The sequence below is a fragment of the Heterocephalus glaber genome, unplaced genomic scaffold (genome assembly GCF_053883595.1).
Source record: "Heterocephalus glaber isolate CG9 unplaced genomic scaffold, H.glaber_assembly_v1.0 deba00001442, whole genome shotgun sequence".
Lineage (NCBI taxonomy): Eukaryota > Metazoa > Chordata > Mammalia > Rodentia > Bathyergidae > Heterocephalus > Heterocephalus glaber.
In genome coordinates this window covers 45898109-45959056 of record NW_028258296.1, presented here as the reverse complement: position 1 = coordinate 45959056, position 60948 = coordinate 45898109, and the positions used below count along the sequence as shown (strand labels likewise).

Genomic DNA, 60948 nt, shown 5'->3' with positions numbered 1-60948 from the left:
GACTCCAGAGGACTCCACAGAGAACCACATTGATGGAATGGTGCAATGGATGCTGTAAACTAAAAGAGCTGGTGAGTGACTCCAGTCCAACCATTCCCTGGAGAGAATGCTTGGTCAGATGACATTTTGAGAGGTGGAGCAACTGAACCAGGACTCAGAGCAGCCATGGGTTGGCTTCCTCTCAGGGCTCCCAGTGACTGGGTAAGGCACAACTGCCAGAGACATCCAGGATCAGGGAGCTGAGGTCAGGTCAGCAAGAGACAGACAGAGTGTTGTAGGCTGAACAACTTAGGCTCCAACCCCACAACCAGAGGCCAGGATCAGCCTGAACTTCTATGGAGTTGAAAGCACCAGAATTGGCATCCTGCCTATTCCTACTGCAGGCTTGTTGGGATGATCCAGCAGGGTTCTGGACTCTGTCTGCCTCCTTTGTCTGTCAGTGACAGCAGAGACACACCTTGAATTTCACACTACCCCAAAACTGTAGACCCCAGAAGGTAAACGCAGGCTTGAAATCACAGATAAATCTCTTTTTCTCTTTGTTTTTGTTTTTTCATGAGTATGAACACTGTTTTTAGGGCTTTTTTGTTTTGTGTTTGTTTTTTCCTTCTTTCTTTCCTTCTATATTCTTCATCAGTTTCCCAAAGCTTGCATAATCTACCTTTGTCCTTCAGCCTTGCTTCCAATCTCTTTCTCTTCTTTTAGGTCTCTATTTTTCCTCTTATCTTTTTAAAATTTTCTTCCCCAAAGGGAAAATCACTCTATTGAGGGGATATTTACTGTACATAATTTTCTGATTTGTTGTAGATTTTGTTATATAACTATAAATCTTGTACCTATGGTTAACGATTGCAAATTAAGTTATCACAATTTGTCATTTTCTACATTGTGTTTGATGCTATTGTTATTACTGATTGTGCTACTTTAGCCAAGGTGTCGTAGTTGTTGTGATTAGTTGTTCTTCCTTGTATTCCAATACCAAGATTGGGTGGAAGTCATAAGTGATTTCAGTCCCAAAGAACAAGATGCTAGGCCAAATAGGCAGCAACTTCTTATCCCTAATAAATTGAAGAGATGGGATCTTGGGACAGACTCAAAGGTCAAAAGCCAGCTACACCTAAAAGACATCTCTGAAAAGTAGTCATTTCCTAAGGAGGTCTCAATACTAGTAATAAGGCTATCTACCATAAGTGATTTACAAGCAACAATGCAGAAAGCAAATTAAAAAAACAGGAAGTGAGAAGACACGGAAGCAAGATGCAATCCCAGACCTCCAGCTTGGCCAAGGCAAATCCAGGGGCCACTGAAGTAGAAGAAATAAAAAACCACCCAGCTGAACTTTCTGAAATAGTAGCAGCAAAAGTAACAAAGCAAATGAATAAGGCTCTAGAGAAAAACAAATCAGAAATAATTTCACATAACGAAAAAGATGATCACTACAATAAAGAATATGGTTAGTGAATCTAGATTAGATGCAGATTAGAAAATAAAGAGCTCAGTAAAGTGATGGAAAGCATGAATGCCCAACACAAGAAAGAACTAGATTCCATGAAACAGATTAAAACATATCCAGGAGAACAAAAATTCTATTGAAGTATACGCAGCAGAATCAACCAGTGTGAGGACAGAATATCAGACCTAGAAGACAAGTTTGTGGTTAGCGATCATCAAATGAAAGACTTCTTAAAAATATCAAGGGGCCACAAAAAATCAGTCCAACAGCTGCTAGATGACACAAAGAAAAAATAACATAAAATTGATTAGAAACAAGGACAAATCAGAAGGTAGCACAAAAGAAATAAAAAAACCCATTCACAGAAGTAATGGCAGAAAACTTCCCAAGCATGGAAAAAGAATTTGATATAAAAATAAGTGAGGCATACAGAACTCCAATTAGCCATAATAAAAAAAAACTGCACCAAGGCTTATAATAATCAAGATTCCAGAAATTCAAAACAAGAACAGAATATTAAAAGTGGTTAGAGCCAAGTGTGGTGACTCATATTCATAATCCCAGCACTCAGGAGGCTGAGATAAAAGATTGCCATTACTTTTAGGCCAGCCAGGGTTATATAGTAAGTTCAAGGCCAGCCTGAACTACATAGCAAGATCTTATTTCAAAACACAGACAAACAAACAACCAAAAAACCCCTCCAAAACAAAAAACAGTTAGAGAAAAGAAACAAATCACCTATACAGGAAAAGGAATGCCCATAAGAATCACAGCAGACTACTCAACACAAAACCTTAAGTCAACAGAGTGAAGTATTTCAAGTCCCAGAAGAAAACAACCTCCAACCCAGATTGATGTACCCTAAAAATTATCTTTCAAAATTGATGGAGAAATAAGATACTTCTATGATAAAGAACACCTGAAGAAATTCATGACCATCAAACCAGTACTCCAAAAAGTTCTGAATGAATTCTAGAAAAAGACAACAGTTTTCTGAATCCTAATATAATGAATCCACCAGGCAAGACAAGCAAGTAAGCAGAGGAGAAAGAAAGGGAATTGACAACAGGAAAATAATATAACAAAGATAAGTCAATACATATAAGTTCTAACCATCCATGTAAATAGTCTCAATTCACCAACCAAAAGAAACAGATTGGCAGAATGGATCGAGAAACAAAATCCAACAATATGCTGCATACAAGAAACACATGAATTCAATAATAAATTCACAGACTGAAGGTCAAAGGATGGAAAACAATACTCCACATGACAGGAACCTGGAGAAAAAGAAGGGGTAACTATTCTATTTGAAGACAAAATGAACTTCAAGCCAAGACTGATCAAAAGAGACAAAGTTCATTGAATACTTGTTAAGGAAACAATCCAAGAGCAAAAGACAATAATCATAAACATATATACACCAAATAGTAGCACACTGAACTATATAAAACAAACACTGATGGACATATAAAATCAAATAAGCACTAATACAATTGTAATGATGGATCTCAATACCTCATTGTCACAAATAGGTCAATTAGACAAAAAATTGACAAAGATGCATCAGAACTGAACAAATGGACTTTGTAGATATCTATAGAATGTTCCACACCACAACAACAGAATACACATTCTTCTCAGCAGCACACAGGACTTTATCCAAAATAGACCACATATTAGAGTAAAATTTATAGTGGTGAATTCTCATATCAGAAAAAATAGAGCGAGCCCAGATAAATAACTTAATGTTGAATCTCAAGCTTCTAGAAAAAGAAGAGCAAGTTATACACAAAGGATGTATGAGGGAGGGAATTGTAAAGATCTGAGAAGAAATTAATGCAATTGAGACTAGGAAAACAATACAAAGAATCAATTGAAGAGTTGGTTCTTTGAAAGACTAAATAAAATAGATAAATCCTTTGCCAACATTAATGAAAAGTAAAGAAGACTCAAATCCATTCAATTAGGAATGAAAAGGGTGAAATCATAAAGGATCATGTAGAAGTCCAGGAGATCATCAATACCTATTGAGAACCTTTAGTCTAATAAGATGGAATATGTAGACAAAATGTACAGATTCCTAGATACATATGAATTACCAAAGCTGAATTAAGACAATATAAAAATTCTAAATAATCCAGTATCAGTCAATGAAATTAAAGAAGTAATTTAAAATTTACCACCAAAGAAAATCCCAGGTCTTGATGGATTCACTGTTGAATTCTATAAGAAATTTAGAGAAGATTTAATGCCACTACTCTCCAAACTCTTTAATGAGATTGAAGGGAAAGCAATACTTCCAAACTCATTCCTGGAAGCAAGCATTACCATGATACCAAAACCAGAGAAGGATCCAACCAAAAAAGAGAACTATAGGACAATCTCCTTAATGAACATAGATGCAAAGATCCTCAATAAGATACTGGCCAACAGAATGCAGCAAATCATCAAAAAGATTATACACTATGAACAACAGGATTCATCTCAGGGATGCAGGAATAGTTCAACACACGCAAATCAAAAAATGTAATATATCATATTAACAGAAACAAGGACAAAAAAAGCCACATGATCCTCTCAATAGATGCAAAAAAGCTTTTGACAAAATCCAGCACCCCTTCATGATAAAATCACTACAGAAAATTGAAATAGATGGTTTAATTTGATAAAAGCCAGGTATGACAAACCAACAGCCAACATCATACTAAAATGCTAAAAAACTGAAAGCTTTTGCTCTAAAATCAGGAACAATTCAGAAATTTAGCTCAGTGGTTCGGGTGCCTGCCTCGCAAGTGCAAGGTCCCAAGTTCAATCCCCAGTACCAAAATAAATAAATAAATAAATAAATAAATAAATTAAAAAAATAAAATCAGGAACAAGACAAGGATGTCCACTATCTTCATTCCTATTTAATATGGTTCTGGAAATATTAGCCAGAGCAATTAGACAAGAGAAAGAAATAAAAGGAATAAGGGTAGAAAAGGAAGAATTATCATTATTTGTGAATGACATGATACTTCACATAGAAGACCCCAAAAACTCCAGCAAAAGACTCCTAGATTTAATAATCAAATTCAATAATAACAGGATTGAAAGTCAACAAACAAAAATCAATAGCATACCTTACACAAAGAATAAATTCACTGTGAGAGAAATTAGGGAAACAACACCTTTCACAACAGCATAAAGAAAAATAGAATACTTAGGAATCAATCTAATGAAGGAATTAAGAGACCTTTACATTGAAAACTACAATACTCTGAAAAAGAAGACCAAGATCAAAGAAGATCAAAAAGGATAACAGAAAATGGAAAGATATCCCTTGTTCTTGGATAGGCAGAATGAATATAATGAAAATGACTATATTTCCTAAACTGCTATATAGATTTAATGCAATCCCCATCAAAACACCAGTGGCATATCTCACAGAACTAGAGAAAGCAGTCCTAAAATTCATCTGGAACCAGAAGAGTCTTAGATTAGAAAAATCAATTCTGGGCAAAAGGACAAGGCAGAGGGCATCAGATTCCCTGACTTGAAATTATATTACAAAGCTACTATGCTAAAAACAGCATGGTACTGTCAAAACAGACAAAAAACCAAAAACAAAGAAAAAAAACAGACCCGAGGATCAATGGAACAGAACAGAAGATGCAGAAACAACTCCAAATGCACTCAGCCACCTTATCTTTGACAAGGTGCCAAATACTTTCACTGGAAGAAAGATAGCCTCTTTAATAAATGTTGCTGGGAAAATGGCTTTCCACATGCTGAAGACTTTCCACATGCTGAAGATTTAAGCTAGACCCATATTTGTCAGCATGCACTAAACTAAAATTCAAATGGATCAAAGATCTAAATATTAAAATGGAAACAACCTGCTGGAAGATAAAATATTTAAAACTCCTGAAGTCATAGGTGTAGGCTGTGGAGGCTTTGGCCAGAGGTATGTATGAGATGAATATGCAGAGGTAAGGGACTTTTGGAGCCAGACAACCAAAACCTCCCAGAATGCATGGTTAGAGATTACAAGATAGCCTAAGGGTCACAAGTCCAAATAGGATCAAAACACATTGCCTTAATGCATGCTCTGGCCCTCATCCTTCCTATATTCCAGTGTATTACTTAGATTGCCCCCAAGGTCAGTCATGTAACAGACAACCCTGATCTTGCCTTGTCCTTGTCCTGTCCTTCCCCTTTCTCCTACATGAATTCCTGCACTGAAGTCCTTCCTTTGTCCTTTATCCTGGCTTCCTGTTTCTATCAATCAAAAGGCACAGAAGCTTCAGTTCAGGCTGTCTTTATGAGATTCACTCAGGCTGAGGGGTTTCCATTAAGGGTAACCCCTCTGAGCCTTCTCAGAGTTTGAATTGGACACTGATTCTGAATAATCTTTCATCCTTTGCACCATGCCACAAGTCATGAGCTGTAGCAGTATGCAGACTTCATGAACAAAACCCAAACCCCACATGAACTATTATGAAGAATCAACAACTAGAATCTCATCATATTAAAAAGCTTTTCCATAGCAAAAGAAACCACCAATAGAAGGAAAAGACAACCCCTAGAATAGGAAAAAGTTTTTACCAGCTATTCCTCAGACAAAGAACTAATATCTAGTATACACAAAGAACTCAAAAAAATCAGACCCCCACCCCCAAATTCACCCAATCAAAAAATGGGCATCTGAAATGAACAGACATTTCCAAGATGAAGAAGTACAAATGGCAAATAAATATATGAAAAAAATGTTTAACATCTTGGGCCATTCAGGAAATGCAAATTAAAACAACACTGAGATTCTATCTCACTCCAGAAAGAGTGCCTATTATCAAGAAATAAACCAATAACAAATGCTGGCAAGCCAGTGGGGAAAAAAGGAAACTTTTTCCACTGTTGGTGGGAGTGTAAATTAGTAAAATCAGTATGGAAATCAGTATGGAAAGTCCTCAAAAAACTAAAACTAGAGGGTCCATTTTACCCAGCTATTCTCCTTTTTGGTATCTTCCCAAAAGAGTTAAAAAGCAGCATACCACTGTGATATATGCACACCCATGTTTATATCAGCACAATTTGTAATAGCTAAATCTTGAAAACAGCCCTGATGTCTATCAATGGTTGAATGCGTAAAGAAAATGTGGTTTTTATATACAATGGAGTATTACACTGCCATAAAGAAGGATAAACTTGAGACATTTCTAGGTAAATGGATGCACCTTGAGACCATACTTTTAAGTAAAATAAATCGACACATATGTTTAAATATTGCATTATTTCTCTTGTGTGAGAATATGAAAGTGTAAATAAGGACCAAGCTGGATGATAGATATTGGGAAGTAGGAAGAAAATGTTCAAATGGAAGGGAAATAAGGGAGGAAGGAGAGGGAAAGGAGAGTACCTAACTCCACCAGTTAGGTACAGAGGTGAGTACAGAGTAAATATTTAGCAAATATTGTTTAATATGAGCTCAAAGAAAATGAAAGAACAGAGAAAAGGGAAATGAAGAGAAAAGGAAAAAAAAGAAGAGAAGAAAAAAATGAAAACAAAGCTTTTGTAAATAAGGAGTGGAAGAAGGTTTGAAGGGAGGGGAGGGGAATGGGGAAAAGAGAAGAATCAAGATATATTATGTAGAGGTACAAATTCTGTATGATGAATGCGACCATTATGTATATCAAAATAGTGCCAATAAAATTAATAAAAAATCAAACATGAAATTTAAAACCTTTTTGTATTTGTAAATAGCTTCAAAGTAGATTTATGACAAATTTCCATGCTAACTACACCTTTATTTAGGGAATCATTTTTAGAACTTGACTCTTTGTCTCAGCTTCTGAAAGGCTACAGTCTAAAAAAAATTATATATAAATAGTATATAGGAAGATACTGTATATCATTTGCTAATAAAAAAATCTGATGGCTCCTTGCTGCTTACAGAATTACTTCAGTTTTTGATAGCATTGCATAAAAGGGCCCTGATACAAGACTAATCATGTAAATCATGCCCATATTGATACCTAGTACCATCGATAGTACTATCCATGATCTATTACCGTCATAGTCCCATGGTGATAATACGTCTAGTAGTATAGTAGTCCAGTTGTTTTTGATAGTACTCCTAGTAGTATAGTAGCCCAATTGTTTTATCCATGGTGTTTTGGTGAGTTATAGTCAGCCATGAGGCTGTCATAAATAATTTGATACAATAATAGTTAAAATTCTGAAGGCATTGAATATGTACTGTTTTAACATAATGTTGTATATTCAAGTTTCTTGAACAGAAAACAATTTTTAGAGTTATGGTTAGCATAATGGGAATTGAACACCCCCAAGCAGGATTGGTGCACCTTGGGATGGTGAGGTGCTATGCTGTGAATTGCTCTTCTGGATACATTGGTCACATTGCTCTTCAAATACACTATACAGCTTCACTCCATTGTACCACTGCTCGAGCTTTTCTCCCTCTTTCAATGGCTTTCCACCTCCCTTACTTCACCTAACATCTTTCAAGATGATTATTCAAATGTTACCTCCTTTATGAAGCCTGTTCCATCTCATAAGAAGTATAATTTCCTTTCTCTGCTTGCTTTATGCATACTATTGTATATTACTATATTCCACTGTCATTCATTGAATACCACTGTCATTCATTCCACAAACATTTGTATGCCTAGGGTGATCACATCACCTCATAATTTGACTCTGTCAGTCACTTTAGCAGGAATGTAGGCATTTGCATGAGAGGGCTATTGCTTAATTCTCTTTGCACTCCACCAGTTAGGTACAGAGGTGAGTACAGAGTGGATTTTTAGCAAATGTTTAATATGTGGTCAAAGAAAATGAAAGAACAGAGAAAAGAGTGTCATGGACTATGAGAATTATTTATGGAAAGCTATGATGAGACTAATCAGAATAAGCAAGTAAATCTCAAGAAAAGACTTGTCTTTAGGAGCCAATGAGTAAACTATTCCATTGCTCAGGCAGTAGCTGCCAGGACCCATTTCTCAGTAGGCTCAAACACCAGGATCCTTTGGCTATCCCCTTTGCATTTTTTTGCAGCAAAGCCACTAATCACATTGTAAATTTACCACAGAGTAGCTGTGAAAGTCCTTGATGCTTCCATGGTTTTTTAGGGGCATAAACTGGAACACAGGTAGGAAAGACTACACGCTTGGAGACCAAAAATGCAAGCACATGAGAGTATAAGAAGGAGATCCAACTTCACTCTGTGTGCCCTAACTCTTGGCTCTGTCACCATGTCCTGCCTGTTAGTAGTGAATGGTTGATAATCAGCACCATGAAGATCCTGGTCTTGGTCCTGGTTTAACTTCACCTCTAAGAAAGTATGGAATGATGTGTACTGAAATTCAGCTTCATGTGAGTTCCTGACCTCAGAGAGCACAACAAACTAGGAAAACGCGTTGCGGACCTTTCGGAGAGTCAGTTTGCTTAAGCTTCAGCACCTTGAACTAAAAATTTACTGGGGACCAAGACTTGAAATGGGTGTGTGTGTGTGTTTGTGTGTGTGCACGCGTGCACATGTGTGCACACATGTTTGTTGTAATGGTGAGTGGGTATTTTGTTAGCTAAGAAGAAAGGATGCACAGGCCTTGCCCCATGCTTATGAGAGGGATTGGATTGGGCTGAAATGACTATTGGAAATAGCAAAAATCTGAGAGGATTTTCTATAAAAGGCCCTGTTTGAATAGAATGCTAAAGACAATTGAAAACTCTAGTTTAGACAGTTGAAGGGATAGTTTCAATGGGAGCAAGATGAAGTTCTTTCCTTTTATTTACCTTATTCTCTGTAATCATTCTGTGTAAATTATGGTTTTTATTGACATGGATCATTAACATTGTGTACAAGAGCAGACTTCCCTGAAGGGTGCAGCTGTGCTCACTGTTTGCAGAAACCATGTGCTGGGGGTGTGACTGTGCTTTCCAGGCTCATAGTTTGCTTTTGCAAACTGTCCAGGATAAAACTGAGGAAGTTGTAGTCTAGGATATCTTCAGTCTAATAGAAGCTACTAAGAAGTTTAACAGCAGGGCACTGTGTTTCAAGGACCCCAAGATAAAGAACAACAATCGACTATTTATGTGCAGCATGTAGTTTAATTTTTTTTTTTTTTTTTGGTACCGGGGATTAAACTCAGGACGTTGCACTTGCAAGGCAGGCACAGTGCCACTGAGCTAAATTCCCAGCCCGAATATGTATTTTTTTTTTGGTGCCGGGGATTGAACTCGGGTCCTTGTGCTTGCGAGGCAGGTGGCGGAATCACTGAGCTAAATCCCCGGCCCCCTAATGTGTATTTTTAAAAATATTCTCACCTAGTTCTCCCAGCCATGCTGTGAGGCAGGTGGAGGAATCGTTTTTACGTATGTATGTATGTATAGAATTTGGTTGGTTGTTTTTTTGAGACAGGGTCTTACTATGTAGTTCAGGCTGGCCTTGAACTCACTGTGTAGCCTAGGTTGCCATCACACTTGAGGTGTTCCTCCTGCCTCAGCCTTCTGAGTGCCGGGATTATAGGCATGCATTACCATACCTCTTTCATCTCTCCCTGTTTAATGTGGGAAGGCAGACTGTTATGATAGTCTCACTAAGTTGTCTGGGCTGGCCTCAACCTAAAGTTTTACTTTCTGCTTATTTGTTTTGTGTTTTTGAGACAGGGTCTCATTATGTAGTTCAGGCTGGCCTTATACTCGAAGGGAACCTCCCAGTCTCCCAAATGCTAGGATTACAGGCATGTGCCACCATGCCTGGCTGAACTTGTGATCCTCCTGCCTCAGCCTCCTAAGTAGCTGGGATTACAAGCATGCACCACTATGCCTGGCTGTGCCATGTTTCTTTAAATGCAGTAAGGCTTTTCTTGGTGCTAGCCTAAAAGGGATACTGTCCCATGAAAGACTTATTTTCTTCCCTTTTGTATGCGTCATTCCACTTTTCCCTGTGTGTCCTTTTCCTCCTGTTTCAGCTTTTGTGAATGCCACTTGCAGGACCTGTATCTCTATGTCTACTCTCCTGTGACTGAGGGTGGCTCTTGGCCCTTTCGTTATTTGTAACTAAATCTGTATTGCTCTTTTTCTGATGGATGTTCTTCTTGTGCTGTATCTTTCCGTTTCTCTTTCTATCACTTCATTTCTTTTTTGTCCTCTTTCCTGTTCTGCCTGTTTCAATGGTCCCTTGTGCAGAAATGAAACGTGGTCCTGAGCAAAATAACTTTCATTTCAGAAGGGGTCATCATTTTCTCTGTTAGGATGTGTGAAGCAGATGAATGGATGGAGACCTCCAACTTCTCTTTCAGTTCTGGAACTCAATATGAAGACATCTGTATGTGAATCTCAATAGTGTTTCTTCTAGGAGCATTTCCTGGTGCCTATTGCTAATTCCTAAGGGAAGGCAGCAAGGACTTGTAATCACTTGTCACTCTGGAAAAACGAGCTAGTGACCAGGACATCTGGCTCTCTCTGGCTTCGCTTCACCCGCCCCATTGGCCCGGGGGGGCTGGGGAGGGGGAGGCGTCCGCGGTGACGGAACAGAAGCCCCAGCTCCTGGGCCACCGCCAGGCCCCGCTGCCATTCTTGAGCTCCTCCTGCGGGGCACGGCGTCTGTGCACTTGGAAACTGCTCCTGGAGCCCAAGCTCCGCCAGGGCAGCTGCTCGCGCCGCCCACCGCGGACGACCCCGGGAGCCCGGGAAGCTGCGAGGCCCAGGGGCGGTGGCAGCGAGACTGGAGCGGCTGCAGAGCCTGGTCACGCGGGAAGCGGCGCAGGGCTGGGGGCAGAGGCTCTGTAATCCTTCTGAAGAAAAGTAAGTCTAACTGCCAGGCAATAGAGCAACAGGGTGTACTGAATCGATTCCTAATGAACAACCCAAAAGTTGATCCAGCTGTCAAGTACTCTTTGAACAATGATGTCATTACTTATAAGCCCATCACCAGCTACATGGATGTAGTTTTAACTTTGCCCTCTGAAACCACACTGAATGAATCTGCTTGCTTTTCCACAAAATTGCACTTTTGATATTTGAAAATGCGCCCTTTCACTATTTCCTTATTGTTTTGTGAGACCAAAGTGACTCCATTTTGCTTATGTGAGACGAGAATGACTCCATTTTGCCCAAAATGGAGTAGTCTCCTTTGTCCTCTCACATTAATGATTAAAATGTGCTTGGTCTAGGACAAAAGACACAATCTGTAACACAAGATTCCTAAGTTTATTACTCAGCCATCTGTTTACCCAGGAAATGAACATCCTGGGCCCATTATCTGTAGGAACAATCTGTCAATAAGCTGACTGTCAGTACTGGGTGGTCGTGACCATTAGTCACCGTGTCTGCTGACCATCAATACGTGACAGTTGCCCACTAACCTTTGTCCTTCTTTTCTTTTGTAAAACCTATACGTAATCACCCCTTACCCCTGATGAGTTCAGCCAATCAGAAATGTACACTTCATGCATGTTAAGCGCCGACCAATCATTGTAATTGCTAAGTGGAAAATCTCCAAACCTTGCTGTAACCTCTATAAAAACCCCGCTATTTTGGAACTTGGGGCTCTCAATCTCGATCCGCTGTGTCGGTGACAATTGAGAGTCCCTGCTTAAGCTTGAATAAATGACCCTCATGTGCTTTTACATCAGAAATGGCTTCCTGGTGGTCTTTGGGACTTCGTAATCTGGGCACAAGAGTTTTAGGTCAAACAACCACAGTTTCTGTTACCTTGGTACCTCCAGAGAACAACCACCTCTCTACTTCCCTAAAACACATCTCCTTGTGCTCACTTTGGCAGCACATATACTAAAACACATCTCCTTTTCCCCCAAGATATACATGTGACACTGTTATCCTTTCACATTCTGCTCTTACCTCATGGTTGAGCTCTGGATGAAAGAAGCTAATTTCTTTCTCCAGGAGAGTTTCTAGGCTCTAGACTCTAAGTACCTAAGACTGGAAAAGATTTGTTCACCTGAATTTTCAAGCCATATTGTCTGCTTGCTGTAGGCACACAACATCATCACCAATGGCCAGGAGATTGGCCTAAATGAGAATGAACCCTGCATTCTCTTCTATTCAGAAGTTGCTGGGATCCTGAGAATGGCCTATCAAACAAGGTGGTAGGGAATGCTCCATTGGTTATGTAGTGAATGCCACCACAGGGATAGCCCACTCAACATATCTTCCACTATTACTACTGTCATTAGGAAAACATTTCTTGAACAATCTCCAAACCTCTAAGCCGAGATGATCCTGGGGCTCTGGCTTCTAGCTCTTGTCTGAATTTTTCTTAAGATTTTTTTTTTTTGGTACTGCAGATTGAACTCAGGACCTTGGGCTTTTGAGGCAGGTGGCGGAACCACTGAGCTAAATCCCTGGCCCTTCTCTGACCTTTTTAAAGAGATTGCTGGGCCTGAGCATGTGAGCAGGCAGGTCATGCCTATACGGTGTGAATTATTATATGATGTATACATGTATCAAATCCATGTCTTCAGGACCTTCATTATCCTCATCAGCACCATTTTTACCAGCTCCACCTTTAGTAAAATAATAGCTGTCTTGATTTTTAATATATAACAAATATTAGCTAAGCAATTTAAATACATTATTGAACATAATTTCCACACCAACACTATAAGAAGATCAGCAATATATTTCCTTCTGTGGAAAAAGAAATCAAGGTTTGTAGCTAAATAACTTATCTAAAGTTATGTTCATAAGGCCAAAATTTAAGCACAAGCTTATCTGGTCCCAAACCTCATGGGCATGAATTAGTTATGTCTACATTCAAAAGCCCTCAAGATTTCTCTGTCACATAGAAATTAAAGACAAGAATCTGACCCATCCTCAAGACACAATACAAAAATAAGTTCTCCCCCATCCATACATCTTGTCCACTTCCTTTATAACTTCTACTCCACATGCCTTGCTATAACCTTACTTCTCTTGTTTTGATCATACCTCCTGCAGTGCTTACTTGAATTTTAGGTATTCTTCAAAGTCCAGATTAATTTCATCCCACCCCCATACTCCCACCCTCCATTGCCAAAGCCCTCTCAAGCAGCCCAGTGCACAGTGGTTTCTCACTTTCAACAGCATAGGTTCTAACCTGTGCTCCTGACACAGTTAATGATCTTGTCATTGCATTGGGAAAGGGGAACAGTCCATTGTGCGAGAGTAAAGGAAGGAAAGAGCTTGGTACATCCAGGGGGGCGAAGTCTAGTCTGCTGTGCTTGGGATGAAATTGTGTTTTTCATGTGGTCCAATTCTACTCATTCTAGTGTCACTTGTTCAGAAAACTCCTTGTCTGACCCCCAGTGTCACCCCAGAATAGACACATTCCCCATTCTCTGGCACATCCAGGCTGCAATTAAACATTATTTTTGTTTCTGTTGTGTTTGGCCTCTCCACTGGACTGTGGTTTCTGTCTTAGTCACTGCTGACTGCATCTACAAGAACCTTGAATGATGCTTGGCTTTCATATAGTACCCAAAAATTTATGTGAAAGAAGATGAAAAGTAGAGCAGCAGAAAAATCTGGACAAGAAATTAAGGACTGAATCATGTAAGATTTTATGTGCTGTATTACAGAATTTAAACACTATTGTCATATGGTGTTGGTCATATGGCTTAATGTACTGTGTTGTGTCATCTCTATTAGAATAAGCTCCTCAGAAACAGTAAGAACAAAAAGCAAGAGTATGTAAAAAAAGCTACATGAGCTTCGATCAGGCATGAGATCATAGTTTTGTTGGCTACTATTTCAATGTTAATGATTCAACAAAATATAATAAATAAGGTATCTTTTAGCTGAGTACACTGGTATGCACCATAGTTTCAACACTCTAAGTAATTGAGATGGGAGAATTACTTGAACTCAGGAATTTGAGAATAACCTGCTAAACAGCAAGATACTACTAAATAAGTAAGGAAGCAAGTAAATAAATGATAAATGAATATGTCTTTGCAAGTTAAAAAAAAGTAAGAATGAACCACCCTATCCTTGAATCACTGTAATCCCTGAAAGATTATCTTGCACATAGTAGGTGTTAAAACACATTTATTAATTAATTATATGCCCTGACTGTATTTGGTGCTCTCTTCTGGACTCCATAGAGCAAACTGAAAAAGACAAGACATTGTCTCCCAAGAGATTGCAGTTACAGATAGAGGGAACAGCAGGCCAGGGCTGAGGATAGTATTTCAATAATCACAAATGCAGAGAAGTGTTACATGGGCACATGTGTAATACGGTTGACCTGCCTTCCTGGAAAAGGCAAAATGAGGAGCTGCTGTGCTCTTATTTGTAGACCCATATTTGTAGACGAGGCACTTGATTCTCTTTATCTCCATGCTCTTCTAACATTTTTCATCTGTAATGAGGCCACTAATGTGTGCTTCCACAGACCACAGTGGGTAGGAGGATCTCTGTTAGCTGTTCCTAGCAGTACATGGGCTTCTTTCTGCAGATAACACCAGGCCAGAAAGTTCAGAACAGTAATGTGAGTAATCAAAAGCCAAAGACTTCTCTGCACATTCAAGTAGCCTCAACACAGAAGCCTGAATGCAATGAATTTACAAAAGAGACCAGGAAGAGAGTGGATGACCTGAGCCCCTAGCAGAAAAGACTAGGTGGGGACATAGCATGGCATTTCATACATGAACCTTAATGCAAGGAAAGATGAGGAGGGAACAGTGCCAGCTCCATTGCAGACTTATGGTGTGATGATGAGTCAAAAGGTGCTGCTAACCCATTTCAGGTCATAGTTGCAAACTGGAGATTTATGTGACCAGTGTCACTTGACTGCTTTGAAATATTATAGCCAGGGAGCAATACCTTTTAAAAATTCTCTTTGATTTCTTTCTTCCCTGAAAATACACCTTTGGGCGTTACTCTGAGTAGTCTTCTCTACTCATATTGGCTTCCCTTTGTACTCCTGTCTGTAGTTTACTTTTCCCTGCATGTAAGAGTCTATGCCCAAATTAAATCTTAATTCCTCAGGTGTTGGATGTGTTGGATGTGCATGCACTGTAGTATGTGGATACCTGCACAAAAGGTGGACCTGATGCTTCTAAAAGTGAATTACTTGTGCCTCCTCTCTAATTTTTACTATCTGAGGTTAGATACAGTGTTCTAGAGTGAGCTTCATTCTTTATAGCTATACCAATACAACCAACATTCAAGAGCTGAGATGTATTTAAGGAGAGGACTCAAGAAATCAAGAGGAGCTGGTAAGGGTTGTGCCTGGGAATCAGGTCAGGTCTCCCATCTTCTGCTGAAAAGTAAAGGACAAAATCTCCCAGGAGACTCACAGGAAGGAAGTGGGGCTTAGGCCCCTTGCCAGGGCTCCCAGTCCCCTGGAGCTCCTCAGCTTCACCTTTCCCTCTGTTTGTGGTCAACTGTAGCTATGGACATTGCAAGGTCTTTATGACTTTCATTGTTGGTGGGTCTCAGTTCCCTCTGCCATCATCTGCCTATGTTTCCAATGCACATATTCACTCTGAGGCTTCCTGGATACTGTGATCAGATGGACTCAAGCACCTGAACATTCTATATCCTAGCCCACAGTAACTATGGGGGATCACCAGGGGCCAAGGCAACAATGAACAAGAATTTAGAGTCTTCATAGATGTCATGGAATATAAAGCAGTGAAGTTTCTATGGGAAAAGGTTTCTACAGTGCAGCTGGTTATATCTTTATGTCTTTTGTCTCTGCATAACAATGGTTTTTGCAGGCTTGGGGTTGAGGCCACTTACCTGAGCTTCCCCAGTGGACAACCCCTATGGATTATGGGAGACATCTTCCTCAAAGAATGTTACTCTCTGACATGCCAACAATGAGGAGATTTCACTTCTCAGCTTAGATTATCCCAAAACAGATATTTCCACCACTTTCTTCAGGAGTCTGGGACTGCTGTGGTAGTCGTGGGCCCATATGAACACCCAAGAAGACTCCCCCAGATCACAAACCAGCAGATGGTGTTAGAACATTCTGAATCAGTCTTTATCATGCTCAGATATAGTAGTTATGAGCCCCTTGCTCCTCCCTAGGCTCCAAGCTGGCAGATAAGAGGGGCACAGTAATGCAGGAGAAGAACAGCTCTATCTTCAATCCTGGAGATTCTATGGTCAGGAGGAGCACATGAAGGTAGTGACCACATCTCAGTTGTAAAACAGTCTTAAGTAGGCAACATGGTTCCGATGCTTTCTAAACTCTCTGTCTGTGGACAACTGCAATGAAAGAATATTGTCCAGTTCAATATTCTAATCTTCTGTTTCTAGTCTTCCTGGCTGTGCAAATTATAGCTGTGAGGCCCAGCTAAACCCTGACCCTATAGTAATCTAGTCTTAGTAATTCTCACAATATTTGTGCACCACTATCCTTTATCATTTCGCTGTGGTATATATTATGTTAGGAATTATTTGTTGCTTGGTAAATGTTCTAGTAGTTGGTAGGCCTTTTGAAGATAAGGATAATATGTTTAACATGTTCCCACTGGCTTCAGGTGGCTTGAACCACCAGTGGGGTTAGCTATTTAACATCAAATGATGAAATTCAAATCAGAGCTGTCTGGCAGTGAGATATATGAATTACAGCCCCATTGTGAATGTGTTAATTCTTGAATGTTCCCATAGGCCCTAGCACAGTGACAATACATTATGCATTTAATAAATGTTTGTGGAATTAATCCTGAATTCCACTAGAAAAAAAAGTACCTCGTAACTTATGATCGCTAACATGGATCAAGCCTATGTTATGTTATCAGGTACTACATTAAATATTTTTAATATCATCTCAATTATTAATCTCTACAGTCTTGTCAATTTTACTATTATATTGATTTTACAATATAAAATTAAGGCTTAGAAAAGTTACAGGACTTGTCTAAGATCATACAGCAAGTCCATACTGGAGCTAATCTTTGAACACAGGCCATATTGCTCCTAGAATCCATGTTCTTAACTGGAGTGTTCTCCAGCTCTCTGGGGATCTAACATTCAAGAGATGTACTAGGAATCTTAAATCTGGATTCCAGCCCCACAGCCTGCACGAATCACTTGATCCCTCTGGCCTCAGTATCCTCTTCTGTCATATAGGGATATTTCTCCTGTACTTATCCCAAAAGATTATTTGAGAGTCAAATAAGAAAATGTGACTTTGATCAGTCATATATACCTTTAAGTATCGAATAAAATTACATAACTCTCCAAAAAGATCCTCATATTCATCTATACACAAAATTGTATATATAATTTCAGGGGACCATGGATTTCCTGAAGTTTATTTGTGGACTCTTGGTTAAGAACCCCTGATACATATGAAAATAGTAGATTAAATGGTCCACAGAAGTCCAATTTTATTACCTCAGCTTTTAGAGTTCTTTTCTGCAGACATGGAACCTGAGCCCAGTCTGGAGATCCAAATTTCATTGGCCAAGCAACTTTTGGAGGAGGCTTCTTCTCTGGGTTGTAAGTGCCAGGGCTAGAAATGAAAATAGGAACATTCATTTTAATGAATTAGTGACCATACAGGAAATCCATCTGTAGCACAGCCATGTATGAACTAGGTCTAACCCTTGGGTAAAGGCAACAGGCTTACAAACTTTTTAATGTCAGGCAAGCATGGAGTTCATTCATCTGTTAATGTATGTCTAGATGTTAGTGTTAAATGTAGCCAATCTTGACATTCAGATAAAGACCAACTCTAGTTTAAAATATGTTTCTGCAACTCAATGTCCTTATCTGAGAGACAAGTAGATGCCAGAAGAGGCAGGTGATGAAAGAGATCTACAACAGTGATAAGTGTACTTCACAATTTGAAGTTGGTGATTGAAGTGAAGAGACATTCTATCTGTAATACAGAGATAGTAAAACAGATCAAGTTAAATTTTCTTCACAACAGATTATTTTAGAATTGCCTTTGATCATAACACTTTGTCTTTTGTTGTAGAGTCACTGTACAGTCTATTGTGGGAGAAATAACAGAGTGGACATGGGGGTCAGGACATAATACTTAATCTTCCTTAATGCAAGCTTTGAAAGTTACATTTACTCTCTAATCTTTGGATTTCTTATAGCAAAAGAAAGATCATGGCCAGTTGTCCTACAATTTCATTGATTTTAGATGGTTTCCTGAAGAATTTAGAATAAGTCTTTTAGCCTACAAGTTCTATATACTCTAACCTACTTCTCTTCTCACTTCTTGTTTCCTCCTTTATCACTATATTCTAGCCACATTAGCCTTCTTCCTTTTTTTTCACATCAAATTCCTTCCAAACTCATAGCTTTTGTATTTGCTGTTCCTTCTACTTGGGATGTTCTGCCTCCAGTTCTTTGCAGGGCTGGCTCAGTCTTGCCATTTAGATCTCAGATCAAATATCAGTTGTTCAGTGCCCTTTCTTGAAAACCCAGGTGAAAAAGCCTTCAGCACATCAATCTGTTATATCATTACTCTGTTTTATTTTCTTCATAATGCATATTCAGGTTACCATACTTCCTTGTTTGCCCATGACAGTCCTAACTTACAGCTACTGTCCTGATCTAATTATTACTAGGCCTCTTTCACTCTCAGAAGTGTCACAGATTGACTGATAAATTATAAGGTTTCTTTATTTACTACTATTGGTTGGTATTTTCTTGAGTATTTGCTTCTCATCTGTATGGACTCTAGAATGTAAGCTCCAGGAATCCACCAGCCTTGTGTGATGAGTTTACTGCATGATTTCTGGCACTTTACAAATATTTATTGAATGAATAACTACAAATCTGCAATATAAATGCCAGAGACCTGGGAAGCAAGAAGTTAGATCTTTAAAGATGAATGGTTTCTTATTTAGCTGGGATGGTTTGGATGTAATCGGTGCTGTATGTGCTTCCTTTCACTGAAGTGCACCAGAAAACAGGAGACATACCCAGGATAAGAAGTGTCCTTTGAAAATTGTCCAGATCGAGGCATCAAGACATTGAATGCAGCAAAATTTTGTTTGTGCTTTTCCTCTGAAGTATTTGCCTTCTGGTACTTGCCTGGGCAAGGTGTCACATCCTGTTGCCAAGAAAAAAATCAGTGTATTAGAGGACATTGTATATATACACATAAAGCCTTCCAGGTTAAAAAAAAATACCAATAACTTCTGCCTGTTTATAAATTAGCTATGGCTTGGCCACTTGAAGATATAGAAATAGGCCTACGTATGTAGAAATCCAATATATGGATGTTGTTTGGCACTCTAAGGATACATAATGCTTCAGTTGTAGAAATAAACGAGGATGCGTAGAAAATGAAGGCAACCACTACATCTACCACCTCACTGAGAGATTTTTAGAGGCAGTATCCCTAGTCCTTGAGTTTACATGTCAGGAAGCATCCAACAAGAGATTAGGGATCTTTAGTTGGCTATGTACCTCAGTACACAAGGTCTAGCACCTGCCCAGTACACAAGGCCCTGGGTTCAATCTCCAGGACAGTGGTGGGGCAAGAGGAGATTAGGATTCTATCCTAAATGTAAGACTTGAAGTCCAATCACACAAAAGGATGGAAGAGTTGGAATTTATTTTTTAATGAAGAAGATAATATAATGTGTATAAACTTAGCTACCAGTATTTTAACCTCAGGTATCTCAGCACCAGAAACCCTGGCTTAGAACCATTTCTTCAGCGAACTCTTTTCTGCTTTCCCCAGGATACTCACACACGTGCAATACTAAAGTCCAAACTTCGTGCAGCAACCCAGATCATCCTAACATCCCAGTACATTACCTTATTGACTGGCTTAAACCTCACAGCTGTTCTGGCTCCAATTGCATATCCTTTTATACTGGTCGGAATCTTAGACAGCTTGTATGCCAGGCCATACTACTTTGAGTGGTATCCAAAAAACAAAACAAACCAAAACAAAAAAGTAAAAAGAAAAACACCAATGACACAGTCAGGGAACAGCCTTCAAAATGGAGTGAACTTAGAATGCTTCTATCTGAACCTTCTGTGCTTTTTCATGCCTTCACTATTTCAAGGTCAAGACCATATAAACAATACATAAATAACACATGTAACTTTGCAAAGGATGTGGCTGGATAGAAAAATAAGTGGCATTTCTATAAATCCAATTTGAGTTCCTCAGAAATGAACTTGGTCTTACACAATAGCCAGAGGATAGGACGGAAGGGAGGGAAACTAGCATTGGCTGACAGGCCTTTGGAGGTGGGGATGGAGTGAAATCTATATGGAGACAAGGCCCCGATTTAGTGAGGGCCGCAAGGTTGGAGCCTTAGTCTTTTAGTCTCTGTATTGGCTCTAACGGCTAGCTGCCTACCAGGGAATTTACTCGTGTCGGGACCCAGAAATTTAAAAATCCTGGAGTTTTTCTTTCAGGAAACGTGGGCATCTTTCCATATCCAGGGAAATGAGACCCACCCAAGGGAAGGGAGGTCAGTACTCACGTCTTCTGATATGTAATGCCCAGGGCCTGTGTGAGGCGATCCTCTAAGAGGGGGAAAATAATTCCCCAATCGGTTTGGAGGATGGTAGAGAGGAAAGAGCTTCCTCTGTTGACGTGTTCCAAAGGAGTAGTCATTGACAGTCCCTAAAGATCAGGAAAGGGGAGAAACTACAGGTGAGGGAAGGCATCTTGGTCTCTGCGAAAGCGTTCTGCGTTCTGAGAGGGCAGGGAAGGGCAGGTGGAGCAGAGGGCTTGGCCCACTGAGCTCTTAAAAAACCAGACAGAACTCCGCGGAGGGGACGAAGTGTACTTCCTCCTCCTTCATCTTTCCCAGGCTCCCCACCCTTGTCTGCCCTCTCTTCTGGACTTTCTGTAGCCCTCCTCACCCGCTTTGCTGAGGCACATCGTGCGCGCGGTTAAGGCTCACACTTGTGTACTTCGTTGCCAAGGGAACGGAGGCAGGCCCTGCGAGCCCCAAACACTGAGCTCTGGGCGGGAATTTCCCCAAGTGCGCCTGCGCAGCAAATGGGGTCGCCCATAGAGCCCCTGCTGAGGCGGGAATTTGGAGCCTGGAGCCCAGGGCCTGGTTGTGAACTGGTAGCTAGGCTAGGGGTAAAGGGTCTGTCAGACCCACGGCTGGAGGGGCTGTGTGGGGGAGGAAGTAGCGAAGGGCTTTGGAACTGGCACTGTTGTAGTGGTAGGGACAGTGAGGTTCAGAGTGCCCTGAAGTCTGGATTACAAGGATCAGGGAAATATAAAAAAGCTACTGTGTTGCAGACCTAGGAGGGTGGGTGTCCTGGGCAAGCCCAGAGCCCACTTTTCTTTTCCTCAAATGCTTCCAATCAGGTTGTTCCCTTCTACTTCAGAAGGGCAGGGACTGAAGTGGAAGAGAGGGCAGTGCATACGATTTTTAAAAATACTGGAGGCTTTATGTGGACCAGTGGAAATGCAATGGAATCATAGAAGTTCGTAATATTTTTAAAAAACTCTTGGACAACCCTTTACTTTCTAAACTCTCATTTCTTTATCTTCAAATTGGCAATAATAATTTCTTTATAGGGTTGCTGAGATAACTAAGATAAATAATCAAAATTATGCAGTTCCTGGTGCTCTGTAATTGACTATGCAAGAGGTTATGATTACTAAAGGGGACTTCCAGCCAGCTTATGAGCACTCTCATCCTAACCGAAGAAAAAGCGTCAGCATGTTGACTTTTTTATTGTATCCTGAATGTTAACACTAACTTATTTAACCTAGATTTTAGGATGTCGTTAGGAGTTGTCCAGATGTGAGAAGTGACTGAAACCATAATGTAACTGGCCCATACTGTCCTTTGGCTCCTTTAGTGATGATCCACACATACTCTGGCCTAAGGATCTTATGTCTTATAGATCTAATGAAGAGTTTCCAAAAAAAAGATGATAATAACACCTAGAAGATATTTGGGAAATTTATGAAAGCATTCTTTTGCTTTAAAAATAATTTTTAATTGGCTCATAATAATTGAACATAGGGGTTACTATATGATGTTTCAAGTGTGTAAAATTCAAACTGGAGTAAGCATATCTATTTCCTCAATCTTATTATCTCTTTGTGGTAAAAACATTCAAAACCTTTTCTTTAGCTGGAAAAATCATTTTTTTCTTAACAATCTATTAAGGTGATGCTCCTGGTCAACTGGCCAGGGAAGCTAAATATCCTTTAGTTCCGTGTATAATCATAATGAATTGCCCCACAACATTCAAATGTCTTGCTGGATTCTACAAAAATAACTGGTAGAACATATGTATGTTAGCACTGAAAAAAACTTTATAAGAGATAATGCAAAAAGCCCAGTAGTCTAGGATATTATGAAGAGCCAAGCTTACATGGACTAAAGATGGGGTCACAAAGTTGCTGTATAATTTACTGGAAGCATTCTGTCTACTCACAATGTGATTATAATAGTACTGGTGGTAAAATGTAAAGAGATACTGATATTGATTTGATAATTTTCACTTTCATTACTATTTTAGGTAATATTAGTATTTGTAGATTCTGTGTTTTTGAAAGTAGTGCTCACACAGTTATTGGACAAAAACTTTATCTAGTAAAGTATGTTGAAAAAATGACAACTCCTTTGTATACTACTTGACTGATTTACTTCAGGTAAAGTTCTACCTGATTAGAAAAGTTGAACAAATGAATGCTTGAAATGGAAAGTAGACCAGAAGAAAGGATACAGACTGAAGCTTGCAGAAGCAAAAAGTATAAAATAGGAAAACAGACAGATGAAAAATATAGTGAAAAGGTCTGATACACTTGTATTTAGAGTTCCACAAGAAATGGAGATTGAATGTGGCACACAGGCAATAGTTAAGAGCATGGCAGAGAAATCTTCAGAATTGATGAAATACACTGACTGAAGAGAGGTTAAACAAATGCTAAAACTTCAAGACAAATAGAAAGGAAACCCCTTAGTTATACTGTACTAAAGCTGATGAAAATGGCAAAGAGAAAAATCTTGAAAGCAACCAGATGCAAAAGCCATGTTACTTTCCACAGTAAGATAGATAGCTGACTTTTCTTTTTTTCTTTTTTCTTTTTCGCCAGAACTGGAGATTAAACTCAGGACCTTGTGCTTGCAAGGCAGGCTCTGAGCTAGCTCCCCAGCCCCTAGATAGCTGACTTTTCAACAGAAATAAGAGAAGTCAGGAGACAGTGGAATGATATCTTTAAGTGCTGAAATAAGTAAAAACAATGGAATAAAAATTCCATGAGATTAACAAAAAGTATGTGTACTTTTGAATGTATGTGTACTATTATCAGACAAAATAAGGCAAGGGACATTGCTAAAGATAAAAAGATATTTTAAATTAGTAAAAGTCAAAATCCCTATAATCTGGAACATCCCTTCCTCTCTCCCTCCTTTCTAGCCTTTTTTTGTGTGTGTGCGTGTATGTGATACTGGGGATTGAACCCAGGGCCTTTGCACTGAGCTACCAGCAGCACCCCCCCTTTAAATTTTGAGATGGTCTTGATAAGTTACTGAGGCTAGGCTCAAACTTGTGATCCTTCTGCCTTAGATTTCCAGAGTACTTGGATTATAGGCCTACACCATGAACGCTTTAACATTTCTGAATGTGTACGCATCTGTCTAACAACATAGTCTCAGAATATATACAGCAAATATTGGTGGGATAAAATGAACAGAAGATTTCTACATTCATAATGGAAAATTTTAGTATACCACGCTCCCAGTACCTATAAGCAAGCAGACAGAAAAATGAGCAGTATGTGGAAGACTTGACCAACAACTATTAAACTTGACTGAATTGACATAAACAATACCACTTCACTAAAGAAAGCACATGATTTTAAAGTTCCTGGAAACATTTACCAAAACTTGCTGTGTGCTAGGTTATAAAGATTTAACAAATTTTAAATGATTGAAATCTCATTCACATAGAGTATGTTCTTTAATCGTATTGAAAATAAAACCTATCAAAAAAAGTAAATAACCAAAATATGAGAAAACTAGAAAGTATTTTAGCTGAATGATAAAGAAAATATGAGTATAAAGTTGTGTGTTGCAGCCAAAATAATGACTAGACGGAAAATTATAGCATTAAATATCCATGATACAAAGTTAAAAAGCTATAAAAAAATCATTAATCTAAACATTCATCTCAAGAAATTGGAAAAAATGTTAAATTTAAAGGAAGCCAAAAGGTAATATAAGCAAGTATAGACATTTATGAGAAATAAAATAATTACATAATTTAAAAACTTACAAAAATCAAAAGTTGGGCTGGGTGCAAAATATCTATAGTCCCAGGTACTCAGGAGGCTTAGGCAGGAGGATCACTTGAATCCAGGAGTTTGACACCAGCCTGGGCAACACAGTGAAAACCCATATCAACAAATTTTTTAAAAATAGAAAGTTGGTTCTTTAAGAATACAAATAGAGATCTCCGCTCACCCCTCAGACCAGGAAGCCCCCACAGTCTCCGGCCCCCAAGTCTGAGGCCGCGTCTGCCTTGACGGGCCTGCCCAAGGGAGAAAAAGAACAAGAAGCAATTGAACATATTGATGAAGTACAAAATGAAATAGACTTAAGGAACAGGGCTGTGAGGAGATATTGAAAGTAGAACAGAAATATAACAAACTCTGCCAACCATTTTTTTCATAAGAGGTCAGAATTGATTGCCAAAATCCCAAATTTTTGAGTAACAACATTTTTTAACCATCCACAAGTGTCTGCACTGCTTGGAGAGGAAGACAAATCGGCATTACATTATTTGACCAGCGTCGAAGTGACAGAATTTGAAGATGTAAAATCAGGTTACCGAATAGATTTTTATTTTGATGAAAATCCTTACTTCAAAAATAAAAGTTCTCTCCATAGAATTTCATCTGAATGGGAGTGGTGATCCTTCTTCAAAGTCCACTGAAATCAGATGGAAATCTGGAAAGGATCTGACAAAACGTTCAAGCCAAACACAGAATAAAGCCAGTAGGAAGCGGCAGCATGAAGAACCCGAGAGCTTCTTTACCTGCTTCCAACCATGCTGATGCAGGCACAGATGAGTTAGGAGAGGCCATCAAAGATGCTATTTGGCCAAATCCGTTGCAGTACCACTTGGTTGCTGATATGGATGATGAGGAAGGGGAAGGTGAAGGAGATGAAGATGATGATGAAGAGGAAGAAGGATTGGAAGACACTGATGAAGAAGGGGATGAGGATGAAGGTGAAGGAGATGAAGATGATGATGAAGGGGAGGAAGGAGAGGAGGATGAAGGAGAAGATGACTAACTGAACACTGATGGATTCCAACCTTCTTTTTTTCCTTTTTAAATTGTCTCCAGTGCCTGGGAGTAAGTTGCAGTCTTTTTTCCCCCTCTTGTGCTCAGTCTCCCTGTTCTTGAAGTCTCTTCTCAAACACCATAGTTCTCGACTTATTTTGTGGGGAGATAGCTTGAGCAGAATACAATGGGAAAAGGGTCTCTACAACCTTCTTCTAAATTCATTTTGATCCCCTCCTGTCTCACACAAACTGTGTGGAATCAACACCACCGTGCTCTGTGGGAAAAAAGGAAACCCTTCAGCTCCCTTCGCTCTGCGGGAAGCTGGAGGGCACTTGGCCCCTGTGTAGTAGGGCATAGGAGTCTAGCTCTTTTCCTCCTTTCTCTGCATATTGGGCTCAGAGACTGTGCTGTGCCTCTCTGTGAATACGGACAGTTAGCGTTTACCAACATGTACCTGTCTACTTTCTCTTGTTTAAAAAAAGAAAAAAAAAACTTTTAAAAATGGGGTATAGAAGGTCAGCAAAGGGTGGGTTTGAGATATTTGGGTGGGTTAAGCGGGCATTTGACAACATGGCTTCTCCTTTGGCACGTTTAATTGTTATGGTGTGTTTTGTTTGTTTGTTTTGTTTTTGGTACCGGGGATCGAACTCAGGACCTTATGCTTGCGAGGCAGGCGGTGGCACCACTGAGCTAAATCCCTGGCCCTGGCACGTTTAATTGTGATGTTAACAGACATCTTTGCAGTTTAAGATGACACTTTTAAAATAAAATTCCCTCCTAATGATGACTTGAGCCCTGCCACTGGATGGGAGAATCAGTAGAACCTGTAGGGTCTTATTTGGAATCGACATTCTCTACTGTAAATTTGTTGGTTTATTTTTAAATTCTTTTTTGTTTTCACTGGAAAGGAAAAGGTGATGCACAGTTTTAAACGTTCAAAGTGTACAAGTTGCTTTGTTACAATAAAACTACATGTGTACGTGGAAAAAAAAAGAATACAAATAGAATTGATGACTTACTGATGATAATGTTTAGGGTAAAAAATGAGAGAAGGCATAAAGTGCCAATATAAGAAGATAAAAGGGGGACATTATTATGGATTATACAAACATTAAAAATTGATTTTAGATGAGAATTATAAACTAGATTCAATAAGTTTGAATACTTAGATGAAATAGATGTCTTTTTAAAAAAGAATGTCAAAATCCAGGAGTGGAGGCGCATGCAGGAGGATCATCGTGAGTTTGAGGCCATCCTGGGCTACATATTGAGTTCAAGGCCAGTCTGAACTATGTAGTGAGACCCTACCCCTCACAAAAGTAAAAACTTTTAAAAACACAATTAGTAGTTTAAGACTTCTTTTTTGAGACAAGTTTTCACTATGTAGTTCAGGCTGACCTTGAACTCACTATGTAGCCCAGAATGGCCTTGAACTCACGATGATCCTCCTGCCTCAGCCTTCTGAGTGTGGGATTACTGGCATGTGACACTATGACCAGCCTTAAGACTTTTAAACAAAGAAAATTATCAACCGAAATGGTTTAACTGGAGAATTCTAACAGTTATTTGTAGAAGAAATAACACCAATCATATACAAACTATTTTTTTTAAAAAACAAAAGGACATTACCCAATTTATTCTATAATACCAATGAAGCCATAATGACAGTACTGGATATCACAAGAAAAAAAAATCTTCTTAACAAACATAAATAAAAAAAACCTAAACAAAGTCAAGCAAACCAAATATAGTTTTCAACCTCTTAGGAATATCTTCCCTTAATCTGATAAATATTATCTATAGAAAACCTACACAAAATACACTTAATGATAAAAGCTACAAAATTTTCTCCTGAGATTGAAATCAAGATAAGAATGCCATCACTGTATTTAAAATCCATTGAATAAAGTTGAACACGAGTCCATTCTGATATACATTGTTAAAAAATAAGAAGGAAAAGAATGTATTGAGTAACACACTAATCATTTGGCAGCTATCATATTGGTAGCTGATATAGAAAGAAATTATGAGTAGATGCCAAGACTGAAGAGTGGGGATTTCACAAGGAGTAATATAGGAACATTTTCTGAGATAGCTTTTCTGGTCTGCCAACCTAGCTATGCTATAGTCTCCAATTATTTAATCAGACATTGATCGAGGTTTTATATTGTGAAGACATTTTAGAAATGTAATTAAAGTCCCTAATCAGTTGGCCTTAAGTAAAGATTATTTTGTGTAATCTTAATGCACATGACTTACTTTTTTTTTTCTTTTTTTCTGGTATTGGGGATCGAACTCAGGATCTCGCACTTGAGAGGCAGGCACAGCACCACTGAGCTATCCCTGGTCCCACATGTCTTATTTTAAAGGCAGGGCTGAAGAGCTAGAAGGGAGACTAGTGGGAGAAGCAATTTCACCTCTAGGCAACAGCTTCAGCCCATGGGGTAACTCAGCCTACCCTTGATCTTCCTTTTCTGACTGCCTGCCTGGATTTTGGACTTGCTTACCCAGCCCCCACAATCTGAAATGAACCAGGTCAAGGATTCTTCTACAGAATGCTCTTTAAGAATGTCAAGGCTATGCAGGATAAAAAAGGCTGAGGAAGTATACTGGATTGAAGAGTATTAATGGAGATGATCATAAAAAGCAGCAGGTTTGCCACCTGCTGTGCAAGCGCAAGGACCCGAGTTTGATCCCAGGTATCAAAAAAAAAAAAAAAAAAAAAAAGCAGTAGGAATTCCTAGGTAGGATGCTGGATGGTATAGGAAAGATATGCTGTTGGGACAGTCAGTACAATTGAAGAAGGTATGTGAACTTAATGGTAGGGCTGTACTGATGTTGATTTTCAGATTGGCAGAATTGTATGGGTGCTGGGCAGGAGAATATCTTTGGAGAGTTATGCTGGAGTTTTTAGTGAGGATGGAGCACTGGGTCAGAAAAAGCATATACAAAAGAAGAGAGATAGAAACAGAGCACAAAGTAATGCAGTGTATAAGTTGATGTATATAAAATTTTAAAAGTAAGTAAAACTAATCTATAGGCTAGAAGTCAGGTTAAGGAGGCTTTGGCAGAGCAGATTGAGAGAGGCCAGGGTGAGGATGGCTTTTGGAATAGTGTTAAAGTTCCATTTCTTGTCCTGGGCAATGCTTATACCAGTGAGTTCACCTGACATACTTCACCAATCCGCTATGTTATGATTTGGACCCTTTTGGGTATGTATTACAGACCAATATAATTTATTTTTAAAAAATCTGAGAAGCCTAGCAAATGAATATAGTTTACTCACTTTTCAAGAGTAAGATATTCACATCCCCCCTTTTTACTCCAATGGATCATAATTTGTCTAGGTATAGTTTTATCTTTATGTTTTTCTGTTATTAGATGCTATTAGGTCTGAAGTGTTACTAATTTCCCTAACACTAGCTTTTGTTTTGGTGTCCACCTGTAAATCTGCTCTTTTATTTTCTCACCCTGCTTGTATGAAGTGACTTCTGACCTTCTCCTTATTCATGTCATATCCTGACATTCTCCTCATTCACTGACCTTATTATACAATATATAATGTAAAAGCCTGGCTATTTCGTTGTCTTCTACAGTAGTTATATCTGAGAATTTGTATACTGAATATATAGTATTTTATTAGACATTATTTTTGTCCTTTATATTACAGTTATGGCATTGTATTGAGTCATTTATGAAATTATGCATGGTAGGTTACCTGTGAATTTAACTATAGGATAATAAAGGGAGGTATTTTAAAACAATTTGTTACTTAAAGCAAGCCTTGGGTCTCAATAAGGTTGAGAACTTCTGATCGAGGGAATGAAAATCCTGCTAGAGGATAGGTGTATTTAGCGAAAGGAGACAGAGAGAAGGGAAATAGATTTATTAACTCTCACTCTTTAGACTTTCTTACAGATTAGACTCCCATCTGAGGTAGAAGGGTGAACATAGGCTTTGGTTCACAATAAGTATTTGAAGTTGCTTAAACTACCTATGCCTTGGTTTGTGTGTAAAACAGAGTTAAAGATTTTTTTTTTTTTCCTCCTAGGGCTGCTATGAGACTTTAAGCATTTACACAGGGGCAAAGTTTTCACAGAAAGTGATGAACCCAGAATTGGCAGTTAACAAGTCAAGTGTTAATGCATGACTAATCTACCACCTCCGTGCCCAGGGCTATAGCAATCTCTAAGGTTGTGCAAATTTTTTTAAAAAGTGCTCCTTTATGTCAGTGGGTGTTACTCCTTGCTAAGGCTTGTGATGGTGAGCAGAGCTCTCCCCCATCCAATCCCGTATCAGGCTCCTCATGTAATCCTGTGTATACCCCACCACTGTCCTGTTAGACTCCAAAACTGGATGTGTTTTCATACATGTACTAGAGTAAGAACATGATTACCAAGAGCAAAGTTCCAAAGGAATGGCTGGCGGATCCACTGAGTGGTGTTGTTAACTTGCGGTAGATCATAAGGCTCAGACTTCGTTAATTTCCTAGGAGCTCTGGACTTGAACCGTTCTTCATAGGGATTTTCAATAGATCGCTCATAAATTATCTCCATGAGTCAACACTCTCCTACATGGACTTTAACCAAGAAAAAACAATATAAGACTGGTAGCTAAGTAAGCCCCACCCTAAAAGTCCCCCTTCAAGTCATTATGACATTGCTTTCAGCAAGGCAGCATTATGATATAAAGGGAGCTGGGAAGGCCTAGAATTAGCTCTACTAATAACCAACTGCATGACCCTGGGAAAACCATTTATTTATTTTTCATTCTGCTTTTATTCCACATTTACTACATCCAAAGCAGAGTGCGATACACATATGTGGTTAACTTGTTGTCCTTAAAGAGCTCACAATCTACCATGAAAGACAGGTATCTTTAATATAGGGTAAGATATCAAGGTGTGTAAGGAAATTTCAATATGATATGAGGTTTTTAGAGTAAATAACTGTGCATAGAGCACAGGGGAAGCTTTACAGAGAAGCGCTGTGTTAACAGAAAAGGCTTAATTTTGAAAAACTTCTGACCACATGGGCACACATCAGCTTGCCCAGAAAAAGCAAAATAAACAAATCAATCCTTTAAAATTCCATTATAACATTGGTACTGGAAAGATGTTTGTACACCAGAAATTTTAAATGGTTTGCTTTATGAGATTAATATAAAGTGAATTTTTTTGTACTTTCATAAGCACGCCTCAGATGTGATAGATATGTGTTATTTCTTAAAGTTCCAGCTTTCTAGAAGAGATGAATAATCAGAAAAACTTAATGCAATATTGTTTTAACTGTTTTTCTACTCAAGATACAGCTATTGAACATTTTTAGTAATTATGACTTTTAACGCAAAATATTTTAACTCTTTAAGCTGAAAATAGAATGTAATGTCAAAATAGAACGTAATGTTTAAAATTGTCTCCTTGGAGTTCAGATCTCTCTCTCTCTCTCTCTCTCTCTCTCTCTCTCTGAAGTGGGGGGTCTCATTGTTGCCCAAGTTGGTCTCAAACTCAGGGTTTCAAGTGATTTTCTGACCCTGAGTAGCTGGGACTATAGGCAGGTACCACCATACCCTGCTAGGATTTCAAGTTCAGGTTGTGTTTATAAATAACAAACTAGGGTCTGGTGGTATAAGTCAGGGGTAAGTTGGTGAGTGAGGCAAAACAAATAAACCCCGACACACAATACACAGTGAAACTATGCAATGAAGGCAGCTTCTTAAGGATTGTATTAAAACAGTAGTCCTATTTCAATGTTAACAGAAAATTATTCATTCCTGTGTTATCAAACAAGAATTGCTTTAAAATTGTTAGAAAAAATTTTGACCTCATAATTTGAATTAAAGTACTTAAAAATGAACGGGACATTTCTGAAAACTTGTATTAGCAGGGAGTTTTGTGTGCTTATAAAACCAATTAGAACCTGTTCAAGTCAAGAACTCTTGGTTTTCAGTTAGTGTAAAAATTGCCATCCACAAAATACATCTGGATGTTTATTACCAGAAAATCTCTAATTTATCTTCTAGAATGTATCTCTTTTAAGGATATGCGAATTTTTAAAAACTTGCATCTTATTCATTTAGATGTTTAAATACTAAAATAATTAAATCCAAATATATCCCAAATAATATTAACTAAAGTTTACCAGGTGTTTATCAGAATAGGCCCTGTTCTAGGGACTTTGCTTATTGACTTGTTTAATTCTTCTAATGTAACTCAAATTTTCCTGCTTCTTTGCAGCTTGAGGAGATTTCGCTTGTCCTGCCCAGCTTGAATAGTGAGAGACGACTTGTAAGCAGTCTTAGTTTTAAAGAAAATAGAGTTTATTGCAGAATAGGAAAGATGGGCCAGAGTAGTGGTGGCGAACCTATGGCATGCATGCTGCCATGGGCATGCAGAGCCCTCTCTGTTGACAGGCGAGCCAAGCTGCCCCAGCGCTACCCCAGACAGGGGCCACACACATGCTGGGAAAGGAGTAACAGCCCAGGTGATGATGTCATGAGCAGCAAATCATTATCTGCAACTTGTGGGAGCTTTTGTATGGCCAGTCAATAGTGTATTCAGGTTTAATTGTAGTGTTGGCCCTTTGCAATAAATAAGTGGGTTTTGGGTTGCAGCTTGGGCACTGGATCTCAAAGGTTCAGGATCACTGGTTCAGAAAGAGAAAGAGAGGGGGAGAGAGAGAGAGAGAGAGAGAGAGAGAGAGAGAGAGAGAGAGAGAGAGAGAGAGAGAGAACACTGGGTCACTTACAAGAGCTCAAAACGACCAAGTTTCTTTGTGTCCAGTCTCTTTATTTTCCCTCTCACTTCCTACCTTTAGGACTTTCCCACCCTCTTGCCTTTAGGGTACTCCATGCATTCCTTTTACATATATATGAATGGAGAGGAAAGTTTCTTTGTTTCCAGGGTGGAAAATTTCACTCTGGGAGACTATTCTGAAGGTGCACCCCACCTTTCATATCAGTCTGCCTACATTTCCCCCTCAAGGAGTAGTAGCTCCTGATTCTTCAGGGAATGGGGCATGGAAGTCAGGCTGAGATGGGGTGCTTCAGGGCAGGAGCTAAACATACTCTGTCAGTGGATTGTCAGTTGAGGGATCTCCTGAAGTATTCTTTTGTTGGTACTAGCCAGTAGCCCTCAGTTTTCAAAGTTATCGGCAGGTTTTCAGCTGTAGGTAGGAGAACATAAAATACACAAAGAAGTTAAAGATGCAGGGTCCAAAAAGGAGAACAAGAAGTGGAAACAAAAGTGATCCCAAGAATGGCAGCTGCCAGGAGGACAGGGAAGGCTATATCCCCATGATGCCCCTCTACAAGTTTTATAGTTTCAGCTGGGAAAGGCCCCTAAGCCAGGTAGCCTAATAAAGGATATTGTGGATCCTTATCCTACCTGACCTTTTTAATTAATTCAGAGTGATTAGCTATTCCACAGACCCTCCTCCCACCTCTAGCCAGCATTAAATTGAACACTGCCCAGTGCTCTGCAACCATACAGGCCAGAGAACCTAGAGAAGGAGTGAGGTCTTGCAAGTTTGCCCCTGTATTTCCCATCATAGTGGACATGCTGGCCATGGTGAGCGTTATAAATTGTCTCTTCTGCCAGGGGAACCAGAGAACCCACCAAGGCTGTTGCCTCTGCCACCATTAGAGCCACCACCCTATTTTGACATCCACCTTTTTTTGGATGGTGGTGTGATTCTGTTGGGGATCATAGACAGCCAGATCACTTTTAAGCAGTAGGACATAGCCTACCTTTCAGATCCCCCACATGTGAGTGTAGTTATAACAATAGGTGGCATGTTCCAGGGTGAAGCCATAAGGTTTGGAGAAACATGAACATTAGACCACCTTCCAGGCAAAGGAGTCTGGAGCTCTGGGTCTCATTGCTGGTGGGGTTTAGGTTTGGAATGTCAGTATAGATCGACTGCTGCCAAGCAAGGGGGTGAAGGGATTTGTCTCTGGGTATTAGCCCAGTGAGGCATGGGCTCTGACATTGGGATCCCAATGTATCCATTGTTGGTAGGCTTGATCATTGAGATCAAGACTGCACTCCAGTGGTAGGTCACAAGAATAGTTACACCATCCTGTAGCATCACACCGGTCAGGATTGACTTTGACCAGGTCAATTGTCAGGCACCTCAATCTATTACAACAGTGAACTTAGCTGTAGGACACATGGATATGGGGGTGGTGGTATCTCTTGAAGAAGGTGAAATAATCATCTCTATTATAATAGTACCTCGGTTTGAGAATGTCTTTCCAAGGTTCTGGTTGCAAGTTGAATTGCATGAGAACTGGGCCAGGAATATAGCTCTGCAGTGCAGCATCTACCTGGCAAACACAAGTCTCTGAGTTTGATTCCCCATACCAAAAAAAAAAAATGGCTGGGGATGCAGCTTAGTGGCACTGCACTTGGCAAGTGCAAGGTCCTGAGTTTGATTCCCAGTAATGGAAAAAAAATATTTATGCATTAGATGAGAACCAAATCAAATTTCCCCATAAGGTCAGCTTTGAACCTAACCATTGAAGTTGATTCAGTTCACCTCCAACTCAGTTTGTGACCAGAGTCATGGAAAGAATAAGTTCATGAACCAAGGTACTACTGTATTGGGTATTGTGAATTTTGAGGAAAAGGGAACCGATTTCTTGCCAGATTGGTTTCCCAGACCATTGGGTCTATTTGGATAATACACAGAGAGGGGTCTGAAAGCTCCACCAGTTGTATTGGATTAGGGTAATTTAGAGGCTTTTAGGTGGCATGTGTATGAGCCAGGGAGGTGGTGTCTATCCATCTACTCTTAAGACTTTGGAGCAGAAGTCTGGTTGTAGTACATGCCTACTTATTGGTGGAGTTGTGACCCTGTTGTATAGTGGAAGCTATTTGTATCACATATTAGGTGAATCAACCTCTAATCCTGTAACCCTCCCTGTTAGAGAGAGAAGGAGGAAAATAGGAAGAACAGCCCAGAAATCATTGTTGGATATTGGGGTTTAATCTATTGACAGTAAAAATAACTCCAACCCCCAGGGAACTTGCAGGTCAGAAAGCGCAGTGAAGAACCAGAATTAGGAGCCCCAGAAAACAAATAATCCAGAAGAGGGGATGAGTCAAAGCTAACAATCATTTCTCTAACAATCAAACAATTATTTCCTCTAACAATCATTATTTCTTTTGGAGTCTTCTGAAAGAGCACGGTGAAGCCCTCAAGGGGTTCACAGGAATAACCTTTCCTGCTGGTGAGGGGTCTTGACTCTTGGTGGCTCTCCATTCTTTGTCCAGGCCTTCAAGCAGATATGATGTATCCATGAGTTGTGCCCTGTTACCTTAGTGGCAGAGGTGATAGAAAGTATGACAGAGAATGGACCCTCCCAGACTGGTTCAAGGGAGGGTAGGGACAATTCAGGGACTTTTTTTCCTTCTCCCTTTCTGCCCCCACTGGTCTCTCCCTGCCATTCTTCTATGGGTGGAGGCTGACTCTCTTGAGGAGCACTGGGCTCCAGGGTTTCTTTTTGTCATTTCTCCTCCCCACCTAGTGCTATAGCAGTTAGCAAGTCTGAATTAATTTTGCAGGTCTTACAAAGTGTTTCATTATCCCTTAGGGCAAAGAAAGCCTGGACATAAGGAACCGCTGACCATTTTCTTTCCTTTTTACAAAACAAATCTAGCTGTTGCATGGTATCATAGTTCATACCTCCCCCTGCTGGCCAACTCTGACCATCTCTCAGTGGATGCCCTATCCCTGCCTGAGTATAATAAAAGATCAGAAGCTTTTTCTTCAGGGATTGAGGACCAAATTTCTCCCAGTTCTTGAGGATACACCGAGATGTGTGTTCTCATAGGGAGACTGACTGAATTTCCCATCTGAAACATACACACAAAGAAGGTGGAAGGAATGAGTGTCCTATCATATCTGCTGGACAACCTCCTTTCCTAGCCTCTGTGCTCAAGGTAGCCATAGAAGTCTAACTACCCCTCATCCTAATGGCAGAAGCTACAATGTGACCCAGCCTCCTTGCTACCCTCCACCCATAACAGCAGTGGGAGAAGCCCATTTCCTTCAACCTACTGTCCGCAGTTGCAAGGTGACCCAGTGAGTGCCTGAGAGGGAATAGAAGGAGGTCCTGCCATCCAGTGTATTCTCTCAGGTTCCCTTCACCTAGGGGATGTCTTAGCCAGATCTCTGAACAGTTGATACTACATCTAATGAATCAAACTCCCCAAGGACAGCATAGCCTGATTCTTGAGGGAGACCAAGCTAGATTTTTTTTCCTCCTTCTTAAGAATCAGAATTCAATCTCTCCCCACTTAGCTCAAAAGTTTTTTGGTGTGCATGTATGTGTGTTTAGACAGACAAATCTTTTGTTGTCTGGATGGTATCAGATCCAGGCACAGACCTGATGTCCCTGCAAGGACAAAGAGAAGTGCTTTGCAGTTTTGAGGTTCCAGCAAATCCATGAAAACTAATGGGGTTTGCCAATCCTACAAGTCAATGAAGGGGGTTCAGCTAACTAGTGTCCTTCAGTAAAGTACTATAGCATGCAACCCAGGGAGTAAGCCCCATCCAGTGGGAGGAGGGTCCTGAGCAGCAGGGAACAATGGAATCCCAGACTACACAATAGACAACTCACCAGACAATCCCAGAAAACAGTTTACAGCAGAAGTTGATAGAACAAGTCATAATGATATAGAGGAAATAATATAACTCTCAACCTGCGAGATATCATATATGCCAGATTTGTGTTTTCCAAAATCAAAGAATGAATTTTAAGGAACAATGGAGGTTAAGAGAACAAAAAATTTATTGAGAGAGATAGCTCCTAAGAGATAGGAGGGGACCCAAAGTGGGCTGCCAGTGAACTCATTTTTCAAAGGAAGTTTTATAGAGCAAAATCATGAGGTGGGCACAAAATCACAAGGTGGGTACAATGTGGGTCAAAATTATGATCAACCAATAGGATTATAAGTATAGTCATTTAGGTACTATTGGTCCAATGGGGAAGCAGGTCACATAGCAAGGGTAAATGGAAAGAACAAGAACCTTTTAAGGAAAAGATGTATCAGGAGGTCCTGGTCACCCACTTGGGTGACTGATATCTATCTAGATCTTATTGGACAAGGGGCCGGGGATTTAGCTCAGTGGTTCTGCCACCTGGCTTGCAAGTGCAAGGTCCTGAGTCCGATCCCTGCTACAAAACAAAAAAACAAATAAAACTTCAATAGATTTTATTGGACCAGGTGATACCAATTATAGTATAATCTTTAATTTATTGCTTATTCCTTGGGGAAGCATGTAGGCCTGGTCATTTTGTCTTTATCTTGAAGTCTAGCCCTTATCAGATGTGCCTCCAGCCACAGTTGTAATGTGTTCTTATCCTCTGCACTGACTCCCTGGATGGCCTAGCTCTGTTTGACTGTTGGTAATATTTCTATCTAACTTAGCTATCTATAATACTATCCCCTGTGAAGAGGTACGCATAACTGCCATGATGGGTCAAGAGATGATAACCATTTTGGCTATTTTTGGCTGAAGGTGGTAATAGTTGTGATCAGCAGTCAGAGACACTCTCCAAAGGGTCTATCTAAAGCCCCTCAATAGATGACAGGCATTCTTGTATTGGGTAGGAGTATATCTTTAAGTTTGGAGGAGACAAAGTGAAAGAAACAGTTAAGTATGGGCCAAATAATAAGATCAACAAGACTATTATGAATATAACCAAAAAATGTTACTACCAGGAAGAGCCAGTAATAAATAGCCTCTCACAAAGTGGATACGGAGGAGGTCTAGGAAATTTTAGAATCTGACATAGCATTAACCTGTCATTTAATATCTTGAACAGCCATTGAGATATTAGCAGAAGGATCAGGAATGTATATACAATATTTAACTTTTATAATTGCACAAGTATCCTGTATCCCCTTGTGCTGCTGTTAGGATGTCTAATGTCATCTGATTTTGGAGGACAGCTTGCCTTACTAATTTTATTTTTTTATTTAGAAGACAGAGACCAGTTGAGGTGTTGTTTAAGGCCTGTTGAGTATAGTTAGCCAAGGTCGTGATGTCCTGTATGACATCCTCTAATCTTAGGGAAGGGATAAAGATAGAAGCTGAATGATCATACCAGTGAAACCCACTCTTAGACCACTGATGTTGTAGATGGGGTAAATTTGTAGGTTTGTTGATATTTTTGATGCTCCTGGCTTATAACCACACAAACCTTAGTGTGTATCTCCCTATCTACCTAGGTGGTAGCCAGGGCCACAAATTGGTTCTACAAGTCCAATAAGTGTTATTGGGGGCTTTTTATTTAATTTTAGGGTGATCAAACCAGTTTGTTGTAAACCTGTAAAATTATGGTGTGTATATACAGTGTGTGAGGTGTCTATCTCAAATATTTAATAGAGTTAGGCCAATAAAAATAGGAATGATTTTTTTTTTTGCTTTCAACATAAGGGGCCTTTTTATTAAGTTGTCTTATGGTTGGATTGGATTTCACACATATAATTATCACATATCTGAAAGTAGCCATCTTGATACCTATAATTGTTGGCTCTCATGATAGGATCCTTATTTTTATATAATAGGGGTTTTATTAGAGTCTTAAGAGAGGCTTTAGTGACATTTGTAACTTGATTATGTTTAGGATCATTAAGAGTGGAATTTATAGGCCACTCAGTTAACTCATAATGGTGGCATAAACTATGAACCACTGAACTTTTTTGTCTCATCAGTGTAGTCTTGTAGCTTATTTTAATCATCTCTTTGAAGTAGGAATACCTGAAGTCTTGATGTACTTTACAAGGAGAGCAGGCTATACATCTAATATATATCTAAACATATACCAATGTTTATTGTAATGACTCTATATATTTTTGTGCCCACACTAGGAAGGAATTGTATTCACTTTTAAGTGGTAATTAGTAAAAGGGCTAAGAGTAACATCTTAGATTACTTATCTGAAGATTTTGTTTTCTTTTTGAATGAGAACTTTAAGTCATGCGGTGGGAATTTAGCTTAGTGGCACCACATCTGTCTCACGAGTGCAAGGTCCTGAGTTTGATCCCTGGTACAAAGAGAGAGAGGGAAAGGAGAGAAAGAGAGAGAGGGAGAGAGAGAGATAGAGAGAGAGAGAGGAGAGAGAGAGAGAGAGGAGAGAGAGAAAACTTTAAGTATTTTATGGGTTTATAGGAATATTTGAATAGTTGCTCACACTCAGCAATAGTCTCTGGCTTTTAGGGCTTGTGTAGGGTGTGTATATCTAAGAATCTTGGCCTGTTATCTTGACAACTGATGGAGATGACAGGATCATGGTGTATGGTCCTTTTCAGGTTGGTCTTAGGGAAGGAGATGATGAAGGAAGAGACTTTTCCTATATTAAATCTCAGGGATGGAATATAAGATTTTTCTTTTCTTTAGGCTGAGCTTTTGTTAGTCATTGAAGAGTTTGTTGGAATTTAGCCAGTGAAGTGACATCTTTTAGTAAGGCATCTGTTTTTTTTATCAAAGAGAAAATCATTAGTGAGAAAAGGGCATCTATAAAGCATTTTAATTGGACTGAGGCCTAGAATTTAAGGTGTATTTCTTGTTTTGATAAGAACTAATGGTAGGAAAAAAAAGAACTAAAGGTAGTGAGGCCACTGTAGGTAGGTTTTTTGAGCCATTATGTGAAGATGTTTCTTTTTCTTTTTTTTTTTTGAAGATGTTTCTTTAGGGTCTTTTAAAATGATTGTGGCCTTTATGCACAATGAAGGTGATAGAGAATGTTCAGTGCCTGAGAGACACACTGTGTGATTGTTGTTTTAAAAGAAGGCTTATTATCACTCTGTAAGCTCTTAGAAAGTATAAAACTGGGGATAATTTTTAAGACCAAAACCTTTATCACTTTTTTTTTTGTTTGTTTGTTTGTTTTTTTGTTTTACAAGGAAAGCCCTTAACCTAGTTTGTGAAAGTATATACCCAGACCAATAGGTATCGAAGCCCCTTATTCTTTGGTATATGAATAAAACTGATCTGTCAATCATGTCTAGGTATGTAACATGTCTCTATTTACCTAGAAGGACTATGGTGTGGTTAAGAGGACTGTGTTTTTGGAAGAGCTTAAATATCTTGACTATGTGTTGTATTGTTGGAGAAAGTCTCTTTTTTATGAATAACTTTTAGGCTACCTAGTGGGTCTTGTCTCTCTCTAAATGAAAAGTTTGATGTAATTTTTTTATTGACTAGTACTAAGAAGGAACAATTTATCATCATCTGATTGCAACCGTGTTGATGGAAGGAACTTACACCCATGGGAGAGAACTCATTTGATTTTTGACTGAGTATATTTGGGTCAAGAGACTCTTCTCAGATCAAGGGGGCCTGAAGGGAGAGCCCTTGAGCAGCTTCTGTTGTAGCTGCACCAGCCATTTGATTATCTTGAGATATGTTGTCAACTCTTTATTGGCGTACTCTATAGTGAATTATCACCACTTTGGAGGGCATATAGATGGATGGATAAAGCTTATCTATCTCTTTATGATACTTTATGGGAGATCTATTGGTTGTTAGATAAGTTTTTATATGGCTGCATGAGCATGCAGGATTAGGGAAGCATACTTTGAATCAGTTTAAATATTGACTTTTTGTCTTTTCTGCGTTGTAAAGCTCTTGGCAGAGCTATAAGTTTTGTTAGCTGGGCACTAGTCTTAGGGGCAAGTGAGGACATTTTTAAAAATTAATTTTATTGGTACATTTAAGGTATACAATATGACATTCAGCATTGGAAATTTGCACCTTTACATAATCCATCTTGGTTGCTATTTTTTCCCATTCCCCTGCACTCCCTTCAACCCCTCCACTCCTCCCTATCTACAAAGACTTTGTTTACATTTTTTCATTTTCTCATATTAATTCCATTCCCTTCTTTCCTTTCCCCTACCCCTCCCATTTCCCCTTCCCTTTGCCCCTTTTCTTTCTATTTCACATTATCTATTATACCTTTTAGCCCTTCTTTACACATTCATTTTCTCACACTAGAGAAACTGTTCTGTATTTACACGTGTGCCCTATTTATTTCACTTAAGAGTATTGCCTCAATATGCACCCCTTTAGCTATAAATGTCTCTAGCTTCTCATTCTTTATGGCTAAGTAATGCTCCATTTTATTTTAAAAACCCACATTTTCTTTGTCCAGCCTCCAGTTGATAGGCAATTGGGCTGCTTCCAAGTTTTAGCTATCACGAATAGTGCTGCTATGAACAAGGGTGCACATATATCACTGTGGTATGATTCTTTTAATTCTTGTGGGAAGATAGCCAGCAGGGGAATAGCTGGGTAAAATGGGACTTCTAATCCTAGTTCTTTGAGGTATCTCCATACAAGTCTTTCTTGGCTGCGTATGTATGGAGAATCATCTTTTCAGTTACAATGTTTAGCCTTAATTTTTTATTTTTCTTTTTTGGGGGGGTGGTATAGAAAAGTGGCAAAAGTGGTATAAGGATGAACATGTCTTTATTTGAATGGCTGGTCTTTTTAGAAGTAGAGCCTGGTATTTAAGAAGTTGGTTGTCTGATAGCCATAGGCTATCTTTGGAAGAAAGAAGTCCTGCCACATTGTGAGGTGTATATATGGTGAGATCTTTCCCTAAATTCAGCTTGGGTGTGCTAGTACCAGGAGAGCTATGGAACCTACATTTCTTTCTCTTTTTTTTTGGTACCGGGGATTGAACTCGGGTCCTTGCGCTTGCGCAGAAGGCGGTGAAACCACTGAGCTAAATCCCCTGCAATGGAACCTACATTTCTAAGGCATCCATGCTACCCCTTTTCTTTAATGTCTAATTTATGACTCAGATATCCTATAAGCTATTGAGTAGGTTTTTCATTCTGTGTAAGCACTCTCAAAGCCATGCCCCACTTTTCATCAACATATAGATTGAAACAGTGTCTTGTTGGTAGGCTCAGTGCTAAGGCATCTAGAAGTACTTATTTAAGGTTCTTGAGTGCAGTTCAGGAATCAAGTTCTCAGGCTAAAATATGGATATCTGTATTTCCTCTTTTTTTTAAATAAGCTGATAAATGAGTCTTGTGATCTTATCATACTATGTTATTTAAAGGTGAGAAAAGCTTATAATATTTAGGAATCTCTTCAGTTGTTTTAGGGTCTTGGGCTGTAGGAAGAAAAGTATTGGTTTAATTCTCTCTCCCCTCCGCCTTCAGGTTCTCTTAGATATGATAAGGCTCAAGTATTTTACCTCAAGGCAAAGTTGTGCCTTAGACCTAAAGACTTTATAACCTCTATCTGTTAGAAAATTTGTCAGGGCACTGCTACCTTGGCTAGAGGGATCTTTTGAGAGGACACATAACAGAATATCATCTACATATTGTAGGGCTGTGACTTGGGAAAATTAAAAACATGTTAAGTTGTGAGAAAGTACTTGTCCAAAAGATGAGGACTATCTCTGAACCCTTGAGGAAGCACAATCTAAGTCAATTGAGAAGCCTGGTCATGATGAGATTTAAAGGCAAAAAGTAACTGCAGATCTAAGAAATATAAATGAAGGAATCTTTTAAATCTAACACTGAAAACCAACTGGCATCTTTTGGGATCTGAGAAAGGAGAGTGTATGGGTTGGGTACCACTGGGTGGATTGGTGCTATTGCTTCATTTACCAATCTAAGGTCCTATACCAATCTCTATTTTCTATTCTGTTTTTGAACTCTTAAGATTGGAATGTTGCAGAGGCTGTTATAGGGTGTAAGTAAACCTTGTATCTTTAGTTGTCAATTATAAGCAATAGTCTTCTTTTAACTTTAGGCCTTAGAGATTATTGTCTCCGGTGAGGAAAAATAGGATCTTTGAGATGTATGTGCACTGGGGCAGCTCTTATTGCTCTTTTAATTTTAACTTTAGTTGTCTATACTTTAGGATTTATTTTTGTCTCTACAAGAGGGAGGCAACATACCTGTCCTGGGTGCATGTATATTATAGTATATAAAGCTGACAAGATAACATGTCTCAGTTACAGCCTAAGGGTTGTGAGAAATAGTGGGTTTTCTCCTCTCAGGTGACTCCTTTTACTGAAGTATGACAGCTGGAAGGAAGGCCAGGGTTGAAAAGAAGGACCAAGAGACAGGTGCCAATGTCCAGCAATAGGCTGGATCTTTTCCCTCTATAGATATGATTACCTGCGGCTCCTCCATAGAGATGACAGCACAGCCAGAGGGAGAAGGCAGAGATGGCCCCGGGCCCTTTCAGTCTTGCTAGACAAGCTGGTAAGATGGGTGTGATCCCTGGGACCTCTGTCACCTTTATAATCACAGCGTGGTTCAGAGAGCCTCTTATCTTGATAGTTTTTATCACAGTTTTAAGGTGGCCTGGTTATGCAGCAATAACAGGTGAATTTAGTTGTTGCACTCTTCTTGGAGCCCTGGGAATCAGACTGAGAGTCTATTCCTTTTAAGACTGCAACCAAGACAGCCACTTTTTCTTGGTCTCTCTGCCTTCTCCCCTTGGCCTCTTTTTGGTCTTGATTATGAAATACTGAGGAGGCAATTCTCACTAAAGTATCAAGTGAGCTAGCTGGAGAAAAACCTATCTTTGTAGCTTTTAAAAAAATATCTGAAGCTGGTAATAAACTTGTCTTTAAGAATAATCTGTCTTTTTACTGAATCAGGAGCCAGGGATGTATGTTTTATTAATGCCTCTTGTAAATGATCTAAGAAGGCAGAAGGGGTATTTAAAAATAATCAAAGGGCTTAGTTCTTGTCCTTTTTAGACCTTAAGAATACATGTCTGAAGATGTTTTTTATTTTAATCTCCCATGCAGTTGGTAGGCCAGTAGGGATCTTGTGTAGAGACTGCTTGAAGTCTAGTAGGGACTGGCTGTTCCCCTGGCTATCTGTCTTTTGGCCTTCTAAAATTAACAATAGGATATTCATCTCTAAATGTAATAGCAGCTTGTAATTGTAACACTGTGTGTCTCACCAACTGCTCCAAGGAGCTGACTACAGCGAGGATCATCTGGGAGGGAACACACCGGACAAGTTGTGAAAGTAAAACAGACCTTTATTAGTCTGGCCAGACGGCACCCTCCAAGCACCAAGCTTAGAGAGGCGCCTGGCTCAGAGTCTGAGGCTCTTTTATAGGGGTCGCAAGAGGAAAGTTGGCAAGCAGCTGTACAGAAGCAAGACGCTGGTGGTTAGGGGAGTGTAGCAACCCGTACAGAAGTGGAACATCCTGCTGTTAGAACATTTGTAAAATAATAGCTGATTAATTGTTGTTTCTAAGAGACTCTCTAAGGGGAGGAGGTTTCTAAGCTTCCTCCTTCTGAGTTCATCTAAAGGGCAGGCAGGTGGGTCAAGCAGCAATATGGAGTCTGTCTTGTTAACAAGGGTCCTTCAGTAATGATGTTTGTCTCTCATTAGAAGTTCACGTTTGATTTAAGCATTAACATTACATCTTTTTCATCTAGTTTATAGGTCTCAGCAGGTCTCTGAAAGACCTCAATGTACTTATCAGGGTCATCTGAAAACTTTTTCAGATCTTGTTTTATCTGTTTGAGATCACAGAGAAAAGGACACATGGACATGGGTAGGGCCAAATTCTCTATCCACCTCTTGTAAAGGATACTGTCCTTGAGGAGCTTGAACAAAATTAAGTAGGGGTGGATATAGCCCAGTAGAGGCTTCAGTTAAGATTGGCTTGGAAGTCTGACCCTTAGAGTCCACAGGGCAAGTGAGGGGAACCTCAGGCTCAGTAACAGTGGATGAGGCTTTGATTAAGGTTGCCTTGGAAACTTCATCCTCAGGATCTGAAGGGCAAGGAAGGGGAACCTGAGGGTCAAAAACAGTAGATGTGTCTGTGCCTTCAGGGCCAGAGATGTCTGGGTTTTTTGTAGCTTATATTTACATTTTGAACACAAATAAGGTTAATACAAAGAAATTCTGAACATAAGGTAATTTTGACCATTTTTCTCTTTCTTACAGTACAATTTTAGTTGTGAAATAGTATCATAATCAATACTTCTTTCTGAATTCTATTTTCCCTCTAGGGGGTAGGCAGGCCATGCACTGGTGCAGAAAAATGTTAACAGCTCTTTCTCAATATGTGAGGGTTGAACAATTTTTAGTGCTTAAGAATACATTCTAGGCCACCATCCCAAGCTCCTAGGGCAGAGAAGGTGAGCCGGTCCCAGAACCCGGAAGGAAGCTGCCCTGCTGGCATCCCAAGCTCCTAGAGCAGAGAAGGTGAGCCGCATGGGTGCCAGAAGCACACCCCCCCACCCCGTGGAAATGAGAAGACAAGTAAACAAGCCTCAAAAACAGACTTCTGGATCACCTACAGCAACCCCAAAGGGAAACGAGATGGAACAATCTGATACTCAACCACCTGGACTCTCTGAACTGGCAACAAAAGAGGATCTGGGAAAAATAAAATCAGAAATAATTACTCAGATAACAGCAAAGATTTTGCTCATGGTGCAAGACATGATTAATAAATCTAGAGAGGACACAGATAAAAAAATAGAGGATCTGAGAAACATGATGGAATCCCAACATAGGAAACAAATGGAATCCATGAAACAGATGCAAATAGATTTCCAGGAGATTAAAAACTCCACCAAAAGTCTGCACAGCAGAATGAACCAAATGTGAAGATAGAATTTCAGATATAGAAGAAAAGATTGCAATTAGTGACCAGGAAATGAAAAATTGCTTTAAAGTTGTAAAGGAACATGAGAAATCAATCCAGCAGCTGCTAGACGATGTAAAAAAGAATAACATAAGACTGATTGGAGTCAATGAAGAAAGAGGAGAGAGTGCAGGTGACATAAAAAAACTGTTCACATGGGCCAGGGATTTAGGTCAGTGGTTTTGCCACCTGCTATGCAAGCGCAAGAACTTGAGTTTGATCCCCGGTACCAAAAAAAAAAAAAGAAAAAAAAATTGGTAACTGTTCACAGAAGTGATGGCAGAAAACTTCCCAAGGAGGGGGAAAGAACTTGACATACAGATAAGTGAGGCATATAGGACTCCAGCTAGCCTTGATCAAAAAAAAATCTACACATAGGCATATAATAGTTAGGATTCCAGAAATCCAACAGAAGAACAAAATTCTACAAGCAGTGAGAGAAAAGAAACAAATCACATAAAAGGAAAGCCCATCAGAATCACAGCAGACTTCTCAGTGCAAACCCTCAAGGCAAGAAGAGCTTGGAGTGATGTATTTCAAGCCCTAAAGGAAAACAGCCTCCAACCCACATTGATGTACCCTGCAAAACTATCTTTCAGAATGGATGGAGAAATAAGATACTTTCATGACAAAGAGCACCTCAGGAACTTCATGAATACCAAACCAGCACTCCAAAAAATTTTAGACAATACCCTAGGAAAAGACAATGAGGATCACAACCCCAGGAAATCCAGCAGAATGAATCCATTGGGCATGACAAATTAAACGCAAAGGGGGAGAATCTAACAAAAAGAAAAAGTCATGATGAGGCTTTTAAAACTTTTAACTTCATCTCCCTAATGAGTGTATAATTCAATCTTGTTATTGTACTGATTAGTATTTTTCTGATTCTAGAGTTGCACACCTTTCCTTGTGCTATACTGGCTATTTATCATCTTCTTATGTCTACTTTTTAATTGGGTTGTCTATTAATGAGCTGTAAGAATTCTTTATATATTCTGGTCATGGGTTATAGGCATTGTAAACATGGTCTGTTTAAGGACTACTTTTCATTTTAAAGATGTCATTTAAAGTTCTAAATTTTGATGGAATCTCATCAATTTTTTTCCTTTTATACATCATGTTTTTTGTATCCTAGGAAGTTCTTGCCTACCCTAAATTCATAAACATTTTCCCTTATAATTTCTTCTTAAAGTTTTACACTTTTAGGCTTTCATATTTAGGTTCATAGATCCCTTCAAGTTATTTTCATGTATGGAAATAAAGGGTTGAGGTTAATTTTTTATATACTGGTACCAGGTGTTCTAGTGCCATTTGCTGAAAACACTATCTCTTCCTTGGCTTCTGAATTGAGTTTATATTCTATAAAATGCTAATGTTAAATAATCTTTCAAAACGCAGTGGGCCATATATGTGTGGTTCTATTTCTAGATTCTCCCTTTTCTTCCAATGAGCTATATGTCTTTCCTTACATCAACACTGCCTTGATTACTGTAGCTTTAGAAGAAGTCTTAAAATGAGGTACTAAACATCTTCCGACACTGTTTTTTTTTTTAACTTTTCTAGGTCCTTTGTACTCCTACATAACTTTTAAATTTCCATATCCAATTCTTCATTTATGGAAAGTATACACAGACCTGAATTTTTATATATACCTTGTGTTTTCTAATCCTGCTAAATTCAAATACAAGTTCTAGGGGCTCCTAGAGATTTCTTAGTATTTTCTATGTAGATGATCATTTCATCTACATATAAAGATTTTGCTTCTACCTTACCAATCCTATCCTAATTGTGTCATTTTATTGCCAGACTATTTTGGTGGGGCCTACATTTCAAGGTTTAATGGATAGATAAAGAGTAAGCATATCTGCCCTTGTTCCCCACCTTAAGGAGAAAGCATTGTATCTTCTCCATTCATATAAGGCGTTCTTGCTGGAAGTATGGAGTACATGTCTTTAATCTGTTGAGAAGGTTCTGTTCTACTTCTAGTCTCCTGATAACTTTTACCATGAACAGCTGTAGAATTTAGTCCAATACTTTCTGTCCAACTAGTGACAGGATCATATGGCTTTTTCCTTTCCTCTGTAAAAATGATGACTTTTGGGGGTGAATCTTCCAGTGCTGAACCAACACTGCCATCCCTATAACAAAACCACTTTATACACACTGCCAGATCTGACTTCTAATAGTTTGCTACACAAATTTCTATCTATGTTCATACATTTTTCTTCTATTATCTTTATCCAGTTTTAGGATTAGTACAATGTTGATTTACTAAAATGAGGGGAGACTCGTTCCTTCTTTTTTCTGCTTTGTTTGATATAATTTATCAGTTAAAATGTTTATGAGCCTGATGTTGTCATATAGGTAGGTTTTCAAGCTAGGAATATACTTTCTTTAACAGGTGCTATTCAAATTTTTTATTTCCTCCAGAGTTAGTTTCATTAATTTGTCTTCCAAGGTGATTCTTAGAAGTTGTCAAATTTATTTCAAAAATGTTTTTGTAATATGCTTTCTATATCCTTTTAAATTCTGTAAAATCTGTGGTAATGTCTCCTAGATCTTGATATTGTAATTTTAAAAATGTATAATTGTTGTTGTGTAACAGAAAGAAAACCTCTAAAGGTGCAGGGGAAGTGGGAGGTGTAGGGGAAAGGAAAAAAGGGAAAAGAAAAATATGAGAAAAGGAAAAAAATGGAAACAAAGTCTTTGCAAATAGGGAAGGGTGAAGGGGGTGAAGGGAGGGCAGGGGAAGGGAAAAAATAAGAATCAAGAGACTCATGTAATGACACAAGATCCCAATGATGAATGTAACTGTATTTTATACCAAAAATGTACCGATAAGCTGAATGGGAAAAAAAAGGGAATACATTCTAAAGGAATAAGGGAATTTAACATTGAGTTTCTCATCTGTAAAACAACAAGGAGAAAACAGGCATCTCTTTTAATCCCTACTTGGTTTCTATATCCTCCCAAGGCATCTCCAAGGTAACTTGCTCCAGAGCAGGTGGCTGCTACCTGGAGAGTGAGCAGAAGATTGGTCAGGTTGGACAAGCCACCTTTATTGATGTGTGCCCCTACCTTTTCTGGAAACTCACACTCTTAACTCCAGTGTGTTTCCAAAAGCACAAGTTATAATTGATTCTAGCTATAACAGTCACATTTAAAGAAGGAAACATTGCTAGCAAAATTAAACAAATAATGAAAAGAGCTGAACAACTTCTTTCCAATTCTTTGAAAGAGAGTGAGGGGAAAAAAAGTCAAAGGGCAAATTGGAAGTGGCTGGAGCACTTCCCAGCCTGAAAAAGAGATCACCTCCTGAGATACATAGAGACAAGCAATGGCTTGGAAAAATCCTGCTGTGGGCCCTAGGGCAAAGAAGTCTCCAAGACATTTAGGCTGTCTATCTAATCACCTAGACAATCTTCCTTAGCAGCAAGAGGAGGATGTTTTACTCAAAATCCACTCTAAATTTAATTTCTATATCTCTATATCTGCAACACACTTATGAAATTCACGGGTTAAAACTTGAACCCAGCAGCCACAACTTACATATTAGCAAAAATGCTTTCCTCTCCTACACACATAAATGATGAGAACCAGGCCTACAAGGGGAGAGAGGGAGCCAGAAGGTTGGGGATTCTCCCTTAAACTGAATGTGTTTTGGTCTCTTAAATATTGTGCTTCAGGAAATAGCTCTTTCTGGTCTCATCCAGAAGTAAGTTCTTTCCATGGGGTCTCAGGTTCAGTTTCCTATACTCAGAAGACTGTGCCCAGAATACTAAGTGGGAACATCACTGATAGGTCTTCCACTACCTCAGCAGCTATTATGTATAGTAGCTGCCCTCTTCCTATGGTGCCTTGCCCCCTCCCCTGTGTGAGGTCATGCCAAGATGGTTGCTCCCACCAAAGAATAAACCCTTCCTCCCAGCATGCCCCTGGTCCCACCTAGAGAGTAACCTAATACTCGCTCACTCCCTACCACCTAGTGACGTCACCGGCTCCTCCACTCCCTGATCACTACCTCACTCAACCCCGCCTCAGCCCCTACAAGCCCCACCCCAGTCTCTATAAAAGACTCTCCCTGCCCCAGCCATATTGCTTTTGTCTCTCCTTTGTTCAGAGACAGCCCGGCAGATCTATTCCCCTAATAAAGGCTTGTTGTGGCCTGGTCTGGTCTTGGTCTTCGGCACTTTTACCTGACAATCACTTTCATGTGTGTTCTCCTGGAAGGGCAAAATTTTTATGTCTCATATAACTCAGAGACAGGATATGTGTTCTTCATCTAAGATGGCTTCCTAGTTTTTGATGTTATCAAATGCTTCTTTTCTTTGGTACCAGGAACTAACTCAGGGCCTTGTGCTTGCCAGGCAGGTGCTGTGCAGCTGAGCTACATCCCTGACCCTAGCAAATGTTCATTTTCTATGGGCTCAAATTAAGATTTCTTAGTTGTTGCATAGAAGAGAAAGGTTAAGACAGTTCAGGGTTTCTCCCTCTCTAATCTTTAGCAGAAACATGCCTCCAAAAAGAGAAATTACAAAGTGACAGGAAAAGATCAGAAATAGGATCAGAAAAAGGAAGTCTTGGGCCGGGGATTTGGCTCAGAGGCATTGTGCCTGCCTTGCAAGTGCAAGGTCCTGAGTTCGATTCCCAGTACCAAAAAAAACCAAAAAACCCCCCACAAAAAACAAAAAACCAAGAAGGAAATCTTTTCTTTTCATGCTCAGAGTGAATTATTGAGACAATTTGCCCATGAGTTGTCATATGCAGCCTGGAAAGGAAAGAGTGGGGAAATCTCAAGAGCTAAGAATGCCTCCTTATGAGTGGAAGATCAAACCAGAAAGGAAACTGAGGCAGAACAGGCTTGACATTCCCTTCTAGAATGTAGAGAGGGGATCAGGCCAGACTGTCCCAGTGAAAATTGTCCTCCAAATCTTAAAAATGGCCACCAGCCTAGTGCTTTTTTATTGGCAGTTGGAGTCCTGTGATTTATTAATAGGCATGTATATTTCATAAGTTTAAACTAGATTTCATAAAAGACCCATTTTACAGCATTTCATAAATTCACATATCGTTTAGTATCAGAATCCACTAGGGGACTCTCTAACATTTCTTTTCCCTAGCACTGCTGTCTAAGATAGGACAACAAACCACAATAGTTAAGAAGAGTCAAACAGGTCAAGCAAGGAGCACCAATAAATACAGCAACGAGTAAGCCTAAATGCAGCAGATACAAAATAGGAACACAAGGATGACAATCTTTGATTACCTAAATGAGTCACAATCCAGAATCCATGAAACAAAAGCAAACTCTTACCTCTTTCCAGTAATTTCACTGGGGTCTCCAAAGATATGAGGGAAATAATTTACTCTCAACATGCTAAATGTCAGATATGCCAGGTTTGTGTTTTCTAAAATCAAAGAATGAATTTTAAGGAACAATGGAGGTTAAGAGAACAAAAAATTTATTGAGAGAGATAGCTCCTGAGAGACAGGAGGGGACCCAAAGTGGGTTGTCAAAGAGCCCATTTTTCAAAGCAAGTTTTATAGAGCAAAATCACGAGGTGGGTACAAAATCACAAGGTGAGTACAATGTGGGTCAAAACTATGATCAACTGGGCAACCCACTTTCTGGTCCCCCTTCTGTCTGTCTCTCTGAGAAGCTTTCTTTCTCTCAATAAATGTTTCCTACTCTTAACCTCTGTTGGTCCTAGAATTCATTCTTTCATTTTAGAGAACACAAACTCACACTTTGGATACCTAGCAGGTTTGGGAGTCAAATCTCTTCCCCATATATCATTTTGGGGGTCTTCCACAGAGATTACTGGATGGAGGTAAGAGTTTTCTTTCATAGATTCCAACTTTGGTCTTTTTGCTTCATAGAATGTAAATTTTTGTTTCATAGGCTCTGGTTATTTGTTTCATAGATTCTGTTTTTTGTTTCATAAATTCTGGCCTTTGTTTCAGCTTTTTGTTTCAAAAGTGTCTTAATTTCAAGTTGTATGTTTTAAATGTTTGCAGATTTCTTGTTTCTCTTGTGCATTGTAGTTTGTTAGTATCATGTTTTATTCTTGTTTTGTATGTGTTGCATTTGGACTTAGCTGCTTAAAAATGTTGTAAAATGGGTCTCTTATGAAATCATCTCAGATAAAGACAGTTCAGGCTTTTATCTGTCCCTTTTACAGTGCCAAACAGTGGTTACTCTGCCAGCTAGTAATTGCCTTTAGGGCAGCTGCCATTCTCAAAGGAGAGGACAGGTTTCTCCAATTGCCCTCTGGAGAAGCCCCACTCCCATTGAAGCCAATGGCTGGTGGAATGTTGACCAGATAGGGAATTGAGTTCCTTTTGGAGACAGATCTATGAATTTGTGGAACTAGCAGAAACTGAGGTGACAGCTGAGGGGTCACTGCTGGGGCTACTCTCTGGAGGATATCCAAAGGTCCCTCAGAAGAAACTAGCTCCCAACAGCCCATCTGGGTAATCAGCAGAAAATCTCCACATCTCATCTCTATCTGGGCTCCCCAGTGAGGTGAAAGGGGAACTGTGTCAGTGATCATCAGATATCCTCTGTCTCAGAGTAATCTGAAATGATGCTGTCAGAGCCCTTTCTTGAGCCTCCATTAAGAGTTGAGTTATGGGCTTGAGCTGCTTTCTCTACTAGTAAGATAGGACCCCATGTCAGACTTAAAAAACAGATCTTTGATAGATTAAAAACTACCCAAACCTTCTCTCCCCTGCTAGGCATGGTCTTCATCATTTGTTTGTGTAGGGGAGAAAAATACTTTTGCCAATAGGTTGTGGACTTTGGACTTTCACTGTGGCCTTTAGGTGCTATGTGGTGATTTTTTTTGATGTTTAAATGGCTTAAACTTTATTTGGACTTTTTCTCTCTGCTAGTGAGTTAGAAACTCCCCTTAAACTTTCTCCCAATTTGTTGGGAGTTAATTTTAAAATTAACCACCTTATGGTTAGACTCCCTCTCCTTTTGAGGGGTCTGAGACAGCTTACAAAAATTGTTTGTCTTACACTAGGAAAATAGCCTGAAAGACATTCAGTACCTCTAAGCATGAGGCTACTCTTTGCCCAGACCACCAGTTGCTGAGTTTGGAATTTCTAGGCCAGTCATAATTAAAATCTCTACGTGGCTCTATCCATCCTTAACTAAGTTGTTCAGGTCCCTCAAAGACAATATCTCTTGCAGCAAGTAAATGGAAAATATGGGACTACCTGTGTTCACGTGTCTTTTTCTCTCAGTGACCTAAGACAGATTAAATGAGACCTAAGAAAGCTTTTGGATGATCCTGATATGTACATTGAGGACTTTAGAGAATTTACTCAGACCTATGGACTAGATTAAAAAGTTATAATGTTGCTCTTAAATCAAACATTAATTTCTAATGAGAGACAAGAAGTATTATAAGCTGCTACTACGTTTAGAGATATATTGTCTTGATTTTAAAAGGTGACAACACGCAGCCAGGGAAATAACTGGCTCCTACTGGAACACAAACAGTTCCTATACAAGACCTTCACTGGCCTGCCAATCAGATAGGAGGTGAAAATAGAAGACATTTGCAGGCATGTATTCTTGAAGGTCTGAGAAACATGAGACTAAGCCCTTCAGTTATTTTAAATTATCAACTATTTATCAGAAAAAAAGATGAGGACATCCCTAGATCCTGATTTGATAAAAGGAAATACTATAGTTTTCACCAAGTCACAGTCTTGCAATATGTAGATGGTATGCTGTTATGTGCCCCCTCAGAAGAGCTTTCTAGCCAAGACATCTGCTCTGCTGAATTTTCTGACAGGGGTGATAATATTTCTAGATCTAAGACACAACTTTGCAGCCTTAAGATAAAATATTTAGGCCTTATTATATCTAAGGGAACCCAAAGACTGGGGAAAGAAAAAATTAAACCAATTCTTTCCATTCTGCAGTCCAAGACTCTAAAACAGCTAAAGAGATTTCTAGAAATTACAAGCTTTTGTCACCTTTAGATAGCAGTATATAGTGAGATTCTGTGACCCATCTATCAGCTTATAGAAAAGCCCAAAAGATAGATACCCATATTTTAACCTGGGAACCTGGTTCCCAGACTGCATTCTAGAAGCTCAAACAAGCACTTCTAAGTGGCTGCCTACAGGACACCATCACAGTTTGTATGTTAATAAAAGGTGAGACATGGCTTTGGGAGTGTTTCTACAAGATCAAGGAGCTGCTCAACAACTTGTAGAGTATTTAAGTCATAAATTAGATATTATAGATTCAAAATAATTTACTTGAAAAGCCCTAAACAATATAGTTAGAACACTTTCATTCTCTTTCAAGAGGAAAAAAAGCAGCCATTTGGGTTCTTTGATTATTGGTTTGATTTTCTGCTAGGCAATGCAGTTGGAGTCAATCATAGATTTTGTCTCTAGAGACATGTTTTGCTAAGGATCACAGATTCACTCTGTAAAATCTCCTGATCTTAATTATCCTTCTACACCTGAGATAGTTAACATTTTGTTCTTGTGCCACACTTAAAGGCACTCTTCTGTCCCTTCTCCACTGCCCTGCCCCTGAGAAATAACACAGTTCTCAACAGTGTTAAGTTCAAGGCACTTCCCTCCTCTGTGGTTGCCAGATTTTAAGACAAAGCTTCCACAATGGTGAGTTTCCCTTCTCTGGAACCCTTCCAAAGTAAAGCTGACCTTTACTTATTTCTAGGCCTTATGGAAAATTGGTCTAGGTTTAATCCTGAAACTCTCAAAAATGAATGTAGAAGTTTTAGTCCAAATTTATCTGTCTTACAGCCCTTAGGCAAAATTAGAGAATGGTAAGAGTACCTCCTGGCTCTGGCCACTTCCTTGCACCTCTAGTTCACCATCTGTAGGGAACAGGGAAAGGGGATGTTACTAGAACCTCTGCAGTAAGTCCTAGTCTCCTGCAAGCCATGGGAGCACAAGGCAAATTAATTTATTATACAGGAAAGGTAGAAAAATGAGACTTTGAGAAGAAGCTGAGCTTTGGGTCTGATCAGTGCTACTCTGGGCAGCAAAGACAAAAGCCCTGAGCTTGCTGCACCTTTTATTCAGTACATCAGAAGAAAAAAATGTAACAAATGATTTGCAGGTAGTTCAGTACATTGGGATACACAAAGTGTAATGAATGACTGGGCGGGGGGGGGCAGAAATCCAAGAAAAGGAGGAACTGAGTACATAAAGATTTTGTTCCTCCTGGATATCTTCAGCTGATGTAATCTTATCCTGGAGCATCACAGCATCACCAGATCATTGAGGTCTCAGTTGTGACCAGAGGCCAAAATGGAATTATGTCTCAAAATGCCATAGCTGGCCTGTAGGCAGGAGAACTAGGATTTTTCCCTAAAATTTTGTGGCATTGCTCCTGACAGCCATCACTGGCACTGGACAAGGTAAAGTCTAAGGGACACCTTAAATTGGGCACAGAACAAGAGGGATAAACAAAGATGTCTTCTTTCCTTTGTTTCTTTTAAAGTTAACTTGTGCTTTGAAAATACCTAAGCGGGTAGGAACGGGAGTTTCCTGGGGAAGATGGGACTGATGCACTGGTAAAGGGTGGCTAGTCTGTGTCCAGATTATCTTCTGGTTTCCTCCAGATAGCAGCCACCTGGGCTGGAGTTTGTCACCTGGGGATGCTTTGGGGATCTGTGAATCAAGTTGAGACTCATCAGGGATGCCAGCCTGTTTCTCTTGTTTCAGTAAGGAGACTCCATATCTAAACCTCTCACTCCTCTAGAATGTATTAAACACTGGAAAATGTTCCAGCCTCACATACTGAGAAAGAGATTTTTCTGCACCCATGCATGGCCTGCCTACCCCTAGAGCCTCACTGTTTGGAATTCATACTTACCTCCAAAGAGTATTACTTAGGTTCCTTCTACACCCAAACCTAGCCTAAGCACACCCCCCTGAAGATAGTTAAAATTACTTTTTTTTTGGTACTGGGAATCAAACTTTGTTCCTTGTGCTTGCACAGCAGGTGGTGAAACCACTGAGCTAAATCCCCAGCCCTAAAATTACTTTTAACACTTTCCCTTTAGTGAGAACAATTACATGTGGCTATCAAACAACTATGGATATCAAAACAACAGTGAGAAGCCTGTATACCTGGGTATTCCAGTCAGATAAACTGTCAGCTTAGGGCCCATCTTAAAATAGTCTTTGCTTTCATAGGTATAGAAGATTTTTATTCCTTTTCATTCTTATTACAAGAGATCTCTATTAATTGACCTACAAAGTTCTGACTAGTCTTATTTATAGTTACAAATCTAAAAATTATAAAAGGGCTATTATAATTCAACTTGGCCAAATACATCTGAGTGAACTCTGGTATATAAACAAGTCAGCTTATGTGTGTGTTTATTTGTCTGCCTATTCAGTTTGTTATAACATGTACGGCTGTTTTGTTTGAGCTCAATAACATTTCTCTTTTGGCATTTTGGATTTAGATGTTTGCCAAATTGGCTTATAGATAAATGTCACTAAAGACATGCTTCCCCCAGGTTGCCAGATGATCCAAATGATGTGAAAACTGGTTTTACAAATACAGTACATATTGTTTCTTTCTTTCTTTTTTTTAACCAGGAATTGAACTAGGGACCTTGCGCTTGCATGACAGGTGCCAGAACCACTGAGCTAAATCCCCAGCCCAGAAAGTACTCTTTTTTTTTTTTTTGGTACCGGGGATCGAACTCTGGTCCTTGTGCTTGTGAGGCAGGTGGCAGAACCACACAGCTAAATCCCTGGCCCTAAAATCATATCCTCAAAGCTTTTTTTTTTTTGGTACCAGGGATCAAACTTGGGACCTTGCACTTTCCAGGCATGCAGTGGAACCACTGAGCTAAATCTCTGGCCCTCATATTGTTGATATATAATAACTCAGGGAATATTTCATTGGTCTAAAATAATTTGTTAATTGTTATGATTTGGCTCTCATAGGTTGAAGGACCCTAGTTAGCAAAACAGACTCCATATTGCTGCTTGACCCACCTGCCTGCCCTTTAGATGAACTCAGAAGGAGGAAGCTTAGAAACCTCCTCCCCTTAGAGAGTCTCTTAGAAACAATAATTAATCAACTATTGTTTTACAAATGTTCTAACAGTAGGATGTTCCACTTCTGTACCTTTTGCTTGCTTTACTAGTTCTATCCCATAGGGGGGCCTAGAAACTGTTGGCCTCAAAGGTGTATAAAACATGTTTGTCAACCCCCAGTGGAGGCTTGAGTCCAATGCTCGGCTCGGGTCCTGGCCAGTAATAAACTCCTGTGTGGATTTAATATCGGTCTCTGGTTGGTTCTCTCTCACTGGGTACAACAAGGTCATCTAAAGATTTGTTAAGATAAAGACTCTTGGGCTTAGGAAAACTACTGGGCAGGACTCCCCTTGGTAAATAAAGGAGTGGCTGCCTGGAAAAATTTATTCCAGCCTTTGTTCACAAAGGGGACCCCAATAATTTCCATAGCCTTGTGGAAAATACATTGCTAAACATATCATTATTGTGATATGTATACATTGGTCATGGTCAAATGGCTAAGTTTCTGTGAGAAAACAGTAAGATTTTATTTAAAATGCTCTTGGTACAAAACAAAATTATGGGACAAAGGGTAACTGATACTCATTGCTATTTCATGGTGTATACATTCATGCCTTCTGAGGGTACAAGTCTCCTAGGATATTGTTTATGGTAATGACCTTTTTTGACTCAGGTATCTGCCTTTCTCTTGCACTCCAGCTACTTGTGATGAGGTACATGTCACAACAGCGTGAGATAATCAAATAATAGTTTTTTAAAAAACTTATGTGATATATATGTTATATGTGTCACCACACTTAGGGATGCTCAGACACCAAACAGTTGAAACAATGTCACACACTAAATTTAGAGGCTAGACATTATGAACTTCTGTTATGGAAATCTCAGAAAGAAATACACAGAGACACAGAATTCAGATAAAATAACAAAATTTCTTCTCGCAAGTGGGTGGGAATGCCAGAAACCAGTCTGGTCAGTATCCACACCCCCTTTGTTCAGCATTTCCCTTTTTATATTCTTTTTAGCCATTATCTCATCCCTAGTGATCTTTGATGTGTAAATACAATTCCAGTTCCTATTTACAAGTCACAGACACAAGATAGGCACATATACATTGTAAATTCACGGGGGCATGGTAACTTTGTTAGGTTAATGAAGTTACGGGTTAGAGTCATATGATCATCACCTTAAACAAGGAGTTATGAGGGCTGGGGATTTAGCTCAGTGGTTCCAGTGCCTGCCTCGCAAGTGCAAGGTCCCAAGTTCGATCCCTGGTACCAAAAAAACAAGGAGTTATGGGAAAAGCAAATCTTAAAAGAACACATTACTTATTTTGTTTCTACAACTACCTTAATATTCAATCTATTAAGTTATCTAAAACTTTTCCATATAATTCCTCCCTCTGTTTACTTTGGGATAATTCTTCTATCCATTACAAGTTCTATCCAGTTTATCTACATTTCTTAACATTTGCATTTAGTAGTCTTGAGCTGCAGCACTGCGCTACTGTGTAAATTTTGAAATCCATTGGATGATACAAGGACCAAACATTAATATTAATATTATAACAAGAAGGGAACTCAGAAGAGGTCCTATCCAAGTTTTTTTCATCCTGCCCAAGGAAAATTAATCCCATAGGACAGCTCTCCTATACCAAATTTCTCATCAAGAACCTTGATCTAATCTTTTAGTTTGTCTAGTGATTCTTGTACTACACCAGATTTATTAGCATATTAACAACTCTGTTCACCAAGAAATAAGCAAGTCCCTCCTTTCTGGGCTGTGAGCGAATCGAGAGCACACCTATTCTGTAATGACATTGGCCAGTGAATCTAGTTGGGTTTCTAAAGCCTGAAGTGTGTCTCGAGTTCCCTCAAGATCCTTTTAAATTTCTTGTCCTAATGAAATATATTACTTCTTGTAGCCAAATAAGATCCCATGGAGCTGGCATATACATTGATATAGGATTACATTGACCTTGTTTACAATTGTTACAATTACTAGTGGCTCATCCAACAAGGGAGCCATTGATCCAAGCTTGTGTTTTCTCTTTGCAATATAATTTTTCATTAGAATAGCCCCCTACAGTCAGAAGTTACCCCAGTTCCCCCATAATGTTTTTATCAAAGAATATTGTAAACAGATAGCCTTCCAGTTCCCATTTTACCTTTTTAAAAGTCACATATTGTTCATCAAACTTTTCATAACTAGGCCTAAACACCCACAGTTCAAAAACAAGTAAACAAGGCAGTGGTGATCGGGCACAGCACAATAATCCATGCCATCCTTGTTGGTGCTTCCATTCTTCAGCCATGTGTTGACTCACCAGCCTCTGGAGTGGTGAGAGCAGAGCTTTGAGTGCATTGTCTTTCTTGGCTTTCAGAATCAGCTTTATTGTTACCTTGTGCAATGAAGTCTTTGTCTTTCTGATGTCCTGAACAATATATATTACTGCGACTTTGCCAGGTTCCCACACTGCCTGTAGCAACTGTATAATTTCCTGTTTGTTTTTAATTAGCTTCCCTTCTGCCATGAGAAGACCTCGCTCTTGGAAAATCATTCCAATGATGTGTAATGTAGCAAATGCATAGCAAAAGCCCATATATATATACCTTTTTACCCTTTGCCCATTGGAGTGCCTGTATGAGTGCCCAGAGCTTAGCACATTGCACCAATGGCCCTGGCTAGGACCACCTTATCCTTCATGGTTACTGAATATCCAGCATGGCAAACCCCATCTTCATCGAAGCTGCTCCCATCTGTGAACAGAATGAGGTCAGCATTGGACAAAGGTGTCATTTGCAGGTCAAGGTGGCTGGAAAAGAGCTCATCAGTGACACTCAAGCAGTCATGATCAGGAGGGCCTGTCTCCATGGGCAATAAGGTAGCATGATTTAAAGTTTTTATAGAAATAAACCACAAGTGGGGATTCTCACAGAGAAGGACTTGATACTGAGTAACCCAATTATTTGAGAGCCAATGATGCTCCCTTGTGTTTAGCAGTTCTAGCACCAGGTGCAGAACCTGCACAGTCAGTTCCTGACCTAAAGTCAGCTTGTCTGTTTTTTTTTAATCAACAGAACTGAAGTTGCTAAGGCCCAAAAACATTGAGGTCATACTTTTGTTACTGAATCTAAATTTTTAGACAAATATGCGACCGGTCAATTCCATGGGCCTACTTCTTGGGTCAACATTCCAAGGGCCACATGGTTTTTTTTCAGTCACATAAAGAACAAAAGGCCACTTTACATCTGGTATGCCTAGGGCTGGGGTGGCTGCCTGAGTCAATTTTAATTTTTTAAAAGCTTTCTCCTAATCACTTCTCGGCCTTTTGGCTAAGATCAAGTGTAAAATCTTCCTCCTATTCTACAGTCCAATGTAGATGATTCTCCTCTTGTCCCTTTAGGGCTTCATAAAGGAGTTTAGAGATTTCTGTAAAACCCAGAATCCAAATTTTACAGAAGCTTGCCACTCCAAGAAACTCTCTCAGCTGCTTCTTGGTGTGGAGCTTAGGGATGGCACTGATAACTTTTCATTTCCATGCCCTGTTATTTGAAATCATAAATATTTAACATGCTGTACACAAATCTGGGATTTTTCCCATGATACCTTATATCCAGTTTTCTTGTAAGTGCAGCAACAACTTTTTGGTGCCTGCCCATCACCGTTCTTGGGTTGAGCTGCATAACAGTAAGTCAGCCACATATTGCAGTAGGACACAGCTATATTGTTCTGCAGGGAAGGCAAGTAAGTCCCTGGCTAGGGCTTCCCCAAAAAGTGTGGGTGAATTTTAAATCCCTGTGGCAATTTAGTCTAAGTAAACTGAGTATTTTTCCCATCACTCGGGTTTTCCCATTCAAATGCAAAGGTGGATTGACTGAGGGGAGCAATGCAAATGTGAAAGAAGGCATCTTTTAAGTCCAAATAAGTAAACCATGCTGCCTCTGGGGGTATTAGACTCAACAAAGTGTAAGGGTTAGGGACTACTGGATGCAATGTCACTGTTCTGTAATTTACAGCCTGAAGATCCTGCACTGGCCTATAGGCCCCATCAGGTTTTCACACCAGCAGCAAAGGGGTGTTCCAAGGTGACTTACATTCTCTTATAAGTCCAAATTCTTTTAACCCCATGATATGGGGCTTGATTCCAATTCAGGCTTGCCTGAACATCGGTGTTATGCCAAGCGAGCCAGGAAATCACCAAACACTGGGACAAAGACAGAGTTAAAAACTGAAAGGAGTTTATTCACGTATGTGGACTCCACCCTCTAGGAGAGGTGAAGTCCAGAAGCAGGAGACAGCACAGCTTTTATAGGTAACTCAAACAAAGAAGTTTAGGGAGAGGTCAACATGTCCTTCAAGCAGCTGCAAAATATCTTTCACAACCCACCTATCTTGTCAAGATAGGACATTCTATAGCTACAGGGTTCAGCAGTTACAGGGAGGCACCAGGCACCATCTGTTCCCAGGGAGCGATAAAGCATATCTACAGAAGCAGAGCAAGTGGTTAGAAGAGTGGTTACAAAAATGCATCTTTAGGAGAATTCCAGCACTCTGTA

At 39.4% G+C, this 60948-nt stretch overlaps 1 protein-coding gene and 2 pseudogenes across 7 annotated transcripts; 2 read left to right on the top strand and 1 right to left on the bottom strand.

The window, feature by feature from the left end:
• Window positions 1-13085: 13085 nt before the first annotated feature.
• On the bottom strand, window positions 13086-30261 carry Cimap3 (ciliary microtubule associated protein 3). Of its 7 annotated transcripts, none has more exons than XR_015452035.1 (7): window positions 30067-30261; window positions 20884-21026; window positions 20204-20299; window positions 19360-19490; window positions 17813-17930; window positions 15760-16678; window positions 13086-14909 (listed from the first exon to the last, which is right to left on the bottom strand). XR_015452035.1 is itself a non-coding variant. In XM_021265658.2 (6 exons), exons 1-6 carry the CDS (start codon window positions 30224-30226, stop codon window positions 16610-16612), a joined length of 717 nt encoding a protein of 238 aa, XP_021121317.1. In that variant the 5' UTR covers window positions 30227-30261; the 3' UTR covers window positions 13086-16609. The 7 variants fall into 7 exon arrangements, 4 of the variants coding, with proteins under 4 accessions (XP_021121317.1, XP_004853770.1, XP_021121318.1 ...); XR_015452036.1 differs by having other exon boundaries at window positions 16205-16678; XR_015452037.1 differs by lacking the exon at window positions 30067-30261 and adding an exon at window positions 21269-21405 and having other exon boundaries at window positions 16205-16678.
• Window positions 22006-25952, top strand: LOC101713611 (protein SET pseudogene; annotated as a pseudogene).
• A 29443-nt stretch (window positions 30262-59704) lies between the features above and the next one.
• Window positions 59705-59938, top strand: LOC147827725 (U2 spliceosomal RNA; annotated as a pseudogene).
• Window positions 59939-60948: the final 1010 nt, after the last annotated feature.

Excerpts from the sequence above, each read along its gene's own strand:
- Cimap3 (XM_021265658.2), bottom strand. The coding sequence starts at position 30,226 with ATGGAGATAATTTATGAGCGATCTATTGAAAATCCCTATGAAGAACGG. Across the intron at positions 19,491-20,203 it reads GGTTTAAGCCAGTCAATAAG|GATGTGACACCTTGCCCAGG; the intron begins GTAATGTACTGG and ends TCTTGGCAACAG. Across the intron at positions 17,931-19,359 it reads AAGGACACTTCTTATCCTGG|CCCTGGCACTTACAACCCAG; the intron begins GTATGTCTCCTG and ends TTTCATTTCTAG.